The 71,784-nt window shown below is 39.2% G+C and overlaps 2 protein-coding genes across 3 annotated transcripts; both read left to right on the top strand.

Annotated features, from left to right (window-relative positions):
- The first annotated feature begins 13,766 nt into the window (after positions 1–13,766).
- LOC118633827 (myosin-2) lies at positions 13,767–40,818 on the top strand. 2 transcript variants are annotated; one of them, XM_036267883.1, is made up of 40 exons: positions 13,767–13,778; positions 13,993–14,035; positions 16,328–16,554; positions 16,641–16,784; positions 18,375–18,531; positions 19,627–19,654; positions 19,738–19,852; positions 19,944–20,036; positions 20,171–20,234; positions 20,896–20,994; positions 21,087–21,190; positions 21,336–21,474; positions 21,678–21,796; positions 21,885–22,034; positions 23,115–23,285; positions 23,412–23,721; positions 24,345–24,421; positions 25,269–25,356; positions 25,446–25,563; positions 26,671–26,794; positions 26,883–27,019; positions 28,603–28,858; positions 30,793–31,035; positions 31,149–31,325; positions 31,678–31,823; positions 31,907–31,997; positions 32,080–32,469; positions 33,678–33,804; positions 34,718–34,836; positions 34,977–35,173; positions 35,888–36,071; positions 36,149–36,314; positions 36,416–36,540; positions 36,706–37,014; positions 37,101–37,304; positions 37,815–37,940; positions 38,032–38,202; positions 38,282–38,386; positions 38,507–38,602; positions 40,594–40,818. In XM_036267883.1, the coding sequence occupies exons 3-40, from the start codon at positions 16,348–16,350 to the stop codon at positions 40,744–40,746; spliced, it is 5,829 nt and encodes a 1,942-aa protein (XP_036123776.1). In that variant the 5' UTR covers positions 13,767–13,778; positions 13,993–14,035; positions 16,328–16,347; the 3' UTR covers positions 40,747–40,818. The 2 variants fall into 2 exon arrangements, with proteins under 2 accessions (XP_036123776.1, XP_036123777.1); XM_036267884.1 differs by lacking the exon at positions 13,767–13,778 and adding an exon at positions 13,834–13,853.
- Positions 40,819–43,702: 2,884 nt separating this feature from the next.
- On the top strand, positions 43,703–70,923 carry LOC118634761 (myosin-1). The gene is made up of 40 exons (XM_036269507.1): positions 43,703–43,720; positions 43,973–44,003; positions 45,556–45,798; positions 45,889–46,032; positions 46,119–46,275; positions 47,363–47,390; positions 48,179–48,293; positions 48,385–48,477; positions 48,612–48,675; positions 49,343–49,441; positions 49,534–49,637; positions 49,793–49,931; positions 50,135–50,253; positions 50,344–50,493; positions 52,955–53,125; positions 53,912–54,224; positions 54,320–54,393; positions 55,585–55,672; positions 55,755–55,872; positions 56,158–56,281; positions 56,370–56,506; positions 56,605–56,860; positions 58,937–59,179; positions 59,270–59,446; positions 60,519–60,664; positions 60,746–60,836; positions 60,919–61,308; positions 62,017–62,143; positions 63,695–63,813; positions 63,953–64,149; positions 65,395–65,578; positions 65,871–66,036; positions 66,126–66,250; positions 66,640–66,948; positions 67,035–67,238; positions 67,576–67,701; positions 67,792–67,962; positions 68,230–68,334; positions 68,454–68,549; positions 70,668–70,923. Exons 3-40 carry the CDS (start codon positions 45,595–45,597, stop codon positions 70,818–70,820), a joined length of 5,826 nt encoding a protein of 1,941 aa, XP_036125400.1. The 5' UTR covers positions 43,703–43,720; positions 43,973–44,003; positions 45,556–45,594; the 3' UTR covers positions 70,821–70,923.
- Positions 70,924–71,784: the final 861 nt, after the last annotated feature.

Here is a 71,784-nt window from a genome sequence, read left to right as displayed (position 1 = left end):
GAGTTTCGGGGGATGACACTGCTCTGTGTTCTGATTCTGATGGAGCCCAGACAAATCTCCACTTGCATCAAAACTCACAGAACTGCATATTCCCCCAAAAGTCAGTTTTACTATATGTTTACATTAAAGTTTGTAATGTTCATTTTTATTGATTTTTTTAAGAGAAAGGAAGGGGAGAGAGAGAGTGAAATCAATGTGGAAGAGAAACACTGGACCGTTGTCTCCCGCACGTGCCTCAACTGGGATCAAACCAGAAACCCAGGTATGTGCCCTGACCAGGAATCGAACCCACAAACTTCTGGTGTATGGGACCATACTCCAACCAACTGAGGCATCTGGCCAGGGCTCCGATGTAATTTTAAAATGGAACTTGACAAGCTAATACCAAAGCTCAGCCAGAAGACAATATGAACAAGGATAATAAAAACATTTTGAAAAAGAACAGTGTTTGAAGACCTGCCCTACAAGACTTGAAAACATTCCATAAGATTATAATGACTGATGAACAGTATGCTTCGTACAGACAAATAGATCTGCAGAAAGACAAGAAAATTAATGGAGGAATTAGAAGCAACTATACATGCAAATTTAGCTTATGATAAATGTAACATTTTAGACCAACAGAAACAAGATGGACTATTCAACAAATGGTTGGGAATGAATGAAAAGTCTTTTTTAAAAAGAATAGTTATATCACATTATGTATTCAAATAAATTTTAGCTACATGTGAAAATTAATTGTATAAAACAAGATTATAAAAGTATTCTTGAGAAATCGTGTGTGTGTATGTGTGTGTACAGGAATGCTTTCTGGAGCACTGTAAGCACAGAGAAAGAAAGAAATGTCCATCAGCAGTTAAATAATGTATATTTACATGATGGAATAGATATAGTAATATATGTTGTAACATAAAAACAAACAATGTATCCCTGGCTGGTTTGGCTCAGAGGTTGGAGCATTGGCCTGCAGACCAGAGTCCTGGGTTCGGTTCCTGCTAGGGCACATACCAAAAACAAACAAACAGTGTAGAGCAAAAGGTACTGAATGATTTCTTATATGAAAGCTGCATACCAATTGGCCTGGAGGGCTGTGCTCCGGGGGACTGAGGGGTGAGAGGAAGGAGAATGCTCATATTATATTCTCTCTATTTACTTTAAAAAACTTTATCTCTACATAGCCATGTATTGTTTATTGTTAGAAATTAATTCTGCCACCATGTAATCAATAGGAGGACGGAAGAAAAGGCCACAGAAGTCTGGAGGGAAGCTCATCCAGCCAGTGAGAGGCTGTCACAAGAGAAGGACATGCGTGCTAGGTGCTGCCAGATGCCTCGTGGCCAGCAGAACTCTTCGTTCAGGCCAGACCTGCCCTCAGTTTTCCAGGAAGAAGTAGTTGTAGAGCAATGAGAAGACTCTTCTGGCCAAGATCTTGGGTTAGTAAGAGCTTACTGATTTGCATTTTCCAATACTTTTCCCAAGAAAAATAAAAGCAAAGAAATAAATAAAGAAAGAAATCCAAGGCAGTGTTAAAATGAAAAGAATATTTTGTGCTTTTTAATGTGATGGCCGGTCATATTCATTGTTACTGAAATTTGGAAAGTGAATAGCTAATAGTCCCACTGGTAAGCATCTCCTGCGGGATTTATAAAAGCAATCCATTAAAGACCATCAGTGGTAATCACTTACACACACATATATACACACACATTTGTACATATAGCATTACATGTAATGTTTTGCCATTTCAAAACCCTGTGCACACAACTATGCATTTGATCCTCAGATCAGGACAGGAGTTATTATCCTGACTTTGCAGACAGTAACTAGAAGCTTGGAGAGTTGCACATCTGACTTCTCACCAGTCTCGTGCCTACACTGGGGGTGCCCAGGCATAACTGAGGCACTTGCACCCCCGGAGGCACACCTCAAACATGCCACGAGGGAACTGTACAACTTCTCTAGAAAACACATAGGGAGGTCCATTCCCATCTCAGCGATGGCAAGAAACAGTTTGAAAGACATGGCTCTAAAAAATACTTATTTAGAGAAACCACTCATAGACACAGGCAATGGTATGGTGATTACCAAAGGGAAAGAGGGGTAGGGGAGGTAGAAGAGGGTAAAGGGGGTATGAATGGTGCCCAAAGGAGACTTGATTTTGGGTGGTCAACATAATACAATATACAGGTGATGTATTATACAATTGTATATCTGAAACCTATGTAATTTTGTTGACCATTGTTACCTCAATAAATTCAATAAAATTTAAAAAATACTTATTTAGTTTGTTTTTTTTTTTTTTGTTCGTTTGTTTTTTGGTACATACCCCTAGCGGGAACCAAACCCAGGATTCTCTGGTCCACAGGCCGATGCTCCAACCGCTAAGCCAAACTGGCCAGGGCTTTATTTAGTTTTTATGTAGACATAACACATATATTTACATACACACAGAAAACTTAGAATTATTGATGCCTCAATAATAAGCACAGAATTCAAAATTACTTCAGTAGAATAAACAATGATATTCCTCAGGTGAATCAAGTCCTGCCTTGTGTTTTAAAGTTACTCTCAGTCACATAAGTTACTTGTAAAACACATGGCTACCGGGAGGGAAGTTTTTCACTGTGCTCCTCATCGTAAAGTCCTTTAATACTGCTTGAATAAATTGCAGCTAAATGTGGAAGTTGTGGTGAGGTAATGATCATAAGGTTGTTGAGTAAAATTATCCTCTTATGACATAATTTACCACTTTAAATGAACTAACACAGCTTTCTACAAATGACAAAAACAAAATCACTTAATGTAAGATATAGTTTTTATAAAACATTTGTAGCTTCATGGCTGTAAGTCAACAGTCCTTGGAACTCATAAAACACATTTTTAATATTATAGGAAACTCTTGTTCATCTTAACAAAGAGACTTGGCGAGAAATCAAACTTCACATGGAATAGTGAGAAGTAATGTTGATTTATCTTACGTCTTAAATTAGCACATATGTGCTCATCCTCTTCTTCCAGCAGATGTGATAACTGAGTGCCAACCTTCTCCCAGAAACTTGGTCAACAGCCTCTTCAAGGTTTCTTTTAAAACTGCCACCTGGGGCCTGCAGTTTGTGTCTTCAGTTATCATTTCTAGCTAAGGATAAGGTGTAAAAGGTTCTGTTATTTTAAAAACAAAAGTTTGTTGAAGAAGACAAGGCTTAAAATGTTCTGTTTCCATAACAGCTCACAGTATACACTGTGCTGAGGGCCTTATCTGCATTATGTCCTTTAGTCCTCACAATATTATAAGGAAGGAAGCAACAGAAGCTGTCACTTATATGTGGGATCCAAAGAACAAAATAAATTAACGAACAAAACAGAAACAGACCCATAGATACAGAGAACAGACTGATGGCTGACAGAGGGGAGGGGACTTGGGGAATGGGTGAAGAAGATGAAGGATTGAGAAATACAGATTGGTTGTTACAGAATAGTAATAAGGATGTGAAGTACAGCATGGGGAATATAGTTAATATTGTAATAACTATGTATGGTGTCAGGTGGAAATATTGGGGGAAATACTTCGTAAAGCATCTGATTATCTAACCACTATACTGTACACCTGAAATAATACAGAATAATATTGAATGTAAACTGTAATAGGAAACTAGAAGTTAAATAAATAAAATACATGTTCTTATTTGAAATAAAGAGAGAGAGAGAGAGACAAAGTTAAGGCCACTGGTCAAGGCCACACAGCAGCACATTAAAGAGTGCACACTTGAACCTTGTGAATCCACATTGTGACCCTTCATTCGAGAACATGAAAACAAAGACCTAAGTGTGGTACCTAACATTTGAAAAGGGGTAACTCACAGGTTTAACTTTGTATTTTCTTTCTCAGCATTTTTCAAGAAATATTTATTATATCCACCAGGCTCTGGGAAATACCCTAACTGCTGGTCAGCCATGGTGGTGAATGAGATTCTTGGAGCTTACGTTCTACTGATGAGAAAAGACAATAAACTCACAAGTGACTAGGGAGATACAAGTTATGTTTACACTATACAGTAGTCTATTAAGTGTGCAATAGCATGATGTCTCACAAGTGCACATGCCTTAATTAAAAATAATTTATTGCTAACCATCATCTGAGCCTGCTGGAATATGACTCCCACAGACTAGCCTCACGAAGGGTTGCCACAAACCTTCACTTGGTAACAGACAGTATCCACGAAGCACAATGAAGTAGAGCACAATAAAGCTAGGTATGTCTGTTTGTCTTCCTGCTCCACTTTCTCTCCTGTGTTGTGAGCTCTTGGAGAATAGGAATACTACTCTGTATTCCCTGGTTGGTCCTAAACAACTCTTTGCACATACTAGGATCACTGGATCAGTAACACATGATTTAAAGAGAAACGTATGCTCTCTTGATAACCTTTTATTTTCATGTAAATCACGCCCTTCTAGAAATTATAGTCCTTTGTAGCTTTAATTCATTCTACCTACATTTGAAGGTGAAATGCAGAAGGATTTTTCCTTCTTCATTCTGTAGGGTACAAGAGCTCATATCTTATTGTTGTCAGGAAGATCAGAAAACCCCGGAGAGCTCAAGTTGCCCTGATTTAAAAAAAAAAATGCAAAATTTAATTTAACTTTGTGAAGACTTTTAGGTTTTAAAATCTGACTTTTGGTTTGTTTTTAAAAATTATCCCACAGCTGAGCCCACTGTATCATTTCTTAAATAACTGATGCCCTATAGTAAGTGGCACCTTCAAAGGGAATGTCAGTCTTCTAAAAGGCTTGTTGCACCTAGTTCTTGTAAAAGTCACTAGATACTGAGACACATAGTTACTCACTACTGAAAAAGTGGGCCTCAAAAATATCCCTTCTTTCTTTTATTTGTCAAATACTTTTGAGTCCCAACCTCCTCTCAGGCACTGAGACAGACAATGGAGATACAGTGGTAAGCAAAACTGGGTTGTATCCTTGACCTCGCGGAGTTTACTAAGTATTGGTACTTTTCCATATGGTTTTCTGAATTCCACCCATACCTTCTGAACCAGAACCCCTGGGCAGTGATTCTCATATCAGAACCATGAATTGCTGTCCTCTCTACGCCCAGTTTCGGATTCAGCAGGTTTGGAGTAGGGTCAACAATTTGCATGTGTTGCAGGTTCCCAGATGCTGCTGCTGATGCTGGTCCGGGAACCACATTTTGACAACCACTGACATAGGACATAGAACCAAAGCCTCTGCTGGTCATTCTGATATCTGTCCAGGGTCGAGAGTCACTGGAATACAATCTGACCATCACTGTGTTGGTTGCATTGATCAGGGAAACCCACTCTGAAGTAGGAGAGGTAAAATCCAGGAAACCCACTCTGAGGTAGGAGAGGTAAACTACAAAGTCGAAATTTTAGGAGCAACTGAAATGCTTTGCTGGGTCTTATTACTATGTGGACACAAAGGCTCCAGAAATGTGGGATCTCGGTGGAGGCTGGAATAGGTGGAGAAATCTGCTGGGTCCTGAAAAATGAAGTGTTTAGATAGGCAATAGGAAACTGGGAAATTATTTAAAGAAAATTAACCTAAAGTCCATTTGCTCCTACAGACAAACCCCAGTACTGCAGCAGTAACTGTGACTTTTTCATCAAAGAACATTACAGGTATTTTCATATCATATATCAGTACTAATAGATACTTTAAAATATTATTTACTGGCCTCACCAATGAAAGTGTAACAGTTATAGATCTGCCTCTGAGTCTTATGTGAAATACAAATGTATTTACTTATTTTATGAAGACAACTTTTAAAATAGTTTAATACAGTATTTCAGTTTCTTTTGAAATCTTACATGTTTCAGTGTATGAAATTAAAATCAATATTCTGAGAAGAGGTCTATCGCACAAAAACTAAAAAAACACAATGGTCGTGAAGTGGATTATGCACAGAAAAGAGTAAGCAGTAAATAGGGCTGAGTATAAAAGTAAATTAAGTTTGGATTGATTGGGTGGGGCCTTAAAAACCAAGAAGAGAATCCATAAATGTTGGTGGATTGGTTATCATCTAAGAAATGTAATTGTTCTGACTAAACATCTATATCAGGGCTTCCCTTTAGCTAATGAAAACACAGATTCCTGGGCCCCACATGAAGAGATTCTAATTCAGTAAATGTCAGGTGGGGCTCCCAAATCTGCATTTCAATAAGCTCCTGGGTGATGCCAACACAGCCTGTCCACACAGACTTCACTCTGATTACCAATGGTGTACTTAATGAAACACACACAGAAAAGCATAGCTCAGAGAGAGAGCTATACATTGTGTGAATGCTTTCCTGCATGTGTTGTTATGGTGCAAGTACGAAAGGAGAAACAAAACAAGTTCCATGACTAAGTAAGTATGTGAAAAACTTAGAATAATAAAGTCAGACATGTTAATACCCTACATGGTCAAAGTGCATGGTTACTCTTCAGGAGGACATCACGTGTCGTGTGTCCTAAGCTTATGTGACAAAAAAATCCTTAGTCATCAGTTGTGCAGAATTAATGTTCCAAAGGACACATTTTGAGCAAAACTGGTCTAGGGTACCTTTGAAAGAACTCCCCCAGGAGGCAAATACCAGAGATAGTTAAAAGCAGGCTTTTAAAGACTCTTCTGTTTATAAGCCTTTGCTGACAGGTCCTGAGTAGCTCAAACAACATCACAAGATTTGACTGAAGACAGTGTCTAGAAGTTCAATTGCCTCATTTCAGCTAAATTGCTGATTTTCCTGAGTGTCAACTTAGAATTATTTTTCCTAGTAAGACCTTAGGGGAGAGGACTGATCTCAATACTCAACTACCCTATGATGAGTCTAAAGCACCCAACAAGAATGGGTGGCTCTCTCATCCCTGCCTTTCTCCTAACTGCACAGGCACTCTTTCCTAAGCACATGCATGTGCTAGGCACACCTACACACTCACCACACTACAAGTAGGTACACACGCAGGCATCTAATCTTCAATCCACTGTTTCTTCTCATAAGGTTTACTTTGAGGGCTGTTCAAGATTGGCCAGCTAACATTTTCCCATGAGGATCGGACATATGGGGATTTTGATGGAGATTTTTGTTTTTATTGCTCAAAGGAAAAAGGATACAGGCTTGATCCTCCTAAAGGGCAATCAAAGTAGAGCATATGCTGTGTTCACTGACAGTTTATGAAAGGGACAAAGTATGAGAAGTCCACTGAAACTGCTGTCAAGCTTTTTGGATAGATGAGCAGAACAACTGGGTCTCCATAACCTTTGGCTGCATTCTTTTTGAGGTATGCTTCTTGAGTCATGCCAAGTCCCAGCTTCTGCAGAGGACTAGAACTTTGGATGACATTACCATCCTTTCCTTCAAATAAAAAAACCTCCCTCCTCCTATTCTAAAAATATTCCCCAGCCTTGGAGGGCAACCTTGTTTTCATCAGCGCCTGTTCGCTGGACCATTTGTTTGAGGAAGCTGATCCACATTTGGGTCTCCTTGAAATGTCCAGCTCACAGAAACAGCAAAAATATTTCCCTTTCTCAACCATGAGAATCCCATTCCCACCTCCAATTCACACTCCTCTTTTCCTTTTCTTTTTTGTTTCTTGGGGGGGGGGGGTAGCATGGGCTGGGGATGGGAGAGGATCTTGGCAGGACAGAATAAAAATTATTTTGACTGAATTTTTATTCTTGCAGCTAGGATAAAAAAACAGAATTGTATTAATTGAATATTTCTGTTCCTAAAAATTGACTTTACAAACATCATCACAGTCAAGTAAAATAAAATTTTCTCAAACATTGGGTAGATTTTATTTTAAACCACATGTGAGATTATTTTAATGCTCAGTTTAAACAGTATAAAATTCTAATTCATGGCAGTGTTGTTTTGGTTAATAGTCTATATTTAAAGAACTAAATATTCATTTTATTCAAGTCAAACCTTTGGGTCTAGCGTTCAAAGCCCTTTGCTGTCACATGCTGTGAGTGGGCTTGAGAGGACAGCGTAGGAGCTGGGGGGAAGTCACAGCTATTTCCACCTTCAAAGAAGTATCAATGGGAGGAAGGATCATGGTCAAGGAAGAAGGTGAGGGTTAGGTTACTGACAGTATGATCACATGTAGTCAAGGGAAGGAGAAGTTGATGGTAGGAGTCCAACAGTAGAGATTATGGTGTGTGGATGTGGAAGATGAAAAACAAGGAAACTGGAAGGTCAATGGTCTGGGGACAAAGGCAAAATCTTCCTAAAGGAGGTGCTCTAGTCAGACTCATTTGCAGTTTAGGGACAGGACATTTTGTTCTTAATAAATTAGTCATGGAAAAAGCTTCTGACATATCTGGTCTCAGTCTGTCTTCCCAGACTTCTCCCTTACACATTAGACTCCAATCATACAAGACAGCTCCTTCTTCCTCTAACAGACTTCAAACTCTTTCTCTTCGCACTTCTGTCCTTTCTGTTTCCATTCTTGCACCTAGACCTTCTTTCTTCCTGGATCTCCACCTTTCAAATCCTACCTATTCCTTCATAGACCATCATCAGATGTCATTTCTAGGAAACCTTCTCTGATCCCTTGAACATATCCCATCTCTTCATTAAAGAAATTTGTGTGTGAAGTTATAGGCAGTGTGCTAATTTTGAGGCAACTGAGAGAATGAGGTAGCAAAATATTAAGAGGGAGCAGCTATTCCATTCCACCTCCTCTGGGGCTCTACCCTTAAAATGTTCTGCATTCTGGAATAACCTGTGATTTATTTATATTGGTATATTATCTTCCTTCCCCACAACAGTAGAAGATGTCTGGTTAAGGCTAGCAGTTTACTGACTTATGTCCTAATAGTCAACTTGAAGTAGTTAGAGCAATTCTAGAATGAACACAAGAGTTATATATATTAGTCATTAGAGCAATGAAGAGTGAAGCAGGAAATGCTCATTTGGGTTCCACTCTGATTCAGCAAGCCATTTCACACCCTTCTGATTCATATGAAATGAGGAGAGTTTATCTACCCATAGTTTTAGGGTGCAGGGAATAAAAGGTGAGATAATACCCATATGCTATTTACAGTCTATAAAATGCTATGTAAATAGTGGAATTATAAAAATAATGTTCATTTATTCTTTAGTCATTCAATTATTATATATTGATGCCTACTATTTAATAGGAAGATTTAATAGGCAGGATGACAACAAATACCACATACAGCAGATCCTTAAATATGTTCATTTTGTTCAACATTGTTTTGTTATAACATTGATAGGGTGCAGTAGGACCTTAATTCTTATGTATGTCAATTAGCCTGTGGTAAATGTGGTTTTGTTATACATCACTCCACTTAATGTCACAGAACCTGTGGATGACATCAAATGAAGACTTATGTGCATACTGATTATACATAATTGCATACTCAGATTGACCTGATACAAGTTGGTATTGAATGTTGAGATGTGTAGCAGTAAATGCATTCTTCTCTACAACCACCATGAAGACATAATGCCTCTTGACTTTCATCCTTTTATTGTTCTTTTTCCAAATTTCTAGGGTATCTATAGACCTGTATTATGTTCATAGTTAGGGAAGCAAAGATTGGTTTAGAGTTAAGGTAGTATTGCTTCTCCCAAATGTCTCCATGAAAGGTCACCAGACTCCCTCACCTATATACAGACGATGTGCTTTGTGCTGACAGAACTGCTGGGTTGGGCACCAAGTCTGGTCCATCTTCCTATCTCCCTAGTGCTTAATCAATGCTTTACAAGCAACAAGCCTTCAGGTTCTTGTATGTTGGTACAGCACAGTTCCAGCAGCTTCCTGAACAATTCTGTCCACGAGTGCTCACAGAGGCAGGCTTGCCCCCTCCCACACCTATTTCAAATTAGGCCTAAATAATGGATTGTTTGAAAGCTCAGTCCACAACTACTTAGAAAAGAGCCATGTAATATATGGCCAAACCAAGTTTTAAATGGCTTTTCAAAAGTCCTTATCATCTTTCTCAATGACTTTAAGTTATGAGCGCTGCCACAGGCCTCTTGCTAGCCATTCTCTTTTTTCTTTGTAAAGCAAAAGCTCAGGAAATTCTATGACTGGGCATTTAGAAGCATAGATTTCTACTAATGGGACTTCATAGGTGTGGGCTGCTGGTGCAAAAGTACCACGCTTGGACCAGAAAATCAACACACTCCTAGAAAACAACAGCAGCAGCCACGGTTTTCCACATGCAGGCTGATGAACAAAGAGAGAAGTGGCCACTAGAAGTTCCTCTGGGGTTTAACCTCTCCACCCTTTAATTCTGTGGTTGCACCTCTTTCAAGTCCATCCATTCTTTTCTTTCATTTTTAGAGGAATCCTCTTTGGACAAATCATCACTTTTTATTTTTAAAGCAGTACTACATGCACCAAGAACAAAATTCAAAAAGTACAAAAGAGTATAGTGGGAAACGTCAATCTCCCTTCGACCCCGTTACCAAATGTTCACTTCCCCTCTCTGGAGATCACCAGTTAACCCGTTTCTCGAGCGCCCTTTCTTTTTCATTTCCACTACCAACTCCCTAGACCCGGTTCCCATTTCTCCATGCCTATCTTAATATAACAGCTAACGCCAGTTTTTCTCTTTCCAAGCCAAACTACCTTTCCTCTATCAGGTAGAAAAACTGCGAAAAATGCTTAGGTAAGACTTGATCTGGAGTTTAATAAACATAAGACACGTACACGATACAAGAGTGAGGAGGGTGTTCCATGGTGGCAGTGGGGAGCTTACCTAAGATCCTGGCATATAGTAATCCTCTGAAATGTTTACAGGGTAATTGGAGCGATCAATGAAACAAGCATGCCATGTTACAGGAACCAGGAAGGAAACTATTTCCCTGTAACAGAGAGTTCAGAATAAGAACTAGAAAAGGATGGGGGTCAGTAATCACAGTTGTTAATACCTATTGGATTAGTAATGGGTGTTCTCAGCTTCTAAGCATTCTGTTATTTAGTCCTGAAAAACCTTTATGAGGTATCACTTCATTATCCATTTTATAGAACAAGAAACAGAGTCATGGGAAGGTTTGAGTAAATTTCTAAAAACACTCAGCTGATATGTAGCCAGAAGTCAAACCCAATTTCAGTTGTCAGGGACAAGAATGATAAGGATGGAGAAATATGGAGCATCTGGAATTTGCACACTAGGATTTGGAGGACACTTCTTCCTATATGTTCAAATCATTCTCGGTATTGATGAGGATCTAATGTGTGCATAAAACATGGCTCCTTTCCTGCAAAGAACTTGCACGTTGTATATTTTTAAACCTGATATGACATTGTCTCTTGAAGGTGAACTGACTATAAACATTAGTGCTCTCATGGTTTTTCAGTTAGATATAACCATCCGAAGACAGAGTCGGGGCTCCTATTCCCTTTGAACCTCCTGTACTGCGCAGACCAGTATTGTTTCTTGAATTTCTTCTATTCCTGCATTGTCACTAAACCTAAATGTGGTGGCTATCCCAAGTGGTGAGCAATGAAAATTAGAAAGCTCCTGACTCTTTAGAGCAGTGGTCAAAATATTGGTGAAATCAAGAAAAATGTCTGAAGTGAGTGTAAATCTTTGCTTTGTTTGCAGAGTAGAGAAGCAAATTATCCTGAACGTCTATGTAACATTTGCACATTCTCCAATAACATTTACCAATTATAAGTCATGAGCCGAGTGGCATAGGGAATAATCAAGATGTAGTTCTCAGCCCCTGGGAATATGGCTCTATATTTTCTTCTTTGTACTACAAAATAATATATTTGCTTCTGCCTTGGTATCCACTGAAGGAATTTAAAAACTGAGAAAGAATAGATAACTATGACAAGACTTAAAAGTGAAGAACATTTTATATAGAATATAAACAATAAATATTTTTTAAGTATAAAGAAAGTGCCCACGGGCAGCAGGAATGGAACAGGAGTTTGGTTTAGGCTCAGACAATACAGGGAAATAGAGCCACAGCTCACCTTAGAGCAGAGTGGCCCAGCCAGTGGGTCTTGGCATCAAACGAGTCACAGATGTGCCATGAAATGTTCACCCCTTCCACCTTGGGGTGGTTGGATGGGCAGAGGGTGCCAGAGCCTTTGGAGGTGGTCTTCCGCTGTGAGAAGCCTAACCAGGGGTTCCTCAGAAGGTGGCGTGGGCTGAGTTCGAGTTTGACAGTGCACCCTACAATCCCTAAAGGAGACAAGCAAAAACTGTGGCATTGACCATGTGTGAGTGGAACCAAGGAGAGCGTTTCCTTCAGCAGTCAGCTGAGAGTGTGACGCTGCCAGCTGTAGGCGAGAGACCCCTGGGGCTGCTGGGAGGATCGGTATTTCAGGATGCCTGAAACGAGGCATGCTTCCAGAGCGCCAGCAGCCAGCGTGAGGAGCCTGGAGGGCCAAGTCATTTGTCCTGGTGGAGACAGCTCACAGTGGGAGCTTCAGATCTTGAACTTTGAATGTATCAGGCACTTCTGTATAATTGTGGCTGGTGCACCCTTTTAGTGGTGACCAACCCCACAGTGGGGTGACTCTAACACATGAACTTTTTGAAGATTAGAGCTTCACCATCTTTTGAAATAGTTATAAAAAAGAGTTCAAGTAGGTTTAAAATGTAGTCTCATTATCCTAGAAATTTTGACATTATATTTGTCAAAGAAGAAAAAATGAAGGGCTGGTAACTTTTTAAGATATAATTCCAATAGCTGTAAAACACGTGGTTTTATATATTTACTGCCTTCTTGTGCAAAGTTTCCCCACAATGGTAATTACCAAGAATGCAAATACTATGTGTGGTCATTTAAAAAAAAATTTACCAGGAAATGTGTGTCATTATTTCAAATATAAAACCAGGTATAAGTGAGTTTATTCTTTCAATCTAGTTGAAATTTCTCCTTAAAAGTTTAAAAATGGTATTATTTGGAAGTTTTCAACACATTCAGTATTTAACAGTTTTTCCTTAATGCCAACTATATTTGTTATATTTATGTCACATAAAGAAAAGTTCTCGCCAAGCCCTCTATAGATAGTCACTTCCACATTACTCTAGCATACTACGCTGATGTATCACTTTTTTCTAGGTGGGCTGGCATGAAAAAGTATTGGGAAGTACTCCTTAACCACTCCTTTTACTACTAGAAATTATTAAGCCTTTCTTATTGCAGGCAGGTCAAACAAATGGGTGCACAGGAAACTGCTATGTAGAGAACCAGCTGGGCAAAAGCAAAAGAGTAAGAAAGTCAGGATAGTCCCCGAACCACAACAATGTTGCAACAAAGACCCCACTTTCTTTCTCTTCATACTGTTGAAGGTGAGTAACTTTGTTTTGCAGGGCTGGAGAGGAAAAATCAACAGGTAAAAATGAACCCTCACAAAATTAAAACGAATACTTGAATTTTATTTCTATCATTTAAGATACTAAATAGGAAGACTGATGCAGAGCCAGCCCGAATGGCATGCCCGGCAGGGCCGGAAAGAATGTATGAGAGAAGCCAGGTAATCTGGCTGCCCAGTCACTGTCTGTGTCCACCAGCCTGAACCTTCCATTCAAATCATCTTCTCAAATTATCCATAGGAGATTTATTCACATACCCAATAAGAAAAATATTTCTAATTATATCCAACCACTCCTAATATGAATGAGAATTATGCAGGGATGCAAGATTGCCAAGACTTTTTTGCCAAACGATTTCTTTTGACTTAAGGAGAGGCAGGCGCATTGTTCTCATAGCTCTCCATATAAAAGAGTTCTTGGAAGGAGGCTGACTCTGCCTGCTTTAAAAAGCTCCAAGGTAAGTGGGACCAGGACAAGGCTTTTGAGAGGGGCACTGGCCGCAGTGCCCGTGTCGTTGCAGCTGCCAGTTCTGGTACTGCCCCTTCTGCACGCTTCCTAGCCATGCACTTTTGTTGCCTTCGGTGTCCAATAGCAGATAATGCTACCAATGGAACTTTGTTTTGTTTTGGTTTTGGTTAACTAACCAAGTGCTTTTCCCTTTGCTTTTGCAGAACTGTCTCACTTCCAGGCTACATCTTCTCACTGGCTAAGAAGGTAAGATTTAGACTAATCAGTCCTTGGAGGAGAAAGTGAGAGGCCGAGGGATGCATTTGTGTCACTTAGCAACCTTTGAAAAGTGCTTGTCTCAGTAAATACCTTAACAGCTCTCCTTCAGGAGAGGTGCTGGACAGGGAGAGGAAGGGCTTGCCTTTGAGGGCATTGCACACATCTGTATTGAGGACTTCAACATCGGTGGGGCAACATTTTAGCAGGAGGGTAGTTGCTATTAGAATATTATTTTGTTTCTGTTTGGGAAAAAAAATCTGCATTAAGATTCCTTGCTAAAAACCTCAAATATGATAAAAATGTATACTGCTATTAGAATTCATTTAGTAAACATTATATCTAATAAATAAGAAAGGAAGTGCCTATGAAAATGCTTCCTTTATACTTCTTTAACAACTTTTTTTTTTTATCCTCACCTGAGGACATTTTCTTTTCCGTTTTTTGTTCAGATAGAGTGGGAGGGATAGAGAGGAATAGAGAGAGAGAAACATCGACGTGAAAGGGACACATCGAGGGACACATCGAGTGGTTGCCACCCGCACTACCCAACCAGGGCCAGGGACAAACTGCAACTGAGGTACGTGCCCTTAGCGGGAACCGAACCCAGGTCTCTGGACTACAGGCCGATGCTCTAACCGCTGAACCCAAACCACCAGGGCACTTCTTTAACATCTTTTTTTTTTTTTTATCCTCACCCGAGGACATTTTTTCCATTTTTTTGTTCAGGTAGAGTGGGAGGGAGAGAGGAAGAGAGAGAGAGAGAGAGAGAGAGAGAGAGAGAGAAACATCAACGTGAAAGGGACACATCGAGTGGCTGCCACCCGCACGACCAACCAGGGCCGGGGACAAACTGCAACCAAGGTACATGCCCTTAGCAGGAATCGAACCCGGGTCTCTCGGGACCGCAGGCCGATGCTCTAACCGCTGAGCCAAACCGGCCAGGGCTTTAACATCTTTTAAAACGTTACTTTAACACAGTGATTTTCAACCTGTGTGCCGCAAGAATTTTTAAAACATGCAATACCTGACTATTTAGTCAGAAGCACTGACCTCTTTTCCCTTAGATTGTCAAGTGAAAAAAATGACAACAGCCAACACAATAATAACTGTCTGGTGTGAATAGATTAAAATTACACCTTTTTTTTTTTTTTTTTTTTTGTCAGATAGGCAAAACATCTATTTTTTGGTGTGCCACAGAATTCTAATAATTAGTGTATGTGCCATGAGATGAAAATAGCTGGAAATTGCTGCCTTCCTCAGTGCTGAGAGTTGTATGAAACAAAAACACTGAAATTTTGTTACATATACAGTAAAGGTACTACCCTTCCCCGCTGCTACAGACTACATTTCTAAAGGGAGAGGCTGGTGGAGAGCTGATTCAAATGAATTTCAAGTAATTTGATTATGTAATGACCACAGGAGCATCCTTTGCCAAGTCCTTTATTCTACTGAAACCACTGGCAATGTGCAGATAATACAGAACAGGGAGCCCGAGCCTGCATCTTTCAGGAGGAAATTTGGGAAAGCAAAGGGAGCCCTTCGATGGAGAAGAATGAGGATAACATTTGCTATGGCTTTTATCCTCAATCAGCTCAACTGGGTTAAATAATTAAATGGATATTATATGCACAGAATTGTTAGAGAAATTCTACTAAGCACCCAATTTAAAAAATGGTAAAAAAGATTACAATCCTCCCAAATCCACTAAAGGTGAGCACTTCTGGGTGAACATCTAAAGGAGAAAATCAAGTTCTCTTACATCAGCTGGCAAGAAATGAAATGTTGTTAGATTATAATAAGTAACATATTATATCTAAGTGGTAGCCTGAAACAATTTCAAATTGCTTTCTCAGTCATTTTAACTTTTTAAAAAGCATCTTCACTCTGTCTCATGGCTGTGATTTAAGAAAGGCAGACCTTGTAATCCCTATTCTAAAGATGGAGACTCTGAGGCTCCAAAAGGTCATGAGCCTTACCCAAGGTCACAGGCTCCTTAGCAGCCTGGGAGACTACAACCCAACTCCTTGATTAGAATGCCAGTCTTGAAGAATGAAAGAAGATAATAGATGTAAAGCCCCAAGTCCAGTGTTGGGTACACAGGGATGCCCAATGCATTTGAGACCTTGTGATTATGTTTGTTTCAATAACTATAGCACAATGCATATGGATGTGCTTGGTGGAATTTCTAACGGGGCCCTTGAAATATCATCAATATAGAGGTTTATTGATATACATGACAGTCCAGAATCTCCAGTGTGAAATGCTTCGTCTCCTCTGTAGGACCTCAGAGTTCAGCAGCCATGAGTTCCGCAGACCAGGAAATGGCTGCTTTTGGGGAGGCTGCTCCTTACCTCCGAAAGTCTGAAAAGGAGCGAATTGAGGCCCAGAATAGGCCCTTTGATGCCAAGACATCTGTCTTTGTGGTGGAGCCCAAGGAGTCCTTTGTCAAAGGAACTATCCAGAGCAGAGAAGCTGGGAAAGTGACCGTGAAGACGGAAGCGGGAGCGGTGAGTAAAGTCCCAGGAGCCGACATTTCATTGACCTTCTTTTTTGGTCACTCAGTTGACATAAAGTTATCTTTTCTGGTTACCAGACTCTGACAGTGAAAGAAGACCAGATCTTCCCCATGAACCCTCCCAAATATGACAAGATTGAGGACATGGCCATGATGACACACCTGCACGAGCCCGCTGTGCTGTACAACCTCAAAGAGCGTTACGCAGCCTGGATGATCTACGTGAGTGCCCCTCCCGAAGTGGCCATCACCTGGACCCCACCAGCCCACTGCTCCACTGCAGCATAAATGGGTCACAGATAGTAACACTTTTGCTTTCACCAGTAGTGTAACTAGCTAAAAGGTCCACTATTGCTATAGGAAGGCACAACCCAACAGCAGGCACTTCATCCTGTCTTCGCATCCAAAGCTGAGCCAGGCCATTGTCCACGTACTGAGTTTGCACAGATTCCTTCAACAGCAACTGCTCACATCTCAACCATATGCCTTCATTTCAACCCCACCCCCTTATTCCAGCAGCAGAATCCCCCAGAGAGAAAAGATAAAACTATGTTGCAGCACTTAAATATAATGTTTTTAAAGACCAAAATTCACTCTTCCAAAATAACAGCAATTTGTATCTATCACTCTTGTCCCTTCTATGTGGAATGCCTTGATGAAACCTTTCCGACTTCCCCAGGCACAGTGGCATTTCTGTCCTGTTGTTTCTGTCCCTGCAGTAGCACTGACCATGTTTTTTCACCATCATTCATTTATATGTCTGTCTCCTACCTAGACTGTGAGCTCCTCAGGGAGCATCATCTCATTTATGTTTCATTCCTAGAGCCTCGCAGAGGCCTGGCACATACATACACTCAGTACACATTTCCTAACTGAAGTCTCTCTGTCACATTGATATTCGGTGTAGTTGAGCCAGCGCCACCACTCAGCTGGATAACACCTATGCACACCTGTGCTCAGAGCCAGCGTCCGTTCTAACTGGTTGGTGTCTGTCCTAGATCGGGTGGCAGAGATCTGAAAATCACTCTATTGTAATCATAATGTGTTTACAACATTTTGTGGTCTGTTTCTTTATAATGTAATAGTATTTTGCAAATTATTTACCTTTTTAAATGTCTGTATTGTATTGTCTTAAGAAGATTTACCATAGTTTACCTAACCAACCATTCCTATACTGTTGGGTGCTCAGGTTGTGTCCAAATTTATGTTTTTATAAATTTTAAATATCTTAATATTTAAAAGAAATATATGCCTATCTCCTAAAATACAGTAAAAATATCTCCTATTACATATAAAAAATATTTTTGGCATTTCCCCTATATGACATTTATCTATTTATTTATTTTTCTTTATTGATTTGAGAGAGAGAGGAAGGGAGAGGGAGAGAGAGAAACAGCGATGAGAGAGAACATCGATTGGCTTCCTCCAGTATACCCCTCACTGGGAATTTGGCCCACAACCTGGCCATGTGCCCTGACCAGGAAGCAAACCTCTTGCTGCATGGGTGACCTCTTGGTGCATGGGTCAATGCTCAACCACTGAGCCATACCGGCTGGACTGTTTCTGCTATATGAAAATCACTGACACATTCCAACAGGAATACATTTGAAATTGTGGTCCCTTCCCTCAAAAATGTTGCTCTCCTATTGTTGAGCCTTCTAACTCGTTCTCACGCTGAAGCCTTGGAGAAGAAAGCCATCCGCATTTTATTTACTTAAGTACTCGTTTTAGTTAAAATTCATTTAATATGTGGATTGTACAAATAACAGAAAAAAACTTTGAGTAGTTATTCTTTCTTATTCTCTTGCACAGACCTACTCGGGCCTCTTCTGTGTCACTGTCAACCCCTACAAGTGGCTGCCGGTGTACAACCCTGAGGTGGTGACTGCCTACCGAGGCAAAAAGCGCCAGGAGGCCCCGCCCCACATCTTCTCCATCTCTGACAATGCCTATCAGTTCATGCTGACTGGTGAGCCAAATGCTTTATATGTACATCTTGTTAGAGCAGAACCATAGGAGAAAGAGTCTAATCATTTCAACACACTCTTTGAGATGGTCCCCTTCAGTTTGGGCTGATGTGTTTGTGAGGGAGTAGGTCCAGGAAGGAGTGTGTAAAAGATGACTTGCAATCCCTACTATTATATAATTGCCAATGATCTCTTATACTTCTGAAGATCAACAGAGGTTAGCCATACTTAGATAATTTACTTTCAAATAACTCCGAAACTAAATGAGCTTGAGCAAAAATATGAACGTATCTACATAGTTGTATACCACACACACTCATACACACAGTCACATATACAAACACTGTTTCTATTACCAAGTACCAAAAAACAGAAGAGTAAAATTTGCCTCTGTGTTCTCATCCTCATATCCAAAATTATGACTAAACAACAGTCTTTTTACATTAAGGATGACATAAATGCTACTGCCCTTTTCCCAGAACCCACCTGAACACACTCCTGATGTTAAGGTGTTTCTGGTATAAAAACAGTCATACCATGAATCTTCTTCCTAGAACACTGGCTCAGCTAGACCAGTCTAAGGTGCTATGCATCTTGGAGAAAGGGCTTACGAGTCCTCTTCGGGTACAGTAAAACATAAAAAAAAACCTTTTACCTTACCCTAAAAAAGTGACTAAAGCCATGATTACTTCCAATTTTACCAACTTTACTATATTTACTCCTTTTCACATGCTAAAATGATCTCCAATGCCAATTTCCCTTTATTTCTGTACCTACAATAAATGCCACTAACTTGTCATCTACATACAACTAAAGATCCAAGCCCACTTTTCACATTTACTTAATTGTACAGTAGTTTTTTTGTTTTTTTTTAAAGTTTGGTGTTTCCCTGCACTGTTCTGTTTAAATGGTCGCATGTATGCCACATTTGGGGGGAGGCTCTAGGGAGCAAGAGGAAAGAAACTTAAAAAGGTAATAGCTGTAGAGGCCATCAAGCCCTAGGAATGACTGAAAAATAATACTAAGTTCATTCCATTTTACATTACTTACCAGTTATAAGAAAACAATATTAAATATCTATAATTTCTCTTTTGCAGACAGAGAGAATCAGTCAATCCTGATCACGTAAGTAGATGTCATGCTTCCTTTTCATGGCTGGGATAGCTGCCAGGTTTGAGACCTCTTTTCACTTAGTTTCTATTTGACAGCGGAGAATCTGGTGCAGGGAAGACTGTGAACACCAAGCGTGTCATCCAGTACTTTGCAACAATTGCAGTTACTGGGGACAAGAAGAAAGAGGAACCTACTTCTGGCAAAATGCAGGTGAGTCTGATAGCCAGACTCAGAATACATATTGTCAGGGCTCTCAGGAAATCTGGAGCCTCAAGTGTGAGCACTGTTCTTGTCATTGCAGGGGACTCTGGAAGATCAAATCATCAGTGCCAACCCCCTACTGGAGGCCTTTGGCAATGCCAAGACTGTGAGGAATGACAACTCTTCTCGCTTTGTAAGTCTCTTGGTCACAGATGGGTTGTCTCAGTCTTTAAATGCCAGAGAAAGCGTGTCTGAATTATTATTTCAATCTCATCCTTCTTGTGAGCTTCAAGCTTTGTACATAACATCATCTTTTTTACTTGCAAGGGTAAATTCATCAGGATCCACTTTAGTACTACGGGGAAACTGGCTTCTGCTGATATTGAAACATGTGAGTAACAGGACCTCCTAAATAGAATCCAAGAATGACAAATGCTGGTCTGGAGGAACATCTTGCAGCTTCTGCTGAGCTTGGAACCTGTGAAACACTAGTTTGCTGCCAAACGTGCCCATGGTTAATGCCAATCTTACCCAGAGTCCACAGTGTGCTTTATCCACATCAGTCATGAGTTAATGATTCTGTAGGAACTGCCAGGAGCTGTTGAGCTTGTCTGAATTATTCCAGCCTCAGAATTAATTTCAAAATTTTCTAAGAAAAAAACTAACACTAAGAATAAATGAGTTGCCTATGGGTTGAGTATGTGCAATTACTTCCTAGTCTGAGCCTTGATAAATTTCACTTTTAGGATTCCCTCTATGACAAAGTGAGAAGAAACCCTGGGGAGCAGGGGTTATCAAAAATCAATTATATTTCATATATAAGGATATGCTGTATGAGAAATGAATATGCCTTGGGCCAGCATGCTTTAGTTTCTTTCTAGAGATGGTAAAAGCAACTGCCATTGAAGAGTCATAATATGTGGTACCTCATGGAAACATTCAGCTGAAATCTCAAAGGGCCAATAAAATTTAGCTCATACTCTAAACACAAAAATCACTCCAGGAACTCTATAATCCACCCCCTCCGATCCATTGTCTACTTTCCATTGCAGATCTTCTGGAGAAGTCTAGAGTTACTTTCCAGCTAAAAGCAGAAAGAAGTTATCATATTTTTTATCAGATCATGTCTAACAAGAAGCCAGATCTAATTGGTAAGAAAGAATGTAAATTTATAAGCTACATGTTAATCATTTTATTAACATCTTCTAATGGAAAATGTATCCCCTGAATTCTATGTACCCAGAAATGCTCCTGATCACCACCAACCCATATGACTATGCCTTTGTCAGTCAAGGGGAGATCACTGTCCCCAGCATCGATGACCAAGAAGAGTTGATGGCCACAGATGTAAGTTACACTTGCAGTTGTTGTTTTTTAACACATTATGCCTGGGAACAACAGTGGCAACCTCTGTAGGTGTGTGGCTAAGGCTATAGTATAAATTCTCCTAAATAAATTGCCCTAACTTTTGTTGTCTCATTTCTCCTGGCAGAGTGCCATTGACATCCTGGGCTTCACTTCTGATGAAAGAGTGTCCATCTATAAGCTCACAGGGGCAGTAATGCATTATGGGAACTTGAAATTCAAGCAAAAACAGCGTGAGGAGCAAGCTGAGCCAGATGGCACTGAAGGTACCAAATGAAGCTCCATCTGGGTTTAATAAGAGAATCTAGGCAACAACCCCATTCCAAACTCATGTCTCCTTTACAACTGAGCTTCTGATGGACATACAGAAATTTACCCCACACAGACTTTCTATAGTGATTCACTAATTACTCTATGAATTGCGGGGTGCACAGTGGGTCACGTTGGGTACCTGAATGTATCTCTACAGTTGCTGACAAGGCAGCCTATCTCCAGGGTCTGAATTCTGCTGACCTGCTCAAAGCCCTCTGCTACCCCAGGGTCAAGGTCGGCAATGAGTACGTCACCAAAGGCCAGACTGTAGAGCAGGTAGGCACATAATTCAAATCCACTGCCAGGCATGAAAGAATTCTACAGTCCTCTAATAACCTAAAAAAATATGTCGTTGCCTTTCAAGGTGATCAATGCAGTGGGTGCTCTGGCCAAAGCCGTCTATGAGAAGATGTTCCTGTGGATGGTCACCCGAATCAACCAGCAGCTGGACACCAAGCAACCCAGGCAGTACTTCATTGGGGTCTTGGACATCGCTGGGTTTGAGATCTTTGATGTGAGTTGAGAGCTGGTTGGTTATGGGACTTTTTCTTAAGGCAATGGAAATAGTGATAAGAAGAAGTCTGTGAATATTATGATCTTTTCTTAATATTGCCAAAAAAATTATGCTAAAACTTAAAGGAGTGTGACTGGCAGCCTCTCATCATTTTTATAGTGACAATTTTACTGAGAAATAATGCACTTGATGAGGACTCTTTAATTTGTTACATGACCCAACGGGAGTTAGAAATCAGCTTGGTGTAGTGGCAGGGATTCTAAAAAGCCCACAATGCAAGATAAACGTAACATAAAAATATCAAAGTAAACCTGTGCAACATATAATAGGCTCTGAATATATGGTGGAAAAATCATTCAGAAATACTTAGATCATAAGTGCTGAGAAAAGGTTAGTAATTTAGAGTCAGCATTAATAAAGTCAGCGCAATTAACTCTTAATTCTCATTAATGTAGTATCATGGGATAAAATTCATATTTGAATATGAAATACAACTTTCCTGCTTATAGTTTTGAAGAAGTTCTTGTTTTTCTTTGAAATTCTAAAAGTAAAACTTGAGCATTGCAGAAAATATGGAAAATCTAGGAAAATGATGCCACATTAATTCCATTATTTATATCTAACTAATGTTAACATTTTGGCATTAAAAATTACAAGTGCGTGTTAACATACTGTATTTCGTAACTTGACTTTTCTTTCATTTCAAATTAAAGCATAACATGGGTGGCAATCATTGCTCACTTGTAGTGGTGACCATGATGACTTCCATTCTACAGAGACTCCTCCCTACCAGCTTTTAAATGAGTCAACAGAAAATGCAAAAGTTAATGTGAATAAACATGAAATGATTAAGTATGAACTCAGAAAAATACCTGAGTAAACTTAATCAAGTACAGGGAAAGTATACTAACAGTGATTTAGGATGGTGCATAAATGGCAGCAGAGAAAACATTAGTTTTCACAGGCTCCCAGTGATTTTGATATCTAAAGGTTATTTGACATATATGTTTAAATTAAAAAGTCCTATATATAAGAATGCTCAGTTTTCTAAAGAGAAAGTAAACCCATGTGTTTATTTAGTTCAACAGCCTGGAGCAGCTGTGCATCAACTTCACCAACGAGAAACTGCAGCAGTTTTTCAACCACCACATGTTCGTGCTGGAGCAGGAGGAGTACAAGAAGGAAGGCATCGAGTGGGAGTTCATTGACTTCGGGATGGACCTGGCTGCCTGCATTGAGCTCATCGAGAAGGTCTGTCTTACATTTCAGAAACTGTGTTTTGTGGCTAATAAATTATTCATTGTATCTTATTTTAATTCTGTGCACCGACAAAAATGTTTCAATAGAATTATGACTTTGGGTGTTGTCTGCTTCTAGCCCATGGGCATCTTCTCCATCCTGGAAGAGGAGTGCATGTTCCCCAAGGCCACAGACACCTCCTTCAAGAACAAGCTGTATGAACAGCATCTTGGCAAGTCTGCCAACTTCCAGAAGCCCAAGGTTGTCAAAGGCAAGGTTGAGGCCCACTTCTCGCTGGTGCACTACGCGGGCACCGTGGACTACAACATTACTGGCTGGCTGGACAAGAACAAGGACCCCCTGAACGAGACCGTGGTCGGACTGTACCAGAAGTCTTCACTGAAAACTTTAGCTTTCCTCTTCTCTGGGGCTCAAACTGCTGAAGCAGGTAGTGCTCAAAAAATCTAACACTTTCTCTGGGTATTACAAAGTGTGGTGCTAGATTGAGGCTGGTGATCTCAGAGCCCTGGCAAGATTGTCGGGCTAAACCCATTGTGTTTCCAGGTTCTGAGTAAGGAGGGTGCATTGTAATTATGCGCCTGTGGCTCCCTCCCACTCTGGCAGAGGCCTACTGCAAAGGGCCAGAGAGGGACTGCCATGATCTCAGCCAAAGAGAAGCCTCAGCTTCCATGATTCTCTCCTGCTTCTCCCTCCACATCTGCTGGATATTGTATCTGAGGATATTTATGGAAATATAATGACAAACTTCTGCCTCTCAATTCTAGCTTCTATTGATGACTTTTGAAATTAGTTTCCCCCAAGGTCCTAACATTGAGGAGGCCATCTCTATACAGTGAGATGAATGCACTTTACTTCCCTTCCTAGTGGAGAAACAAACCACAGAAAAGCAGATGCAAACTTAGTTGGCACATGAGATTCCTTCAGAACCAAGCAGAGAAGCCAATGGTGTCAAAAACGTTCACTTTAGCCCAGAAACTAGCAAATAGGCAAGAAATAGCCCTGTTGACTAAAAACTGCATTTGAATGACATCTTTCTTATTTTTTCTCCAGAGGCAAGTGGTGGTGGTGGTAAGAAAGGTGGTAAGAAGAAGGGCTCTTCTTTCCAGACAGTGTCTGCCCTTTTCAGGGTAAGGAAGCAATTGTTCTTGACACTCTCCAGTTACTTTTGGAATTTGTGTTTAAAATCATAGGGTCTTCTTTTTACAAGGCCTTTAGAAAAGGGCTGACATTAATTAGTGCCATCTGTTCATCTAGCTTTGGAAGGAAGAGCTTCAAATTACTCAGAACTGTTTAGCTCATCTTTTATGTTAAACTAAACAATAAATAAAATTTTGTAGAAAATTTTATAATACTTAATACTCTGCCATTCATAATTTAGTTGAGTCATAAAAATAAGCAATGACATGTATGCAGAGAGACAAAAAGTAAGACTAACGAAAATCTAACAACCTATACAGTATCCTAGTTCTTAATTCATATAATTCTCCATTATAACTGATAGATTTGTTTCCTTTATAGATAATATTTAAATATTTATGCCCTAAACGTTGATATTGTTGAAATGGGGGAATCATATTTATAAAAAAAGTTCAAATGTGGTGCAGGCCTATATTTTCTTATTTGGAAAACCATGGAGTTTAAGAGAAAGTGCTACCATCTAGTATGGGAAGGCAATGGCCTTGTAAATGCATATGGTGGGCAGGGGGTAGGAAGAAAGATGGGATTTGTCTACAATAAAAAGAGCTCTGTGTCAGGCTGCTGCTCTATGTGTGTTACTCCTGACCACACAAGTGTAGAAAGAAGCACCAAGGCAGAAACTGCATCTCAGGAGAAGCATATTCAGGTGTTACCTTAAATGAAAATACTCCACACTTGTCATCCAACTCAACCATAGACACTGATTTTATATACATCACCAAAATGCTCATACCATGTCTAAATTCTGAGATAACAAGGTTTCTCCTGATTCTACAGGAGAATTTGAACAAGCTGATGACCAATCTCAGGAGTACCCATCCTCATTTTGTGCGGTGTATCATCCCCAATGAAACAAAAACTCCTGGTAAGAAGTTCTAGAATGAAGGCACAATTCATGATGACCCTCCCTCCTTTTTAAAAACGCTGCAATGACTTAAATATGTATTTTTTTAGGGGCCATGGAGCATGAACTTGTCCTGCACCAGCTGAGGTGTAATGGTGTGCTGGAAGGCATCCGCATCTGTAGGAAGGGATTCCCAAGCAGAATCCTTTATGCAGACTTCAAACAGAGGTCAGACTATCCTAATTATGATATATCCTAAAGCTTAGTATAAGTATATTTAGTGCAAGCAAAACAATTTAGTGAAAATATGCCTCTATTTGTTATTTTAATTTTCTACAAAACGTATAAGCCTCGAAACACCTTTAAAGTATAGATAGACCACATATTAAGTACTCTGCAGACTTTTCATTGAATTTACCAAGCTTCTGGGTTAGCTCATACATGTACACATTAACTTTGATAATTATGAATACTTCCATTTTTGAGTGCTTAATGTATTTAAATTATCTCATTTAATCCTTACAAAAACTCAGTAGAGGCAAGTACTACTAATACTTCATTTCATGAATAAACTTAGGCTAAAAGAAATTAAGTTTACTTACCCAAAGTCACATCATTATTAAGTGGCTAAGTTAGAAACTTGCCCACACATTATGTATAGTTATCACTAAGTCATTCTCTGGCACTTCTTTTGTATCTTTGTCTTTTTCTCTCACACACTTGATTCCCAGTATTTCGCAGAACCATGTCATAACAACAGCTCCTCAGCTCCTTTGCCTCCCCTCTAGATGAGTCATCTTGAGAATCAAATAAGAGGCAAAGTGGACAAGGGGCTGGGTAACAGTTATAGGGAGTTGGTCTCTCCTAAGTCTGGGTCTGGAGGAATTGACAGAGAACTCCAGTGTCTGAGACCTAAAGCATGCCTACATTTGATTTTAGGTAATTAGAATAGTTCCTCATACCTAAAGAATACTTTCTACCAGAGTCCTCATTAAAATGTGCTTTCTTGGACTCGAACTTAAAAAGCAAATGCATCTAGCTAGGATAACGTGCTATATTTTACTGGTCACCTATACCTTAATGTGAACAAGATTATAGAATCTTTTCCTGAGAACAAGGTCTGATGAGGCAGAAAGTTACAACAATGCAGGAAGGTAAAATGGAATAAAAATAGTCAATATTAGATTAACTATCCAAATATACAATGTCCTTCCTATGAACAAAATGTACTAATAATTTTTTAAAAAACTGATTTTTTTAATGGATCATTTAATGCTTAGCTACTGTTAGTGTCATCAGTAACCAAGTTCTAAAAAACTGTATGTACTTTAACAGATACAAGGTATTAAATGCTAGTGCTATCCCTGAAGGACAATTCATTGATAGCAAGAAGGCTTCTGAGAAGCTCCTTGCATCCATTGAGATTGACCATACCCAGTACAGATTTGGTCACACCAAGGTAATAGTCTCGAAAGTCTATCTGATGCTATTCTGGTGGCTTTGAAGTTGATGTAAAGTTTCTGATCTACACCTCTGATCATGCACAGGTCTTTTTCAAAGCTGGTCTTCTGGGGCTCCTAGAGGAGATGCGAGATGACAAGCTGGCCCAGTTGATTACCCGAACCCAGGCCAGGTGCAGAGGGTTCTTAGCAAGAGTGGAGTACAAGAAGATGGTGGAGAGAAGGTATATAAACATATTGTTTATTAACATCTTCCTTCTTCAGAAACACATTTGAGGGGCTTACAGCTGAGACTCAGATATGATAAGGCTACCAAAGTAATAAGGAATGAATGAATCCTGCAGTGAAGAGAGTCATGTACCAGAAAACTAAGGTAGAGATCATTACCAAGGAATCCATTCTGAGTGTTAGAGTAAAAAACAAAACAAAATAGAAAGAGAGAACCAACAAGTGTGTATAATTCTTATCTAACAAGAAAAAATATACTAGTGAGTAAGCAGATATAAAAGTTTGCCTTAGCACTTGGTTCTAATATGAATTTATTGGGTGGATCATTAAATAAGATACATTGAGCTGCATAGCAGTACTTTCACCTGTGGTTTTATACAAGAAGTCACAGAAAGTACTTAAGGGCATTTATCAGTAAAAATTTTCTTTCAGTAAGATAATACAATGTCACCAAGGTACATAGCTTTCTAGTGATCTAATGTGATGCAGGAACAGAGTTCTAACACTAAATAAAAAGTCATGTGTTTCAAACTGCAGGTTGCTTATGAATGAAACCCATGGTGAGAAATGCATTTTTTATTTGTCATTTATACATCTATACATATATGTATGTATGTGTAAACAAATTTTATTTCTATCACCTGTAGTTATGCTAATATTTTCTACTGTATTCTATTTAATTAAAAATAGTAAGTGTGGTCATGACCCACTAGATATATATTTGGGAAGTTAATTGTCTAAATATGAGGGTAATTAATTATTTTCTTTATTGATTTTAGAGAGAGAGGAAAGGGGAGAGAGAGAAACATCAATGAGAGAAAACACTGATTGGCTGCTTCCTGCATGCCTCTCACTAGGGATTTGGCCCACAACCTGGGCATGTGCCCTGACCGGGAATCAAACCAGCTACCTCATGGTGCATGGGTCAGTGCTCACCACTGAGCCACACTGGCTAGCCGGGAAGGGGGGGGGGGGTGGTAATTAATTTTTTAAAATTATTTAGATTAAAACAAATGTGATGATATTGTAGAGTAGAATGCACAATTCACACAATATTAAAATATAAAACCAGAAATTTTCAAAGAAATTCTAAGATTTTAATGAGTCCCTTTATCCCATATCTCACATCCCTCAGGGGCTAGTTTCCCTTTACTGCTCTCAGTGGTGTTCTCATAGGAAACTCTGAGAAGCATTGATGCAGAGCCATACTCCTCAAAGGGTAATCCTTGGACAAGCATCTCTTGCAAACTTGATAAAAATACAAATTTTTAGGCTTCACTTCAGATCTTCTGAATCTGAATCTCTGGGGATAGGGCCCAGGAACTGATATTTTAACAAGCCCTTCAGATCATTCTTATGTACAGCAAAGTTTGAGAAGCACTGAATTAGAGAAATGAATGATTAGTGAGTCCTTGACCATCACCATAAAATCAATTTCTTTCATCTGTGCTTTTGAAAGTAGTTGAGAAACAATGGGGGCAACACCTCCAACTCTCACTGCCAAGACTTCATCTCATTTCAGCATCCAAACAATATCTAATTTGCATCAGTCTACACTGATATTTCTGTGTCATTTCAGGGAAGCCCTTTTCTGCATTCAGTACAATGTCCGCTCATTCATGAACGTCAAGCACTGGCCCTGGATGAAGCTCTTCTTCAAGATCAAGCCGCTGCTGAAGAGCGCGGAGACGGAGAAGGAGATGGCCAACATGAAGGAAGAGTTTGAGAAAACCAAAGAGGAACTTGCTAAGTCAGAGGCAAAGCGGAAGGAACTTGAAGAAAAGATGGTAACACTCTTGCAAGAGAAAAATGACTTGCAGCTCCAAGTTCAGTCTGTAAGTAGTGGTATTATCCTGGGTACTGCTAATCAGGATGCAAGTGCTAAAAGTCTGGTCACTAGTAACATTAAGTTGTGTAGTCATTGTGGAAGACACACAGTAGGGAGAAAGCAAAAGCATTCTGATTTTACTAATAAAGTCCAACTATTCCTTCATCATCCAATAAACACCACCAAAACAGCACCAGGGCAATGGGGTAGAACTGAGGTAGAATGTTGTCTTCCATTTTACACATTTTCATAAAACTAAAGGATTTATGATTTATTTTCCTTTGAAGACAGTTCTTAAAAGTGATTTTAATATGAAATGACCCCAAATAGAATATTAAGGGGAGGATAGCATGGAGAGAGTGATTTTTTCTCTGAAACTTCCTTTAACTTCTAGATGCCCATGGATCTTAAATCACAATATGTCCAGCTGACAAATGGCAGTATTCTGCATCAAATTTTATTCAATTATTGCTGGTTATTGATCTCCAAAACTCAGACTTTCTCTTTTCAACACAGCACCACAGCCAGTGCCCATCATGTCACACCCCAGTTTCTGCAGCAGCACTACATCGCTCTGCCTGCCCCTCAACGTGTTCTTCTTCTATCCAGCCTCACTGCTCACTCCTGAACCAATCCTTTCAGAACTGCTTCCATCAATTCCAATGTACTTTTTTAAGACTGCCTTTCATTTGGCTTGAATTGAATTGGTCTGGCATAATTTACTCATCACAAAATCATATATTTTTCCTGTTAAGATCACTCACTTCTGTCAAGTTTTGGGGTATAACAACTCCTTCTAGATTATAGAAGGGAAAAGAGAATTTTTTCTTTCCCTATACTCTTCAAATCTATCCTGATTTTTTTCCTGTTGTCCCTAGAGAATTACTTAGAATCTGTCCTACTGCTATGCTCACCACATGGCTATATGCTGCACATTTTATTCTTTTATATATTCAAAGGCTGGTATGGAGGCTCACTGATAAATGCATATATTAATTTCTCTCTCATTTCCTATATACCCCCAACCTTCTTTATTAAAAATATAGCGGATTGCCAAGAATTTCTTCATTACTTTATGTCTCAACTTGAATTGAGAGCATGATCAGGATCATCTTACAGTATCACAAGGAGAAATAGTTTAGTAGCAGCTGCATCCTGAATTTCTCCTGCTGGAATGTCTTCTCTCTTCCTGTTCCTTCGCCCAATACATTTAATTTCTAAAAACCAAATCCTATTCATCTGTCAAGACCCAACTCAAATGCCATTTCATTTACAAAACCATCTCTGATACAATTTTCTGAAATCCTATGTCATTAATTGCTTTCTGAATTAATGGTAGCTTTGGGGGGATAGGCTTTCTAATCTATTATTGAATACAGTTGGTCCTTCATATCCATGGGTTCCTCATCTACAAATTAACCAACTGTAAATTGAAAATATTAGAAAAAAATGTTATGTTATTCCTGATATATACTGTATAGCTAGGTCTACGATGGTTGTGTCTGTACTGAACATGCACAGACTTTATGTCATTATTGCCTAAATAATATAGTATAACAACTATTTATATAAATTTACATTGTATTAGGTATTATGAGTAATCTAGAGACGATAATGAGAGGATGTTCGTAGGTTATATGCAAATATTATGCCATTTTATATAAGGGACTTTAGCATCCGTGGATTTTGGTACCTGTGAGGGAGTCCTGGAACCAACCCCCAGGGATACCAAGAGACAAGTATATATTTTTCTAAAGGTACAAGACAATATCTGATACATTTTGTTTGTTTGTTTTCTACAATGTGGAGTATCCTGCATTGAACACAGCAAATGGGTTCATAAAAGTTTAAATTCAAAGAACATACAGCAGAAGTTTACACTGCTATCATTGGAAATATTTCATTCTTTCTTCCCAATTTTGATTTTGTTTCCAAATCAAGGAAGCTGAAAGCTTGGCTGACGCAGAGGAAAGATGTGACCAGCTGATCAAAACCAAAATCCAGCTGGAAGCCAAAATCAAAGAGGTGACTGAGAGAGCTGAGGACGAGGAAGAGCTCAACGCTGAGCTGACGGCCAAGAAGAGGAAACTGGAGGATGAATGTTCAGAGCTCAAGAAAGACATTGATGACCTTGAGCTGACACTGGCCAAGGTTGAAAAGGAAAAGCATGCCACAGAGAACAAGGTATAAAATATATACAAGAAAAGTTTATGTTTATTATTATTATTATGAAATACAAGCATAAACTGAATTCACCAAAATATAGCATGTAATGCAAAGTATTTTTACTTCCTAAGGTGAAAAACCTCACAGAAGAGATGGCAGGCCTGGATGAAACCATAGCTAAGCTGACCAAGGAGAAGAAGGCCCTCCAGGAGGCCCACCAGCAGACCCTGGATGACCTGCAGGCAGAAGAGGACAAAGTCAACACCCTGACCAAAGCTAAAATCAAGCTTGAGCAGCAAGTGGATGATGTAAGTCTAGAATTATCAAGAAAATTATATATTTTTATTTTATTTTTTTTAATCCTCACCCGAGGACATTTTTCTAGTTTTTGTACAGATAGAGTGGGAGGGAGAGAGAGGAAGAGAGAGAGAGAGAGAAACATCGATGTGAAAGGGACACATTGAGTGGCTGCCACCCGCACGACCAACCAGGGCCGGGGACAAACTGCAACCGAGGTACATGCCCTTAGCGGGAACCGAACCAGGGTCTCTCTGGACCGCAGGCCAACGCTCTAACCGCTGAGCCAAACTGGCCAGGGCAGAAAATTATTTTTTTTTAAAAGGCTAAGCAAACCTTTGACTCAACATTATTTATGTTTAGCTTGAAGGGTCCTTAGAACAAGAAAAGAAACTTCGCATGGACCTAGAAAGGGCTAAGAGGAAGCTTGAAGGTGACCTCAAGCTGACCCAAGAGTCCATAATGGACATTGAAAATGAAAAACAACAACTTGATGAAAAGCTCAAAAAGTAAGTAAAAAAGAATTACTTATGAACTTGCTTCCAGTGGTGAATATGGGCTCAATTGTCATCTTTTGCTACTTTTCTGACAGGAAAGAGTTTGAAATGAGCAATCTGCAAAGCAAGATTGAGGATGAACAGGCCCTTGGGATGCAGCTGCAGAAGAAGATCAAGGAGCTACAGGTAAGTCACAGTCTCCATCTGTGCAATTCAACATGACAAAATTACCAACACCAGCTAAGTTTGTGTTTTGCATCACCCCCAGGCCCGCATTGAGGAGCTGGAAGAGGAAATCGAGGCAGAGCGGGCCTCTCGGGCCAAAGCAGAGAAGCAGCGCTCTGACCTCTCCCGGGAACTGGAGGAGATCAGCGAGCGGCTGGAAGAAGCTGGTGGGGCAACTTCAGCCCAGATAGAGATGAACAAGAAGAGGGAGGCTGAGTTCCAGAAAATGCGCAGGGACCTAGAGGAGGCCACCCTGCAGCATGAAGCCACGGCGGCTGCTCTAAGGAAGAAGCACGCGGACAGTGTGGCTGAACTTGGGGAGCAGATAGACAACCTGCAGAGGGTCAAGCAGAAACTGGAGAAGGAGAAGAGTGAGATGAAGATGGAGATCGATGACCTCGCTAGTAATGTAGAAACAATCTCTAAAGCCAAGGTACTACAGAGTCTGGAAAAGTGTTTATCAACAATAATCTTTTATGTACACATCATAGTTGGCCCAGATAACTTTACATACATTATGCAGTACTCTAGGAGTTTAATAAGAAAGACATTAGTATTTGTATTATTTCTACTGAGCATGTGAAGAAACAGAACTCTAAGAAGTTAAGCACATTGGCCCCATCACACCATTAATAAATAAAAGCACTGACTTTGAACATAGGTCATCTGTGTTCTCTAGGTCTCCATTTGAAGAACACAGGTCTCCAGTAGTTTCAATTATCCAATAAGCAAAGTGTCACTCTACATAAAGACAGTGAAATATTTATGAACATGCTTTTAGAAAATATACCATAAAATTCTTACAAAATCTTGAATTTAGACCATAATCATCAAATATTTTTATAATGTTGAACAGAGCTTTATGATTACCTTTTTTAAAACTCCACTGTATATTTTCTTTTTTAAAATTAATTTATTTATTTTTGTTACAGATGTTTCTCCTTTTTCCCCCACTGATTCCTCCCTCCCCCTCCCTCCCTGCCCTGTCCCCAGCTTTGTTGTCCATGTCCACTGTTCATGCACACATGAATATAAGTTCTGTGGTTTATCTCTCCCCACCACCCCCTCTTCTGGGGATTGTCAGTCTGTACCCCACTTCCACATCTCTGGGACTATCCCATTCCTCAGACTGTTATGTTCATTATATTCCACAAATAACTGAGATCATATTATACTTGTCTTTCTCTGTTTGGCTTGTTTCACTTAGGATAATACTTTCCAGGTCCCTCCATGTAGTCTCAAAGGATAAGAGATCTTTCTTTCTTACAGCTGCGTAGTACTCCATTGTGTATATGTACCACTGCTTTTTATCCATCCGTCTACTGATGGACATTTGGGCTGTTTCCAGATCTTAGCTATTGTAAATAGTGCTGCTACAAACATGGGGGTACATATATTCTTTCTGATTGGTGTTTCAGGCTTCTTAGGGTATATTCCTAGAAGTGGGATCCCCAGTGTATATTTTCAACTTAGGATAAGCAATCATAAAATAGAAAGAAAAATTCTATCTATATCATATTACATGTAATTTGATTTATTTCATATGTCAAAATAAATATTTCTCTGTTTTAAAAGAAAATGTAGCTAGAGCAAACTTATGTTCAAATGTCTTCATTCACTCCTTTTGCTTTTCTCATGCAGGGAAACCTGGAGAAAATGTGCCGCACTCTGGAGGACCAAGTGAGTGAACTGAAATCAAAGGAAGAAGAGCATCAGCGGCTGATCAATGACCTGACCACCCAGAGGGGTCGCTTGCAGACGGAATCTGGTAACTCCCTCCTCTTCTGTGCTGCCTAAGAGTGGAGGTGATGTGGTTAGAAACAACTGGTTTGGTGATGTGAAAGCCTAATAAAAGTGACTGAGAACATGGATGATTCACTGAACAGCTCAGACTCTCAACCTACTTGCAAGGTCACTTGGGGACAATGTTGGAGGCTTCAAGTAGGACTGCAACAAGCTCTTCTCCAGAAAGGCCTTGAGTATTTGGCCACACTGAGAGGATTCTTGGGATTAGGAATCACTCCAACATGGGTCCAGGGCTCCTGTTTTATTTATTTAAAAAAAATTTTTTTCTTTATTGATTTTAGAGGGAAAGGAAGGGAGAGGGAGAGAGAGAGAGAATCATCAATGAGAGAGACCATTGATGGTCGCCTTCTGCATGCCCGCCCCTGAGGATCAGGCCCACAACCTGGGCATGTGCCCTGACCAGGAATCTAACTGGCAACCTCTTGGTACATGGGTGGACGCTCAACCACTGAGCCACACTGGCTGGGCCCAGGGCTCCTGTTTAAGGCCAAGCTTCTTTTTCATCTATATCAGAGTGAACCAAATTTCTGAGTAGGGCAATAGATAACCCAGTCTCTAACAACTTACAAAATGGGACTATATAGAATTAGGCATTTTAGCTCCCTCCTCTGAAAAGTATCACCAGATTTTACACAGTATCATATAACCCTGAAAGAATTAATTATGGAGAAAATTTAAGCTGTACTTATTTGTTTAGATGAACATTTAAGTTTCAATATAAAAGTCAGAAAACTAACATTAAGCATGAAGATGTCAATAAATAATCCAATCATCTGAGCGCTCAGTTGGAAGGGAGTTAAAAGTTATTTCTTATATAGGCTGGTAAAGTTTTTTCTTCACTTTAAAAACATGGTGTTATTCATTTTGCCTATCAGGTGAATTTTCACGTCAGCTAGATGAAAAAGAAGCAATGGTGTCTCAGTTATCAAGGGGCAAACAAGCATTTACTCAACAGATTGAGGAATTAAAGAGGCAACTTGAAGAGGAGATGAAGGTAACTATTATTATAAGACTCATATTTTCCCATGATCTGATCCTAATTGGAGTCTATTACATCAACTTTTTAAAGATTTTGAAACTTAATAATTACACATTTAAATATCCAGTAAGATGAAGATGTAACCATTTCCACAGGCCAAGAACGCCCTGGCCCACGCCCTGCAGTCAGCCCGCCATGACTGTGACCTGCTGCGGGAACAGTATGAGGAGGAGCAGGAATCCAAGGCTGAGATGCAGAGGGCGCTGTCTAAGGCCAACAGTGAGGTTGCCCAGTGGAGGACCAAGTATGAGACAGATGCCATCCAGCGCACAGAGGAGCTGGAGGAGGCCAAGTATGTGCACTGATATGAGACTATGTGCAGAAAACTTTGCATATTGAATCAAAAAGATACAACCTTTGAAGACTCCATGAATTAGCCCACAAATGTTCACTAATTAGTTCCAATTTGCCAGGCACTGCCTCCAAGAAGACACGAATAAAGCAAACATGATCTCTGCCCTCTTTGCCTAAAATCTAGTTAAGGAAATAAAGAACAACACATAATTATACAGATAATTCAACCTTGCTGCTGTTGATCAAGCTCCCCAGCTCATTGCTGGGTCAGGGTTCGGTACTTGCTGGCCCCTCTGTCTGGAACACTCTACCCCAGACCTCCCTCCAGCTCAAGCCCTGACTCTTTTAGATCTTGACTCTAAGGTTATCTCCTCAGAGAGTCCTTCCCTGACTATTTAGAATAGTTGCTCACCCCTTACTCTTTATTATTTTTCTTCATTGCACTTATATCAGCAATATGTTATTATACCCTTTCTCACTTGCTGATTGTTTATCTCTCTCACTTGTTTGGAAGCTTCATAAGACAAGGACTTTTTCTGTCCTGTTCACTGCTGTGCAATCACTGTATGGTTCTTAAAGGAAGCTCATTAATATTTGTCAAATGAATGAATTAATATTTTTAATACAAAGTTTTCAATACTTTTAAGTGTAGTAATAGTTCATAATTCTTGTTTGGGTTCACTTCTCTTTACAACCATGTATAATCTTCAAGGAAGAAGCTGGCCCAGCGTCTGCAGGACGCTGAGGAACATGTAGAAGCCGTGAACGCCAAGTGTGCCTCCCTTGAGAAGACCAAGCAGCGGCTCCAGAATGAAGTGGAGGACCTCATGCTGGACGTGGAGAGATCTAATGCTGCCTGCGCAGCCCTGGACAAAAAGCAGAGGAACTTTGACAAGGTAATTTCTGCTGCAGCCTCTGCTTTCCACTCTTTCCCTCCATCCTTGACAGTGGGTAACCAAGCTCTGTTTTTCAGATCCTGGCAGAATGGAAACAGAAGTATGAGGAAACCCACGCTGAGCTTGAGGCCTCCCAGAAGGAAGCCCGCTCTCTTGGCACTGAGCTGTTCAAGATGAAGAATGCCTATGAGGAATCCTTGGATCAGCTGGAAACTTTGAAACGAGAGAACAAAAATTTGCAGCGTGAGTTCCTTTCACTTTCAATAATACTTATGCCTTTAAGGAGCCCTTCTCTTATGTCCTTTGTCTGACCAAATCTCTACCTGTCTTTTACCCAATAATAGAGGAGATTTCTGACCTCACGGAGCAGATTGCAGAAGGAGGAAAACGTATCCATGAACTGGAGAAAATAAAGAAACAAGTGGAACAAGAAAAGAGTGAACTACAGGCTGCTTTGGAGGAGGCAGAGGTACAGGTCAAATTGTGCATTATAAACAAATTCAGAAAAAAATTAGGCCCATCCACACAGGTTGTATAAAAAGATAAAAAGCACAACATTTGTAAAAGAAGGGATGTGCAGAAAAACTTCCAAGTGCTTCCATTCCTTGCTAATGTCACCCTTGCTGTCATTAAGGCATCTCTTGAACATGAAGAGGGAAAGATCCTGCGCATCCAGCTAGAGCTGAACCAAGTCAAGTCTGAAATTGACAGGAAAATTGCTGAAAAAGATGAGGAAATTGACCAGCTGAAAAGAAACCACATTAGAGTCGTGGAGTCCATGCAGAGCATGCTGGATGCTGAGATCAGGAGCAGGAATGATGCCATCAGGATCAAGAAGAAGATGGAGGGAGATCTTAATGAAATGGAAATCCAGCTGAATCATGCCAACCGCATGGCTGCTGAGGCCCTGAAGAACTACAGAAACACCCAAGGCATTCTCAAGGTAAATGGGTTCAAGAGATGATCCAGAGCAGTCAGAGTGGCTGAAGCTCTGAGAACAAGATGTTTCAATGATCATTCATTCCACAGGATACCCAGCTCCACCTGGATGACGCTCTCAGGGGCCAGGAGGACCTGAAGGAGCAGCTGGCCATGGTTGAGCGCAGAGCCAACCTGCTGCAGGCCGAGATTGAGGAGCTGAGGGCCACTCTGGAGCAGACGGAGAGGAGCAGGAAAATTGCAGAACAGGAGCTGCTGGATGCCAGTGAGCGCGTCCAGCTCCTACACACCCAGGTGAGACTCAGCAGAAAGAATCGCCTTTAATAAATGCTTATGTGTTCCAGAAAATATAAGCTGAAATTGATATTTGACAGTCAGGTTTTATACTTCTACCAAATTTTTACTATATTATTGAGAAATCTTTTGCTCTTTTATTTTGCATAAGTTATTGATTTACTTCTAATAATATTGTAAGGCTACCCATGTTATTTTGTGTTAACATTTTTATTGATCCTAGTTATCAATATTGACAGTTTTATTGTGAAGAAGTGGAATGTTTATGCCTGTGGTCTCAGTGGTAAATAGAAGTTATAAGATTATAGAGATATTTGGCCCAATTATAAGCTATGTTCTTGAATATACTGAATATTTTATAACACTTCTATTTTATTTAATTGTACTATATAACAAAATAATATCGAAAGTTATTTGACTTGTAAATTTTTATCTGCAATTTAAAAAAAAATTAGCTACCAGTAAGTTCTCAGATAACACGATAAAAAATTATAACTTATTTTTAAACAGAACACCAGCCTGATCAACACCAAGAAGAAGCTGGAGACAGACATTACCCAAATACAAACAGAGATGGAAGACATTGTTCAGGAAGCCCGCAACGCAGAAGACAAAGCCAAGAAGGCCATCACTGATGTAAGCAGAGGGCAACGCAGTGGTGGTCAAACTTGAATCTCGATATGCTATCTCAGCTCCCTCAACTAATTATGTTTTATTGATTAACTAGGCAGCCATGATGGCTGAGGAGCTGAAGAAGGAGCAGGACACCAGCGCCCATCTGGAGCGGATGAAGAAGAACCTGGAGCAGACGGTGAAGGACCTGCAGCACCGTCTGGATGAGGCCGAGCAGCTGGCTCTGAAGGGCGGGAAGAAACAGATCCAGAAACTGGAGGCCAGAGTGGGTATCTCAATAGCTATTTCCATTTTCTCCCAATACTTCATTGGATCAAAGTTCTTAAGAGCCTATTTATATGCAGGTGCGTGAGCTGGAAGCAGAGGTTGAGAGTGAGCAAAAGCGCAATGTAGAAGCTGTCAAAGGTCTGCGCAAACATGAGAGGAGAGTGAAGGAACTCACTTATCAGGTACAGCAATGATTTTTATCAGCTAAGTTCTCCTCCATATATATGTGAAACACTCATATGCAGTAACACAATGGTCAAGTACCTTAGAAGTAAAGTGCTGTGCTTTTTCTAATCTTTTAGACAGAAGAAGATCGGAAAAATATTCTCAGGCTTCAGGATTTGGTAGATAAACTTCAGGCAAAGGTGAAATCTTACAAGAGACAAGCTGAGGAGGCTGTAAGTATCCTTAAAATGGAAGGGAAGAGACAAGTCCCCTGTAAAGGAAAGCTAATAAGTAATTAGATTTACTACTCCTTTGTAATAAATAAGCTATTTGCTTTATAGAGATTATGCACTTCTTAGAAACTTTTGTGACCTTTTATATTTATTGTTTATTATTTGTCACATTAGTAGCTTGATTTTAAAAGTAAATTTTCAATCCACAAAGAAACCTCAAAAAATTTCAAAACAGAAATAGTATATGCCACATTTTCTAGATAAAATGTGATTAAATTGTAGTGATGAGAAATATAAACAAAACTCTCCAAATGCTTAAACATTAGGAAGATAACTTTCCTAAATATTTTTGGGTTAAATTGGAAATAAAAAAACGTAATTACTAAATAATTATCAATTATATAATCAAAGTTCAAATAAATAAAATTTCAAGGAAGATACGCTTTTTATAAACTTATAGAATATAGTCAAAGCTGTCCTTGGAGGACAATTCATTGTTTCATATGCTTATGTTATGAATAAAAATAAAAATAAATTAATAAACTAACATTCCAGTAAATAATTTATAAATAATAATAATGAAAGTAAGAAGTACTGATAAAGATAGTAGAAATGGGATGAATTAGAGTGCACTATATTCTAATTTGCTAATGTCAGTAATATCTGATAGTTTCTAGGGAGTTAATAAAATTATAGTAATAAAATAAATACACTTATCTAGCTTAACTGAGAAAAAAGAAAGATAATACAGACTCTTAACATTAGAAATGAAAAAGTAGACAAGCCATACAAGTAAGTTTACATTTTTAAAGTGTAAAATATAAACCTGTCAACAAAGTTGAAATCTAGAAAAAAAAAGTAATTTTTATAGGAGAACATAAATTATTAAGTTGGCTGAATAAGTTATCTCAGAATTAATTCTGAAAATGAACTCAGCTCCATATAGGTCTTTCAGAACTTCAAGTAACAGATAATCCCCAAGCTATGTAGCCATTGCAGAGCATGGGAAAAGATGAAAAGATTTCCAAATTATTTTAAGAAGCTCACATAACCCTCATACTAAAACCTGTCCAAGAGACAAAGGGTAAAAAAACTAAAGGCAGTTTTACAGATGAGTATAATTATAGTAAAAATAAAATACTAAGCTGCTGAAACCCTTACTTCATTCTGGGATTGTCCATCAGTGATTAAATAGGTTCAATTCCTACAATGGAAGGACTACTTAATATTAGAGAATCTGTCAATAGGATCATCATATCCAAAAAAGGAGGGGAAAAAAAGTGATTGTATTAAAATGACAAAATTATATATTATGAAATTCAACATTTTTTTAAGTTAAAGAAACTATTGAGAAATTCATCCTTGGCCTGGCCTGGGTGGTTCAGCTGGTTGAGCATCCTCCCATGTACCAAAAGGTTGCTGGTTAGATTCCTGGTCAGAGCACATGCCTGGGTTGCAAGCTCGATCCCTGGTAGGGGGGCATGCAGGAGGCAGTCGACTGATGTTCACTCTCACGTCAATGTCTGTCTGTCTCTCTCTCTCTCTCTCTCCCTCCCTCTTCCTTCCACTCTCTCTAAAAAAATATCCATTAAAAAATCTTTAAAAAAAAAAAGAAAGACAGATATTCATTCTTAATATGATTAAAAAAATGTCAAATTTGAGCTGTCATCTTATAGCAAACATTAACAACCATGATTTTAATATCCTTGCCTCCTTCTCTGCTCTTATACTTTTTCTTGCTCTACTTGTGGTATGAATCTTTTAATATGTTATGGTTGCGAAATTACAGATGTGATTATGAGACACCAAGTCCCAAATAAATCATAAAGTTAATTTCAATGATAAGCAGAATCCAGGAGAAGTAAGACAATCATGTTTCCTGTTGAGTATTTTAACTTCTCTGTAGATGCCAAGTCCGTTCTCCCCTTAGGCCTATAGAGTCTAGAAAGATGCATAGTATGGGTTTCTTACAATTCCATTTCTATTCTCAGGAGGAACAATCCAACACAAATCTGTCTAAATTCCGCAAGCTCCAGCACGAGCTGGAGGAGGCCGAGGAACGGGCTGACATCGCTGAGTCCCAGGTCAACAAGCTGCGGGTGAAGAGCCGCGAGGTTCACACAAAAATCATAAATGAAGAGTGATCGTGCCCTGATGCTGTGGAATGACTAAAGAGAGGCACAAAATGTGAAGTCTTTGTCATTTCTATCTGTAATTATTGTTTATTTCACCCTATTGCAAAGAAAATAAAAGCATAGGGTACTTTACAATATCCTTAGACTGTCTGTTCTCTCTCTCCTAAATCGATGTCGAAGCTTGAATAATCACAAGGCTATCAAACAGTCACATTCAACCTAGCACTAAGAAGTAGTTATGTATTCACTTTTATTTTAGGTTTATAGTAATACTTTAAGACTATAAAGTTGTTGCTTATTAGGGAAGGCAGTTCTGATGGACAGAAATCTGGAAGTCATTTGTACTTCTTTCTAACCTTTCCCTAATACGAGGGTATAGTAGGATTTTAGAAAGCTCTTACTTCCCCTAATATGAACTTAATTTTCCAGGTCTATGAAAAGGATGGCACTAGCTGTATTACCACATAGGGAATTCAGACTAAAATATATCATTAACTCTCCTTGCCAAATAACTGTCATCAAGAATACAAGTCCAAAGTATTATTATTAGCACATGAAGGTTTTCATCATTAATACCAATATACTATATATTCACAGTATGTGCATTAGGTAATGGTATGACATGAAAGAATGAGATGTGACCTCCCTATGAAAGTTACAGGGTGGTTATAAAGTTTGGATACAAAAAGGATATTATTCATATATTATAATACAGTATCAATAAGCTGTTTATTATTAGCTAGGCTATGCCCCCAGATTCTGTGGCCTCCTATATAATCAATAAAATGTGAATCTCAGAAGATGATTTAAATATATATTCAGCCCTGGCCTATTTGGCTTAGTGGTTAGAGCATCAGCCCGCGGACCACAGAGCCCCGCATTCGGTTCCCACTAAGGGCACATACCTCGGCTGCAGTTTGTCCCCGGCCCCAGTTGTGGTCGTGTCGGTGGCAGCCAGTCGATGTGTGTCTCTCACATCGATGTTTCTCTTCCCCCTCTCTCCCTCCTGCTCTATCTGAAGATGAATGCAGAAATGTCCTTGGGTGAGGATTAAAAATAAATAAATGAATAAACGTGTGTGTGTGTGTGTGTGTGTGTGTGTATTCAACACACATAATGGTGAGTATAAATTTGGTGTAAAAACCAGACATGGTAGCACTCTTAATTATTCAGAGTTTTCCTAGAGGATTGATTTTTAACTGGACTCAGTTAAGATCCAGAGCCAAATATATAACCTCCCTGGACTGTGTACAGGAAAAGCCAAAGGGCAACTTTCTATTTGAATAGGGAGTAAGGGTACAATGGTGTAATGGCACTGCGACCACACTCAATGGGATGTGTAGGAGTGGTTGAGCAGTAATGCTGCCTTAGGAAGGGTGTGGAACTGCCCTTCTCACTGTGTTGGCCCCTCTTTCTCTTTGTTCCCATGCTTATGTGCCTCATAACTTGGCGATAATGAGCAAAAACGATGTCTTACTTTCTACTTTTTGAAAAATCTATCCAGAGCAGGTCAAAAGGCTCTTAAAATTCCCACCAAATCCTACTGAAAGCATTATTAAAAGGTTTTCCTGAGAATCACTGCCCACATTTTCCAGATGCCCGATAAAGAAAACGGATGCGTAAGAAAATAAAATGATGTACCTGTGATAACAAAGCGGGTTAAGAGCTGGTTAGGGAAGCCCCTCTCAGAAGAATGTCTCCTTTAAGACCCTTTCTGATGGCTTTAATGTACTCCAGGTAGAGGAGTGTTACCAGCAAGCACACTGGAGTGCAATCAGGTGACCAAGATCTAGATTACTGTGGGATTTGTGAAGATTCTCTTCTATTCTTTGGATTTCAGTTGCATTCTTAGTAAGATGAGGGATACAGATTAGATGGTCTCTTACAGTAATACTATCATGTGACCATTACAACCAGTATCTCCAGATATCTGCTTTCATAAGGCAACCTATTTCCATTAAATCGATTGAAATATAAGCACAATAATATGGGACTGATTGCAAAACAGGGTGTGTTACGCAAACTTGGTGTCAATTCCAGACAATGCTAGCACAGAGAAATGCAAGGCCATAGAGACAACAACACAAATATTCTTTAAATTAAAAATTAGAATAGAAAACAATGTTCAAATATTCCTTGTAAGCAAAATGTGAAATATATACCATGGGTAGCTGATGGAAGAGAAGTCACAGTTGCTGTATTTTTAGACAGAGAAAAGCCCTGTTTTCTAATATTTTCCTATGTTGAGTTTCATAGAGGAAACAGGATTTCACAAGCAACTTGCATTAAAAACAAAAACAAAGGAAAAACAAGAGAAGCAGGACATCTCAGCTCGGAGAAGCAATCCAGTTTCAGAGCAAGTCTGAAGTGGGAGTGGTCTAATGTGACAATGAATCCGAGGCGATTGACCTGGGAAAACCAGAAGCTATTTTGGGGCTGCTCTTCCTGAAGCAAGTTTTAAAATTAAATTTCCAAGCATTCTTGAAAAAACACAATAAATTGCAAAAAAAGAGTATGCATTCTTCGGAGGAACTAACAATCTTTTCACAGTTCTCTGGTCAAAAGCAAACAAGTCCTTCCCTAGAATAATACCTGCAGTTGTGCAGGCGGTTCACGAGGCTTCCCACAGTCGACTCGGTGAAACGGAAGAGCAGCAAAAAAGTCCAGGGAATCCAGGACCGAGCTGCTTTTGAAACACCACCTTACATTATTCCAAAGGCAGATCACTTTCAGATTGCCAACAACTCAAATTATTTATAGGAGATTGATTCATATACTTAACCCAATGTGAGAGGAAATATTTCTAATTATATCCAAACATCTTTAATATGAAGGGAATTACGCTTGGAGACCTTCATTGCCAAAAATATGTTTTGCCAAATATGTTTTAAGAAAGAGGAGGAGGCTGCGTGTTTTCCACATTTGATCCTATAAAAGTACCCTTGGAATGAGTATGGCTTGTCTTTCCTCATAAAGCGTCAAGGTAAGTGTGTGTGAGGACAGGCTCTGTGTGAAAGACGGTAAGGGATGTCTGGCTGCCCTCACGCATGACACACTTCCTGGCTCCCACTGCCCCTGGCAGCCCTTCCCGTGAGGCACCAACTTGCTCCGGAGCAATTTTAATTAGATGTTTTAGTGTCCCCAGTCATTTCCTGGTTCCCAGTTAAGAATTATGCATGCTATATTGAGAATTGTTAGAATTTAATTCAGAAGAAATTTGTTCTTTTTCTTGCAGTTCTGACCCACCTCAAGGTTGCAGCTCTAAGGTAAGATACTGACTTTTTCCCATTCTTCCAAGGGTGCAAGAAATCTTCCACAGTGGTTTAAAGAGTGCTTGGGGTTATAGAATGAAAACATTTCAATTTCATGGCTGATCATGCTCCCCTTGAAAAATTCTGAGAGGGACGTGAGAAACTGGTTTCTTATGCATCTGTGTCTTTTGTCACATATGAAAATGCTTTCTGAGTCTTCCACATAATTTTTTCTATTTCCAACATTGCAGTCTGTCTTCTAAATAACTGAATTATAACATGCAATACAACATTTCAGTGTTATTAATTTATAGAGAACATATAAATTTCCTATACTACCACTTTTACTCAGCACTATATAATATAAAAAACCTAGAGATGTTGTCTGAATGGATTGAATCCCTGCCTTGGAATGTGGCTTGAATCTGCATGTTGTTTCACAATCTCTTAAAATGGAAAATTTCAAAAGTATGACATGGAAAAGAATGCACATTTTCAGCAGGACAAAGCATTCTAATTGTGTCACTCTTATCACTGCAGTTTGAATGGAAACATGTGGAAAAGTTTGCCCAAAGTTTTCCTGGAAAAGATAGGTTTATTATTATAAAATAGATATCTTAGTGTCAGGATTAATGAATGTTAAAGTGGTAAGAGACAAATCTTAAAAAGAAAAATGTTATATTAGTAATAAAGAAAAAATAGGTAATAACACTTTATATTAAGTCTTTGAGAAATACTAAAGACAGGTGAAAAAGTTGAGTTTGTCAAAATTATGGTACAGGAACAAGAGAATTTGATGAATAATAGAATATACACTTATTTTAACAAAATGATGCAAAAACAGAGCCCTCACATTCTTGCTTTCCTTTATTAGGTAGTCTTTGAAAACCCAAATCTAGAATGAAAAGATTTTCACCACATACAAAATAGTTCCTAGGATTTTAGCAACACATTTCTATAGCTCTTTTTATTCACAAAGCCAGCTTTGAGCTATCCACTGTATCCAACTAGTACTGTAGAGGTGTGACGGATGCTGTTGAGGGAAAAGTGCTCCCTGCCTGCAAGGAACTTATAATCCAACTGGAACATAAGAACAGTAAGTGAAAGAGAGGGAGAACACCCTGCCATCATCTTAGCTTTGTGTTCTGTATAAGCCAATAATAGGCAGCTTATGAAAATTAATATACTTAACAAATAAAACTCAGAAAGCAACTACAATATCATAGAGTAGGTGAGCCAGATTACAATAGTCTCTTTCCAAATGCATGATGAAGTATCTGTCAGCAATGGCACAGAACATGGACACTGACATTTCACTTCTAGCCAAGCCAGGAAGCTGGTCTTATTCAACACAACACTAAGCACTCAACTGGTCAGTGAATAAAGAATGTTTTCTTTTTATTTTATTTTCCTTTTTTTCTAATTACAGTTTACATTCAATATTATCTTGTATTAGTTTCAGATGTACAGCAAAGTGGTTAGAAAAGCATGTGATGCTTTATTTTTTTAGTGTGAATCTAATGGTCCAGTTTCTGAATTTTTATACCATCTTTTCTTCTTCTGCCAGGCAGAATCTTCGACTGGCTGCCATCAATAACCCGCAGCCATGAGTTCAGACCAGGAAATGGCTATTTTTGGGGCGGCTGCTCCTTTCCTCCGAAAGTCTGAAAAGGAGCGAATCGAGGCCCAGAACAAGCCCTTTGATGCCAAGTCATCAGTGTTTGTGGTGGACCCTAAGGAGTCCTTTGTGAAAGCAACAGTGCAGAGCAGGGAATCGGGGAAGGTGACAGTCAAGACTGAAGGAGGAGCTGTGAGTAAAACATCTGGAGATGGTTAGACTGGGCCTCACTTTGGCTTAGGTGAGCTGACATTAATTTTTTGATCTGGCCTCTTATTTCAGACTGTAACAGTGAAAGACGACCAAGTCTACCCCATGAACCCTCCCAAATATGACAAGATCGAGGACATGGCCATGATGACGCACCTGCACGAGCCCGCTGTGCTGTACAACCTCAAAGAGCGTTATGCAGCCTGGATGATCTACGTGAGTTCTGCTCATACAATTAGCTAATACTTTTGAAAAATAGTACTTCAGGTCCCCATAAAATATATATTTTCTTTTTGGTGCAGACCTACTCAGGCCTGTTCTGTGTCACTGTCAACCCCTACAAGTGGCTGCCAGTGTACAATGCAGAGGTGGTGACTGCCTACCGAGGCAAAAAGCGCCAGGAGGCCCCGCCCCACATCTTCTCCATCTCTGACAATGCCTATCAGTTCATGCTGACTGGTGAGTGGCTCATCTAATTTTCATATGAATTATTTTACCACCTATAATCACAAGAGGTTAAAACTAAAAAGACCTTTAGAAATCATCCACTCCAACCCACTAGTTGTACAGAAGACATGACTGAAACACAGTGAGGCCCATACTGCTAAGGTGGGCATTAAAACTCAGTTCTACTGATTCCTTCTCCAGGGTTTACTGGGGCATGCAACTGCTCCATCCTTATTAAGTCTGTTTAGCCCCCCTGCTTGGAAAGAAATAATTTATTTTATTTATTTAAGTAACAAGAATAGGAATAATAACTGAGTCATATCATCTGAATAGAAATAATAAATGTGTTCAATCATTTTAGTGCCTATGTTTCATGTTGATTATGAATTAGACATTTTTAGAAGTACTTTGATCTTTTTTAAGTCATCAAAGCTCATTTCAAATATGATATCCTCTCTTTGAATAAAGGGTGTTTAAGGGCTATAGGCATATAAACAGAAATTGTTATTTTCCCCCTCTAAAATAATTTTATTATGATTGAAGCACCTTTTTCACCTGCTCTATCTTTGACCCAATGTCATACTTTTGGGAAGACTAAAAAGAGTTATGGTCTATGACCATGAGACAGAGTGGGGTGTGTGTGTGTGTGTGTGTGTGTGTGTGTGTGTGGCCAGTTGACCCATTTAGAAAGTAAATCTCAACCTTGGCTTGATTAATACTATTTTAACCTATTACACTGCAGTCCAAACCCTTAGCATGTGGTGCATTTTTCAGTTACATACATTATCAGCACTCAGCATGACTCTGAAATCTACCCAGAACAAGTAGGGAATGCATCTGCCTTTGGAAAGTACTGCTCTTTATTATAAATCAGAAGAACACACTTCCTGTGGGAGCTTAAGGAATTTAAGATATGACAACATTTTAGCTTTCCCCCAACTTAAGATGCTTAAGAATAATACCATATATAACCTTACAATAATATATGGAAAGACTCCATTGGATCTGACACTTATATTCAATGCCTAAGTGTTTCCCTACACAAAGTTTTGTTTGTGTAACTGGTATATATGCTGATTATTCACTGTTTTTCTTTCAGATAGGGAGAATCAGTCTATCTTAATCACGTATGTATTACTATTCTGAGTCTTATTTGTATTTTTTTTCACCGGGAAAGTAAAAATCAAAAGAAGACATTAGTTAATGACCACATACTAAAGCATTGGCATAATCAGCCTAAAACTAGATATTGTTTTTACTCTGTTGTAGAGTTTTAGATTGCATCAGAATGTAAAATAGCAATGCTGAAAATTACATCATTTGCTAGTCAAGTCTTGAAAGTTCCATAGAACTTAACTGGGAGAAGGAGATACAAAAGATCTTCCCAGGACATGGCCCAAACCCAGTACAGTGCAGAAAGCAATGTACAATTCTCTGAAGGTTAAGCAGTTTGGGAATGTTACTCGTGGTTAATTTCTAAATCTTACTTGAGGAATGTCTATTCCTTCAAAGACCTAACTTGAAACATGTCTCTGGTCTAAGGAAACTGAAGAACACTTGCATTGTTTTATAGATTTTTTTTTTAACAATTGTTTAATTTCATACCTACTTGTTGAGCAACTGCTCTTTGGACTACTCAAGCCCAGGCATCAGCACCTTTAAAAGAGAGCCTGGCATATTTTAAGCACTGAAGAAGTATGTGTTATATGAACAATGAACGACAGCATTTCTCTACATCCTGTCAGTGATAAGCAACAGAATTAATTAATATGAGCTATAGGTAGGCTGAAGAAAAAGATCTAGGAGAAGCTGATAAAGACATAAAATAGATGCACAGGTAGTAGTAAATGCTGGTGGTAGAAGTGTTTCATGCGTCACATAGCTTATTTTCTCACATATATTTGGTCACTGACAGCGGAGAATCTGGTGCAGGGAAGACTGTGAACACCAAGCGTGTCATCCAGTACTTTGCAACAATTGCAGTTACTGGGGAGAAGAAGAAAGAGGAAGCTACTTCTGGCAAAATGCAGGTGAGTCTGATAGCCAGAGTGAGAATCAAGACTGTTAGGGCTCTCAAGAAGTCTAGAGCCTCAGGTGTGAGCACTGTTCTTGTCTTTGCAGGGGACTCTGGAAGATCAAATCATTAGTGCCAACCCCCTACTGGAGGCCTTTGGCAATGCCAAGACTGTGAGGAATGACAACTCTTCTCGCTTTGTAAGTCTCTTGGTCACAGATGGGTTGTCTCAGTCTTTAAATGCCAGAGAAAGCATGTCTGAATTATTATTTCAATCTCATCCTTCTTGTGAGCTTCAAGCTTTGTACATAACATCATCTTTTTTACTTGCAAGGGTAAATTCATCAGGATCCACTTTGGTACTACGGGGAAACTGGCTTCTGCTGATATTGAAACATGTGAGTAACAGGACCTCCTAAATAGAATCCAAGAATGACAAATGCTGGTCTGGAGGAACATCTTGCAGCTTCTGCTGAGGTTGGAACCTGTGAAACACCAGTTTGCTGCCAAACGTGCCCATGGTTAATGCCAATCTTACCCAGAGTCCACAGTGCGCTTTATCCACATCAGTCATGGATATCCATGTAAGCTCCTGTAGGAACTGCCAGGAGCTGTTGGGCTTGTCTGAATTATTCCAGCCTCAGAATTAATTTCAAAATTTTCTAAGAAAAAAACTAACACTAGGAATAAATGAGTTGCCTATGGGTTGAGTATGTGCAATTACTTCCTAGTCTGAGCCTTGATAAATTTCACTTTTAGGATTCCCTCTATGATAAAGTGAGAAGAAACCCTGGGGAGCAGGGGTTATCAAAAATCAATTATATTTCATATATAAGGATATTCTGTATGAGAAATGAATATGCCTTGGGCCAGCATGCTTTAGTTTCTTTCTAGAGATGGTAAAAGCAACTGCCATTGAAGAGTCATAATATGTGGTACCTCATGGAAACATTCAGCTGAAATCTCAAAGGGCCAATAAAATTTAGCTCATACTCTAAATACAAAAATCACTCCAGGAACTCTATAATCCACCCCCTCCGATCCATTGTCTACTTTCCATTGCAGATCTTCTGGAGAAGTCTAGAGTTACTTTCCAGCTAAAAGCAGAAAGAAGTTATCATATTTTTTATCAGATCATGTCTAACAAGAAGCCAGATCTAATTGGTAAGAAAGAATGTAAATTTATAAGCTACATGTTAATCATTTTATTAACATCTTCTAATGGAAAATGTATCCCCTGAATTCTATGTACCCAGAAATGCTCCTGATCACCACCAACCCATATGACTATGCCTTTGTCAGTCAAGGGGAGATCACTGTCCCCAGCATCGATGACCAAGAAGAGTTGATGGCCACAGATGTAAGTTACACTTGCAGTTGTTGTTTTTTAACACATTATGCCTGGGAACAACAGTGGCAACCTCTGTAGGTGTGTGGCTAAGGCTATAGTATAAATTCTCCTAAATAAATTGGTATCTTCTGCCCTAACTTTTGTTGTCTCATTTCTCCTGGCAGAGTGCCATTGACATCCTGGGCTTCACTTCTGATGAAAGAGTGTCCATCTATAAGCTCACAGGGGCAGTAATGCATTATGGAAACATGAAATTCAAGCAAAAGCAGCGTGAGGAGCAAGCTGAGCCAGACGGCACTGAAGGTACCAAATGAAGCTCCATCTGGGTTTAATAAGAGAATCTAGGCAACAACCCCATTCCAAACTCATGCCTCCTTTACAACTGAGCTTCTGATGGGCTTACAGAAAATAACCCCACGCAGACTTTCTATGGTGATCCACTAATTACTCTATGAATTGTGGGGTGCACAGTGGGTCATGTTGGGTACCTGAATGTGTCTCTACAGTTGCTGATAAGGCAGCCTATCTCCAGGGTCTGAATTCTGCTGACCTGCTCAAAGCCCTCTGCTACCCCAGGGTCAAGGTCGGCAATGAGTATGTCACCAAAGGCCAGACTGTACAGCAGGTAAGCACCGGACTCCAATGAATGACATACATCCTAAGCCTTCACAACATGCCTTTAATAACACCAACAGTTATTACTATATCCATGAAGGTGATCAACTCCGTGGGTGCTCTGGCCAAAGCCATGTACGAGAAGATGTTCCTGTGGATGGTCACCCGCATCAATCAGCAGCTGGACACCAAGCAGCCCAGGCAGCACTTCATTGGGGTCTTGGACATCGCTGGCTTTGAGATCTTTGATGTGAGTCAACATAAACTTTGTAGCAGGGAAGTTTACAAATCATGCTTCTGCCATCAATATTGGGAAAGGACTATGAAAAATAGCTGTACTCAAACTAAACAGATATGCAAAAGAAGACCAAAAGTCCATAAATGGGCATGAATGTGGAATGAGACAGATCTGGACTCATATTCCACCTCTGTCAATGCATACCTATGTAAATTTGGATAATGGAATGATATCTGACCAACCACAGGGCAAATTCAACTAAGATCTGTAGGTAAATCACCTAGCAAATAACACACTTCTGAGATCATTCTGCCAGTTACAAGATTGCTGTATTTAATTCCCTAAACATAAACCCCAAGCATATAGTACTCAGTAAATGAAAAAGAGGGTGATGAGAGTGACACAGATGACAGTGGGGAAGACAATGACAAATTTAAAGAAAGATTTCAAAGCTCCTATCTTCCCTGAAATATCCAGGTGTAAAGAATGTATATGGCATTATAAAGAAACTCAAATTCATTCGCCTAAGAAAGAATACTCCCATATAGCTTAGGAATCGAGGGTCCTCTACCTGATAGCAGTGTCTCAGATGTGTCTGATCTACAAGTTGCATTCCTACACCTTTTCCAATGAGTTGACTAACAGACACTGGAGGAATATTTCTGAGTGTTAAGGACAAGAGCATATCCAGAAATCCACAAGCCCACCTGGGAAGAAAGGAATAATCTGACACTAAACAGAAACAAGAGCAATTCACACGTTTTCAAATAAGAAAACTAACAACAGTGCATACTTGCAATGTCTTTAAGTTTTAATAGAAGGTTTATTAAGATATAATTCGCATACCATTAAATTTATATATTTAAATCAATGGTTTTTAGTGTATTTACAGATATGGGCAGTCATCACAACAATCAATTTTAGAACATTTTCATCACCCCCAACAAGAAACCCATCCCCATTAAGTCATTCCTCACTTTCTGCTCCCCCAGCCCTTGATAACCACTAATATTCTTTCAGTCTCTATGGATTTGCCTATTCAGAACATTTCATAGAAATGGAACTTTACAATATGTGGTCCTTTACAACTGGCTTCTTTCACTTAGCATGTTTGCAAGGTTCATTTGTGTGGTAGAACCTCTTCAACTTCTGTGTATGGTAACACTGTTCTAAGATAAGAGCATTCACAATTGTCTTTAGATCTAGGTGTCCTGAAGAGTAAAGCAGAGCAGATCTCCTTGAGTTCTAATACTGGATGTAAACACTGGCTCTGAAGTCAAAGCAGTGGAACCCCTGCCATGTCCCTAACTAGCAGATCTTGCTCAGGTTACATAATCCCTCTAATAGTGTTTCCTCGCCTATGAAATGGGCAAATAGTACTACCTTAAATAGAACTGCCATTTGACCAAGTGATCCCACTTCTAGGAATTTATCCTAAGAACCCTGAAATAACAATCAGAAAGAATATATACACCCCTATGTTCACAGCAGCACTATTTACAGTAGCTAATATCTGGAAACAGCTCAAGTGCTCATCAGTAAATGAGTGGATAAAAAAAGCTGTGGTACGTTTCTATAATGGAATACTATACAGCTGTAAAAATGAAGGAACTCTTACCCTTTGAGACAGCATAGAGGGAACTGGAGAATATTATGCTAAGCAAAATAAGCCAGTTAGAGAAAGACAAGTATCACATGATCTCACTTATATGTGGAATCTAATGAACAAAATAGATCCACAGACATGGAAGCAGGGAACAAACTGAAAAATCTCAGAGGAAAGGGGTGGGTGGGAAGAGATTAACCGAAGAACTTACATGCATATATACATAACTCATAGACACAGACAATAGTGCAGTGAAGGCTGGGGTTGGGGGTGGGAGCAGGGTGAAGGGGATCAATGGGGGGAAAAAGGGGAGATATCTGTAATATTTCAACAATAAAGATACATTTTTTCAAAAACGTGGCTGTGAGAAATAAATGCAATAATTTATATAAGCACTTAGCACAGTCTAGCATACACTAAAAAATTTTCAACAAATGTTAGCTGTTGAATTTTTACTCCTATTATTAATAACAACATACAGACCAACATACAGACCACAGTGACTCATATGTATCAACCTTACCTAGTTATACCACATAATTGTTAAGAGGTAAAGAAACCTTAGTAAAGAAACCTCTAACTACTAAAAATAGATATTGTGAAAAACAAATAATTATTTTATTGCATAAGGAAGCATCATTCAGACTGTGTTTACTCCTGTTCAGGAGATACTTCCAACAAGAGTGGTGACACTTCCTAGCCCACATCACCAAAAAGACATAGGAGGGAGAAAGGGGCTTGCTACAGACAGGACAAAGCCATACCATCCTAAGAGGGTAGTGGGGTTAGCCAATTAAGAAAAGCCCCTATTAAATAGAATTTTTTAATTATAAATTTAATGTTAGTTTGTACTTTCTACTTATTTAGTTCAACAGCCTGGAGCAGCTGTGCATCAACTTCACCAATGAGAAACTGCAACAGTTTTTCAACCACCACATGTTCGTGCTGGAGCAGGAGGAGTACAAGAAGGAAGGCATTGAGTGGGAGTTCATTGACTTCGGGATGGACCTGGCTGCCTGCATTGAGCTCATCGAGAAGGTAAAGAAAGAAGTGCTACTCCCCAGGGACAGCTCCTCTTTAGTTGGGGCTATCTCCTCTTGGCTCCAACTCTTTCCTGCTCATACATCACTACCCCTAGCCCCACTCCCCCAGGCTGTGAGCCCTCAGATAGTTGAATCCCCTTGTGCATAAAGGCTAAGTGTTTGGAAAACACCCAGAATCTGTTCCGACACCTAGAGAAGTGCACAGGGGGTTAAGGTTCCAGGGCTCAGTTATCCCCAAGAATGTGATGGGAACCCAACAGTGACTGTGACATTTCATACCTTTCTGGCTGTCCAAAGACCCATGGAGGAGGGAACATGGAGCAGTGGGGTTCCTGGAATGTCACTGTGTAAACAGCTGATAACATTAACTTTAAGAAAAAAATTCCCATGATGTTTTAAGCACTGGTCATGTTGGAAGGAGGTGCCTACTGAGAAATCCAGATGTGATTGTTTAAAATATTACTCATATTACTTTATGTCTATGTGCTTAACTACATTTTTGTAAACCTATTGCTAAAAGTGAGCTACGTTTATGTACACATAATTTCATTCCATGTGCTTTTGCTCAACAAATATTGATTAAGCACATAGCAGATGTCTAGCGCTGTTCTGTCATTGCACCAAACATACCGAGAGCCTTGCTCTCAGAGCACTTATAGTCCAGTCTTCCCAGTCACAGAGCAACAGCATCAGAGAAGTTGGCTTGGCTCCTGGGGACAGTGGAGTCATTGGAATATACTAGTGTTAAATACTGAGGTATAGCCTATTCTGCTCCTTCTAGCCCATGGGCATCTTCTCCATCCTGGAAGAGGAGTGCATGTTCCCCAAGGCCACAGACACCTCCTTCAAGAACAAGCTGTATGAACAGCATCTTGGAAAGTCCAACAACTTCCAGAAGCCAAAGGTTGTCAAAGGCAAGGCTGAGGCCCACTTCTCGCTGGTGCACTACGCGGGCACCGTGGACTACAACATTGCTGGCTGGCTTGACAAGAACAAGGACCCCCTGAACGAGACTGTGCTTGGGCTATACCAGAAGTCCTCACTGAAAACTCTAGCTTATCTCTTCTCAGGGGCAGCAGCAGCTGCGGAAGCAGGTACTTTTCAATAGAATTGATCTCTTACTGAATTATAAAACATAAACTGAGAAAGTCAGTACTATGATTGCTTGTGCTTTCTCTGTTCCCCTTAGAGGCTAGTGGTGGTGCAAAGAAAGGTGCCAAGAAGAAAGGTTCTTCCTTCCAGACCGTGTCTGCTCTCTTCAGGGTAAACACTTCATTTTCTCTAATTAGATTCAGGAAATTAAATTTTACATTATTGTGTGGGGAAGGAGAAGTAATGTTGCAAGTATTCTAGAACTGGATGTGACTCGAGGAGATAGGTCAGCAGGTAATGGTAGAACTGAGTCTCAGTAAGGTTTCCAATAGTTTGGAAAGATGTGCAGTATGATATAGGAGACACAGGACTCAGGGAATAAGAGTGAATTGCAGAAACCAGTATAAGATGGTAAGACTCCATTTGGGGCCAGAAAAGGAGGTCATTTGACACTCAAAAGTTTTTATTCGGATAGGATTAAGCAAAACATGAGATTTTCTTGAGCCTTTGGGAGCCTCCAAATGAGGTAGGTGCTTATGTCAATATTGGCATAGAACTGAAATGAGTATATTTTAAAAGCTGAGGCTAGAATAGTGGTAGGGGTTGAAAGCTGAGCTAAAAAAGTAACAACCAGATGTGATATAAAATAGTCCTTTAAAGAAAATTTACCTTTCTCTTGACAATCCAATCTGTAAAAATTGAAGCTCTAGTTATTCTGAAAAGAATAGAATTTCCTTGGAAAACACTTGGTAACATGGCTGTCAGTTTTCTGCCAATTCCCAGAATAAGGCATTAAAAGGCCACTTTCTATGGAACCAGAAAGAGGGCACAGCTTTCTAACTATGATAAGAAATAAGCATGTGATAGGAAAGCAGATACAATTGAAAGTCGGGTAAAGAAAGAAATGGAGATTTGGAGAAAGACACTGAATTATTTGTAAAACCCGACTACATATTTAGGCAAAAGAGGGTGGGTGAAGTATTTCCATATGTTTAGAATGTCATACTAAATTTAGAACATATGGTATCACATTCAACAGCAGAGAAGAAAAATAGATATATAATGCACAAAAATAGGGAATAAAAGACCATTTTAGGAATGTAGAAATTCCAGAGCTAACTCTTTGCAAATTTTAATCTGGATGGGTACTGGAAATATTGGGGGGAACACTTTATAAAGTATGTACTCGTCTAACCATTATGTTGCACAGCTAAAACTAATACAAAATAATATTAAATGTAAACTGTAATTGAAAAATAAATAAAATTAAATGAATGTCATGGATCACAGTGATTATGTCTGTATATATCAATGTATGAAAATAGTATACTTTTCAAACCAAATATTCATACGGTTTCACAGGAGAATTTGAATAAGCTGATGACCAACCTAAGGAGCACTCACCCTCACTTTGTACGGTGCATCATCCCCAATGAAACCAAAACTCCCGGTAAGGAAGTTCTGATATCCAGACAAGCTCCAGTGTATTTGTGCTAGAACATGAAATGAGGTCTATGTATCTTTCCTTTTAGGGGCCATGGAGCATGAACTTGTCCTGCACCAGCTGAGGTGTAATGGTGTGCTGGAAGGCATCCGCATCTGTAGGAAGGGGTTCCCAAGCAGAATTGTTTATGCAGACTTCAAACAGAGGTCAGATTTTTCACCATGAATTATTTTAAGAGATTCTTTTTATTTACTTTAATTTTTCAATGAAGGAATGGTTATACCTTCTATTAAAATTGAAAAAAAAAATTTAACTGACTCTGTATTGACATACCAGAAGTTTGACACCCTTTGAATACATAAAGAATAAAGAGGTAGATACGATTTCCTGTCTATGTTTGTTAGACTACCTAACAACTGTGTTGTTTCTATAGAAAGGCAGGAAGACTTCTTGTTCACGACAGCGGCTATATCATTTATTTTTTTAAACAGATACAAGGTATTAAATGCAAGTGCTATCCCTGAAGGACAATTCATTGATAGCAAGAAGGCTTCTGAGAAGCTCCTTGGGTCCATTGACATTGACCATACCCAATATAAATTTGGTCACACCAAGGTAATAGTCACTAAAGTCTACCTGATGTTATTCCTGTCCCTTTGAAGTTGATGTAAAGTTTCTGATCTACAACTCTGTCCATGCACAGGTCTTTTTCAAAGCTGGTCTTCTGGGGCTCCTAGAGGAGATGCGAGATGAGAAGCTGGCCCAGTTGATTACCCGAACCCAGGCCAGGTGCAGAGGGTTCTTGGCAAGAGTGGAGTACCAGAAGATAGTGGAGAGAAGGTATTAATAGGGATACTTTACTAAACCCCATCAGCCTAGGCCTTTTAATTCTGATTCCTGTTATAACCTGACTTTGAAATTTTCTGTTCCTATGACAGAGAGTCCATCTTCTGCATCCAGTACAATGTCCGTGCTTTCATGAATGTGAAGCACTGGCCCTGGATGAAGCTGTATTTCAAGATCAAGCCCCTCCTCAAGAGTGCAGAGACAGAGAAGGAGATGGCCAACATGAAGGAAGAGTTTGAGAAGACCAAAGAAAACCTTGCAAAGGCTGAGGCCAAGAGAAAAGAACTGGAAGAAAAAATGGTTGTTTTGATGCAAGAGAAAAATGACCTACAACTCCAGGTTCAATCTGTGAGTGTCAGAACCCATTTTTTGTAATCTGAGGCTAAAATTTTATTTAAGCAATTGCTAGGGGAAAGTCTAGATTCCACCTTACCAAGGGATTTATTATCAATCTTTCCTAATTCACAACTGCTTAGAATATTCTATAAAATTTCATATACAATATTACTACAAAAAATATTTGGTAGGATTACTTGCTGTCAAGAAGGGACAAGCTAAAGTGTTTTTTCTTTCCCCCTATTGTTTCTCCCAGCAGAATATGGGCAGGAAATAGGTTAATCTTTGCTCCCTAAGATTCTCCCTACTGAAAATGCAAAAAAGAGCAGTGAAAAAAGAACAATATTGACAGTGAAGAGGGAAGAGACTTTGTGATGAAATGTATCAATTTCAAACCAATATTCTGAATTTTTATGTCTATGGTCCCCTGGCGACTTCCCTCTGAACTCTATCTTTTAGAAACTCCATAGTACCTGAAAGAATAGGATCATTGGAAGGATAATGACAATACTTTATATAAATAGTATCAATTTTTATGCAAAGCATGACAAATAGGGTTGATGTTCTTGCTCTGATGTCCCAATAAATATTCAGAGGCTTGGGAGGAAATATGTGGTCAAACATCACAGTCTAACCCACTTTTGTGCTCAAGTGACATGATAATTTCAGTCACTACCACTGAAATAAACAACAAAAACATTAAAGGTTATCCTCTAGTTTTCTGCATTCAGAAGGGAATCTACATTGGACCTATATGTTTTGGACATACAAATAAAAAATTAAAGAAAGATGGATTGTAAATTATTAGGTTGGCACCGTGACTTTTCTTGGAATTTACATATACCAGGGTCTTCCAAATTGAGGAGAGGTTCCTCATACCTTCAAAAAGCAAGAAATAATTATAGGGGCATCTATGCTGTATCCAAGCATACTCCTCTCCTCTGATTATAGAATGACCTCTTTTCAACATTATTCTATCAACTATTCATTTACTAAATATTTGGTGATGTTCCAAACACAGTATATGACCCTAAGCAAGAGACATGTTCCCTGCTTTCATAAAAACTATAATCCAACTCCTGTCTCTTCTCATGAGAAACATGCTTGCTACTTCTTTAAACACCAACATTTAACATGCTCAGTTCCCTTTAGTTCTTCCAGGGGCTCCCTTTAGTTTTCAGCTATGCTGTCACTGTAGGACATGTCTTCCCTTTAAGTCACTTTTCTGATATTATCCCTCCCTCCTAGCAACCTGGTAGATGCCCAACAATTGTGTTTGTTTTTCATATACTAAACTTTTCTGAAAATAAATATTAAATAGCACCAACTGATCTTAAATTATATATATTAAATATACATACACATTATAAACACATTAAATATTGATTATCATGTAGGGTTTGGAAAAAGCTTTCCTCAACGGTCTTAGGGTCTGAAAATTAAACTGACAAAGACATTTAACAGGAAAGAAGCACATCTTATTCAATGTTTGCATATATAAGGGTGCCTTGACAAGAAGACCTGAAGAAGTAAAGGAAGTAAGCTTTGATGCCTTTCAGACAAAGAAAGAATAAATGTGTAAAGAATCAACAAGACATAAGGGATTGTGCTAAGGGTAGTTAGTAGTGAAGAAGTAACTAGAAAGATAAGGGTTAGTTTAATAAGGTTTGTTTATACAGCCTTCTCAGCCCCCAATTCACCATCTCTGGTGATAAAAATGTCTCCTTTCCTCCTCACATGGGATATTTATGACCTATTTCAGGAAAGAAGTTTCCTACTTCTACCATTTTCTCAAACTCCTTCAGTTTAAGATTTTCAGTATGCCAAAGTGCCATATTTTGAGGCAGTGTGTCCTGAACCTCATCATTAGAAATATAATTGTGTCATAATTTCACCAGGAATAAAGACTTAAATTCCTTTATTTTATCTTCGGCATTATAAGTATCCAATAAATATTTCCCAAATGGTGGAAAGCTAATAAAAATTAACCTAAAGCTTTAAAACACAATTTGTTTGGTTTCAAAATACTAACATAATCAAAAAATATCCAGAAACTAAAATATAAAAGTGTCTATTTTTCCTTCTCAGGAAGCAGATAGCTTGGCTGACGCAGAGGAAAGGTGTGACCAGCTGATCAAAGCCAAAATCCAGCTGGAGGCCAAAATCAAGGAGGTGACTGAGAGGGCTGAGGATGAGGAAGAGATCAACGCGGAGCTGACGGCCAAGAAGAGGAAACTGGAGGATGAATGTTCAGAGCTCAAGAAAGACATCGATGACCTTGAGCTGACACTGGCCAAGGTTGAAAAGGAGAAACATGCCACAGAAAATAAGGTGTGAATCACATTCTGCTGTACTATGCAGAGCTTCTACCATCCAATAAGCTGCTTTATGGTAGAGACAATCTCTTCCTTGACCTTCCAGGTGAAAAACCTCACAGAAGAGATGGCAGCCCTGGATGAAACCATAGCTAAGCTGACCAAGGAGAAGAAGGCCCTCCAGGAGGCCCACCAGCAGACCCTGGATGACCTGCAGGCAGAAGAGGACAAAGTCAACACCCTGACCAAAGCTAAAATCAAGCTTGAACAACAAGTAGATGATGTAAGCTTAACATTATGTAAAATATATATTTTTTTATTTTGTAACAAACTAAGTAAACATGAGTTTGCATTCTTACACTGTAATGAATACTTTCAAGAGCTTCCAATGAATAAATGGTATAGATGTTATCCCTGCTACAAGAATTAAGATGGACATATAAGTAAAAAAATCAATAAAGAAAGTTAGTTGTAACAGATACTATGGGTAAAAATAATTAGGCAGAAAGAAGGAAGAAAAAAATATATAAACAAAAGGGGTCTTCATCTGGGCTTGAAAGAAGAGAGGCTACGGGAAGACAGAGAAGACAGAGGGTTCTCTAAATGGAAAGTGTAAAAAGAGCAAAGAAGCAATAATGATCCATAAGGTTTTCTCTCAGGGACAAAGGGAATTCCGAATAAGGAATGTGGAAGATAAATTTGGCTTTAAACATGTTCTGATAGTAAACAGAAAACCCACTATAAATGTCTGAGTAAGAGAGAATTAGACAAAGGTCATGGTTTGGAGCCCTGGCTGGTTTGACTCAGCAGTTAGAACGTCGGCCCTTGGACCAGAGAATTCCGAGTTCATTCCCGCTAAGGGCGTGTACCTCGGTTGCAGTTTATCCCTGGCCCTGGTTGGGGTCGTGCGGATGGCAGCCAATGTGCTCTCTTACATTGATCTTTCTCTCTCTCTCTTCCCCCTTCTCTCCCTCCCACTCTATCTGAAGATAAATGCAACAAAATGTCCTCTGGTGAGGATAAAAAAAAGTCATGGTTTGGAAAAATTGCTGTGGTGTTCATCCTATATGGTATAGCATCAATCACAATGAATTCTAGTGGGGAGAGAGAGAAAACAAGAGGTCTCCCTAGTAGTTTACAGTAAAAATATGGTAATAAAGTGCAGTTCACCTTGTAAATGATGAATCCTTGGACTAGACAAATAACAAAGTGAAATAGATGGGACAAATTTGTCTATTTCAAATAAAAATCAAAATAATTTGCTGATTACATATGAGTTAAATGTTTACAAGTTCAAGCTGGGACAAAAGGCGGTAACATGCCAGGAACTGTATTCATGGATTATAAACTTTTAGCTTGAAGGATCGTTGGAACAAGAAAAGAAAATCCGGATGGATCTAGAAAGAGCAAAGAGGAAACTGGAGGGAGACCTAAAATTGGCCCAAGAGTCCATAATGGATGTCGAAAATGACAAACAGCAACTTGATGAAAAGTTTAAAAAGTAAGCTGCAAGGACAAAAGATTCATGGGGAGAAATTACAATTAGTATTCCTATGACTTACATAGAGTGCTCTTCTGACAGGAAAGAGTTTGAAATGAGCAATCTGCAAAGCAAGATTGAGGATGAACAGGCCCTTGGGATGCAGCTGCAGAAGAAGATCAAGGAGCTACAGGTAAGTCACAGTCTCCATCTGTGCAATTCAACATGACAAAATTACCAACACCAGCTAAGTTTGTGTTTTGCATCACCCCCAGGCCCGCATTGAGGAGCTGGAAGAGGAAATCGAGGCAGAGCGGGCCTCTCGGGCCAAAGCAGAGAAGCAGCGCTCTGACCTCTCCCGGGAACTGGAGGAGATCAGCGAGCGGCTGGAAGAAGCTGGTGGGGCAACTTCAGCCCAGATAGAGATGAACAAGAAGAGGGAGGCTGAGTTCCAGAAAATGCGCAGGGACCTAGAGGAGGCCACCCTGCAGCATGAAGCCACGGCGGCCACTCTAAGGAAGAAGCACGCGGACAGTGTGGCTGAACTTGGGGAGCAGATAGACAACCTGCAGAGGGTCAAGCAGAAACTGGAGAAGGAGAAGAGTGAGATGAAGATGGAGATCGATGACCTCTCTAGTAACATGGAGAATGTCTCCAAAGCCAAGGTACAGTCATGGTTTAAGCATGGATGGACCTGAAGAGCATAGACTAAGAGAAATAAGCCAATCAGAGACAGATAAGTACCATATGATTTCACTCATATGTGGAATCTAGTGAACAAAATGAACAAGTGAAATAGAAATAACATCTTAAAGAGATTTCTGAAAGACAGGTGTGAGTGAGCCTTTTGAGAATCATTAGTAATTGGCAAGAGGAGACTATGGCAGGACAAGGCAGGAGACTGGTCTGAGGGAGGGACAAGTTGGGTGTGATGTGGAAAAGTGCTCACTCTTCATGGGAGAAGAGCCATATCCAAAGCATATGTGTAGTGAAACTTAAATTCTTTCAAGTAAAGAATACAATTCAACTGCACATTTTGAGATTTTTAAAACACCTCACCTTGATTAGGCTTTTTGCTTTTCTTTTAAGCACAAATACATAATTTGCTTCTAAAAAATATCTCATGTGCTGAATCAAATATAATTATTCTCATATTACAGATAAGTCAATTGAGTAAAGACAAATTCACAAATAGACTATTATCTCATTACTCTTTCCATCACAGTCTAAGGCCTCAGTTATTTTTGTTTGTAAAAATAGTTGATTCTCAAAATAAATTAGTACTGAAGCTCCTATGGAATATTTAGGATTAATAACAATTTCTATGGTCCAAATACTTGCTTGAGGTGTCTTCTACCACTTTCTGAATACAGGGGAACCTGGAAAAGATGTGCCGCACTCTAGAAGATCAACTGAGTGAACTCAAGACGAAGGAAGAAGAGCAGCAGCGGCTGATCAATGACCTGACGGCTCAGAGAGCTCGCCTGCAGACAGAATCAGGTGGGCCACTTACCGGTGTTGACCTTGAACGACAAATTTACCTTGGATGCTCAAATTGTTAAAGAAAGAAAGAAACTCTGCACTGACTTACTTGAGATCATTTATTATTTTCCTGGGAGGTATTTATTCATGAACACATTATTGACCATTGGCATGAACAGCTTCCTTATTTTTGTTTTATTTTATTTTTGTTTGCTTTTTTAAATAAAGAGATCTAGGGTTTTTGTTTTTTTAACATTTTAAAGCAGATTTGACATGAATAAAAATATTATTAAATAAAATGTGTATCCTAACAACATTTATTTTCACTTTTCAAAATGCTTCCACAGTCTATATAATGTTATCCCCATTTTAAAGATGACAAATTATGGTAGTGATGAAATGACTTGTCCAAGAATGCTTACTGTAGTCTTTTTCCTGAAGTTTTTCCAATTGCTGGTAGCTACCACAGTGAAGTAAAGGAAAATTCAGGACCACAACCCAGCCTAGGAGCATTCAAGTGAGGCTGAGAGCATTTTGATTATCCAAACTGGGGAGTCTCTGCATTCATTTCTCCCCCTATCAACTTTTTCATCTTTCTACCACAGTTCTACATCCCCTAGGGAGAAGTAACATGATGGAAATTGTTTCTTAGGTCATCTGGACTATGAAAGCAATAGGCGGATCAAAGTGTTGGACCTTTACTCTTTCATATTCTTTCAAATATTATTCTCTCAAGAACAAAGCTCAAAGTGAGGTTTTTATTATTTTTATACAGATGGAAAGTGGACTTTATGAAAAAGAAAAATTGCATTCTAAAAGACTCTAAATGTTCTTGGTAGTTTTTCTCCCTCAATACATGTTTATTGCTAGTAATTTTGTGGTATAAAAAATGCAAGTTGTGATTCTTATTTACTATTAGAAATAAGGCTTCCAGGTAAACAGTTCAAAAATGGTGTTGAAAAGTTTTTCTCTGTATTTAATATAATGTGTTTTCTGAATTATGGTGCTTAAAGAATTGGACATAAACTTAAATGACATTTTGTTTAGGAACTGATTAGTTATCGCATAAAGCAATTCCCTCTGGGAGTGGAAGGATACTTGACCATTTCTTAGTACAAAAATGTTTCTTTGGAACATCACTTATACTCAAAGAGGGAATTGCTCAAAGTCTCCTATTGTCTACAGAGTAATTCTCTGTTTCTATCAGCTTTCAATGGAAGGTAAACTGGTATAACACTGCTGCCCTAGACAAAAGGGACAGGAATGTTTTGTTGGTTTGATTTGTATTTCTTTTCGCATGTTTCTTAACAATTTCTATGGTGATTCAGATAATCTTAAATACTTCCCAAAATCTTTGTGTTGTTCATAAGCACATAATCTGCCTCAATGTTTTCTTACTTCTCGTTTTTACATAGATTTCCTTGTCAGGGTTAAAGGGGACGTGGGGGCTTGCTGTAATCCATGCTCTCTATCACGTTTTGGCTCAACTCTGTTTCCCTACTCCAGGTGTTCATTTAGAGCTTTAATTTCCAAAGTAAAGTTGAATTATCTGGATCTTGGTCTCCACAGGAGAATTTTCACGGCAGCTGGATGAAAAGGACTCTTTAGTTTCTCAGCTCTCAAGGGGCAAACAAGCATTCACACAACAGATTGAGGAACTAAAAAGGCAACTTGAAGAGGAAATAAAGGTAAGCCATACTTCTTGTTCTTGTCTTCATCCTTGTTTTTTCTTATTTCTACAGATTCCTTCTGGTGGCCTATTGGAACTTAGATATTAAATATCACTTTAAATATATAAAATTAAATCGCCAATCTCTATGTTCTCAGGCCAAGAGTGCTCTGGCCCACGCCCTGCAGTCCTCCCGCCATGACTGTGACCTGCTGCGGGAACAGTATGAGGAGGAGCAGGAAGCCAAGGCCGAGCTGCAGAGGGCAATGTCCAAGGCCAACAGTGAGGTTGCCCAGTGGAGGACCAAGTACGAGACGGACGCCATCCAGCGCACAGAGGAGCTGGAGGAGGCCAAGTACGTTCCAGACTTAGCCAAAATGAAGTATCTCTGTTAACAGAGGACATCTGCTAACTCTATCAAATGCGCAAATGTCCACTACTCCCAAAACAAATAAAAAATGAGGGGAAAACATGCATGAACATAAAACTAAACAAGAAAAACAAATACTCTAGGTTGTCTAAATAAAGAAATTAGGCTAGAGTGTAGAAAGAGTAAGGACATAAGGCAAGAAGAAGCTGAATAGTTTTTTAAAGAGGAACTTTTGACTCTATACAGGGTAGATAGAATAAGACTGCACTGTACTCTCTTGTGCCTCTCCTCTCTCTCAGCAACTAACAAATGTATTTGTCCAAGGTAATAGGTATGTAAGAGAAAAATAATTGGACTTTAAAGCATAGTTCCTCCTTTTGAGATGGGAAAAATGGCTATATTGAAAAGGGGAAGAGTACATATAATATATTGTTAAAGACAATAAAATAAAAAATACACAAAATTCTGTAAGAAATAAAATTGTTTTATAAAGGATCAAATGCACAATGCAATCCAAAGTTCAGGACTGAACTGTAAGGGAGAGAATCTGGGCAAAAAGGGACCTACTTATTCAACAGAAAATTTAAGGAGAGATCTATTCATTTAGTCTATGGCCAATGTACATCCATGTCACTGGAATTATAATGCTTTGGTGGATACTTTGGAAGAGATTCTGAGTAGAGCTCTCAAAGCAAAATGTATACTGATTTGAAAAAGTATTTTATTAAAGGATTTATGAAAAATTAGGAAAATAAGGGATATAATTAGACAAAATCAAGTATATTTTGCTTGAATTCAATTAATACATCTGAGTACTTAATATGAATGAAAGCCTGCAAGAATACAAAGATCAGCAAAATACAGACTCTACTTTCTAGAGATCAAAATTTAGTGGAGAAAAGATATAAATAACAGTAATTCAAGGTAGATATTAATGTTATATAAAGGAGGAATAAATCAGCTACCTTGAAGGGTAAAATATTGGCTTGGGCTGATCATGGATTGCCTTAAAGCTAGGCTATGAGGTACAGCAATATTAAAATTAGGGTTGTTTTCAGTATTTGGTTGGTAAGAGACAGGAATGAGTTAATACAAAACTGGACCTCCAAACCAGGTTTGAAGAGCATGGTACTAAGGGGACTAACTGTGGAAATCACCCTCTTGTACCCACTTTGAACACCCAGTTCTGCTGATAACCATTCACTTTTTTGTCCCTATTTCACTTTTCAGGAAGAAGCTGGCCCAGCGTCTGCAGGACGCTGAGGAACATGTAGAAGCCGTGAACGCCAAGTGTGCCTCCCTTGAGAAGACCAAGCAGCGGCTCCAGAATGAAGTGGAGGACCTCATGCTGGACGTGGAGAGATCTAATGCTGCCTGCGCAGCCCTGGACAAAAAGCAGAGGAACTTTGACAAGGTAATTTCTGCAAAAATTTCTGCCCCAGCATCCAACATGATTAAAGATAGCCTGCTACCGCCAGTGTGACTGACTCAAACCATCAGAGAGCTATATTCCATTGCTCTTGTTTCATGGATAGATGAGTGTGTGTGTGTGTATGGGGTGGGGGGGTGTCTTGTGGTTTCTACTGTTCTTATTCATAATAATTTTTCAGTCCCAGATCATCTCGACTCTGAGAGTTGCTAGAATAAATGGTTTCATGACATCAAACTTTCTCCACTAAATTTCTTGACCATTCATTGCCCCTTAGGTCTTGGCAGAATGGAAACAGAAGTATGAAGAAACTCATGCTGAACTTGAAGCTTCCCAGAAGGAGTCCCGCTCCCTCAGCACAGAGCTGTTCAAGATTAAGAACGCTTATGAGGAATCCTTAGACCAACTCGAAACCTTGAAGCGGGAAAATAAGAATTTGCAACGTGAGTACATTTTACCTTTTCTTTAACAAAAGCGTTAAAAGAGTGTTTTTACTTACTTAACAAATTTTTATATTTTTGGTCACCAACAGAGGAGATTTCTGATCTCACTGAGCAGATTGCAGAAGGAGGAAAACGTATCCATGAACTGGAAAAAGTAAAGAAGCAAGTTGAACAAGAAAAGTCTGAACTTCAAGCTGCTTTAGAGGAGGCAGAGGTAGACATATTATTGTATACTCTAAAACAATTATGAGAGAAATTAGGGTTGATTGCATGCAAGAATTGGTGAATCAAGAGAAAAGAAGAATTTTTACTCTGCATACGAATATAGGGATGGAGAACTGACCATATATACAACTAACATAATTGTATGTAAGGATCTATGCTAGACACTGAGAAAACAGAGATGAAGTTAAGGGCCTTGCCCTCAAGGGCACTATCTAGCAGGGAAGATAGAAGTATATAAAACCAACAATAACACACGGTAGTCATTTCTATAACAATGAAATAAAGATATTATGGTAGCATAAAAGTAGGAACTAATTCCTATTTCTAGAATACTACACACTTCCATTCTCTGCTAATGTCACCCTTGCTGTCATTAAGGCATCTCTTGAACATGAAGAGGGAAAGATCCTGCGCATCCAGCTAGAGCTGAACCAAGTCAAGTCTGAAATTGACAGGAAAATTGCTGAAAAAGATGAGGAAATTGACCAGCTGAAAAGAAACCACATTAGAGTCGTGGAGTCCATGCAGAGCACACTGGATGCTGAGATCAGGAGCAGGAATGATGCCATCAGGATCAAGAAGAAGATGGAGGGAGACCTTAATGAAATGGAAATCCAGCTGAATCATGCCAACCGCATGGCTGCTGAGGCTCTGAGGAACTACAGGAACACCCAAGGCATTCTCAAGGTAAATGGGTTCAAGAGATGGTCCAGAGCAGTCAGGGTGGCTGAAGCTCTGAGAACAAGATGTTTCAATGATCATTTATTCCACAGGATACCCAGATCCACCTGGATGACGCTCTCAGGGGCCAGGAGGACCTGAAGGAGCAGCTGGCCATGGTTGAGCGCAGAGCCAACCTGCTGCAGGCCGAGATTGAGGAGCTGAGGGCCACTCTGGAGCAGACGGAGAGGAGCAGGAAAATTGCAGAACAGGAGCTGCTGGATGCCAGTGAGCGCGTCCAGCTCCTGCACACCCAGGTGAGTAAATATAATAAGAGTAAAAAATACAGAAGAATGATAATCAAAATCTTGTTCATATCTTTGTACTATCTGAAAATTTATTCATAATATTTCATGGAAAATAAAGTTTAAAACATTTAATAATTTTGGATTAACAATATTTTTGCTCATCTTAACTTTGACATCCAGAATTGGCTGTCTTTTAAAAATACATTGTCAACTCAGATACTTGATGTAACAAGGAGAGATACTAATTAGTTAATTTAATTCACTAGTTTGTAATTTCATTAAAACAGCAGGTATCCTAATTTTGTTCTCATGTACTTAATGTTTCTAAATGTGATATTTCAACCAGAACACCAGCCTGATCAACACCAAGAAGAAGCTGGAGACAGACATTTCCCAAATCCAGGGAGAGATGGAAGACATTGTTCAGGAAGCTCGCAATGCAGAAGAGAAGGCCAAGAAGGCCATCACTGATGTGAGCAAGATGAGCATGTGTTTTACTGATACACGTGTGCTACCTGCCATTACCAGGTTTCCTTATTTTCTGGATTTATTGACTAACTAGGCGGCCATGATGGCCGAGGAGCTGAAGAAGGAGCAGGACACCAGCGCCCACCTGGAGCGGATGAAGAAGAACCTGGAGCAGACGGTGAAGGACCTGCAGCACCGTCTGGATGAGGCTGAGCAGCTGGCCCTGAAGGGTGGGAAGAAGCAGATCCAGAAACTGGAGGCCAGGGTGGGTATTTTGATCAGTACATTTCCCATCTCATTCCAATCCAACACATGATTTTTCAATACTTAGTATAAGATGATGTGTGGCATACAGAAATGAATGAGAGATATTCCTTGCTGCCAAAAGCTTATAAGGGGGGAGATTAGGCTAGGGCATAAAAAACTACATATAAAGCAGAGTAAGAGAAGTACTACAGACCATCTGAAGGGTAGAAATCCATTAACTGAATGCATCATAATAAATGCCTTTAAAATACCCATCTTCTTGCAGGTACGTGAACTTGAAGCAGAAGTTGAAAGTGAACAGAAACGCAATGTTGACACTGTCAAGAGTCTACGCAAACATGAAAGAAGAGTAAAGGAACTCACTTACCAAGTAAGGAACATGGCCTGTCTAGGTTTTCACCTCAGTGTGCAAAGGATTAAAAACCAAATGTACAACAAAATATGATGATATTTGTATTTCAAGAAGTTCACTCTTTAAAACAATTTCAGACTGAGGAAGACCGCAAGAATGTGCTAAGGCTCCAGGACCTAGTGGACAAACTGCAAGCAAAGGTGAAAGCTTACAAGAGACAAGCTGAGGAAGCGGTGAGTTTGGAATCTCTTAGGGTGATTGGGCAGTCTCCAGGTCTCTGATATGTCCAAGCTAATTTGATCAAAGGGATGAAAGAAAAAAGGGTAAAATGAGGAACTATTAAAAGGAAATGGTTCAATGACGGTCTACAGAATGAGAAGAAACCAACTAACTGATGAGCCAGGAGAAATGTTCGAGGGATGGGGAAGAGCAAATGCAAAGCTTCTGGGTGGGAAAAAGTCTGGTTCAAGAAGCAGAAAAACAAGGAAGATTGCAGTAGAGATGAAGCTGAAGAGCTTGGTAGGAGGAGATCAAAGGGTCTTGTAGGTCATGATAGAAGTTTGGCTTTTTTTTTTTTAGTTTTTATTGATTTTTTAGAGAGGGAGGGAAAGAGAGATAAAAATATTGATGTGAGAGAGAAACATCAATCACCTGCCTCCTGCACTTCCCCTGCTGGGGATCAAGCCCACAACCCAGGTATGTACCCTGACTGAGAATTGAACTGGGACCTCTCAGTCCATGGGATGATGCTCAGTCCACTGAGCCACACCAGCTGGGCTGGTCTGGCTTTTTTCTAAGTACAATGGGACACTGGGAAGCCACAGGATGGTTTTATGTTGGGTCAGTTATGCCCTGGTTAGTATTCTGGCTACTATGTGGAAAATGATTATTGGGTGAAATAGGTAGGTACAACAAAACATTTAGGAGGCTCTCCAGGTGGTCCCATGGTTTAGATTAGGATAGTAGTGGAACATAAAGAAAGAAGTGGAGGTATTTCGGAGGTAGAAACTACAAGATATGTTAATAGATTGCACTTGGGAGGTGAGAGAAAGGAAATAAAAGATAATTTGTCAAGTTGCGGTTTGAGTGATCAGGTGTACGCATATTACTTACTAAAATGAAAACCTAAGAGAAGAACAGACTACAGGGCAAGAAGAAAACAGTTCTGAATTGGAAACATTGTTTGAAATACCATTACACATACAAATGAAGGTATTGAGTAAGCAGTTAAATATTAAGTCTGGAGCTCAGAAGGTCTCAGTTATGTTCAAACCATGGATTCTTAGCATTCCACCTTATTTCATTTCCCCAGCCTGTGATTCATTGAAAATAATGATCAAGTAACATCAATTTCTTACGTATAAAAATAGGGCTAAACAGACCTACATATCATAAATTAGTTCTTCTGTTCATATATAGTGTTTATTTTTCCCCTGACCTCTAAACCTCTCAGATCAGAGAGAGAGAGAGAGAGAGAGAGAGAGAGAGAGAGAGAACTGTCTCCGTTAACCTTTCTCTAGCTTCTACTTTATCTGTAAGAGGGAAATCTGAGGGTTTTTTTCAAACTCTATTATTTAGTTACTGAAGTTTTAATGGTCTAAGTTTGAATGCCATACTTTGGATGGTTCTATATGAGCTTTTGAAAAAGAATGTTCACTAGAGACTAAACCAGAACTGGTCTTCTCAAATTCACTGGTATATATTCTAACTTAATCAGAGACCACTCAGACTCTTTTAGGAAATAACCAACCTCTTATTTAATTGCTAAACTGTCTTAAATGGTAATAATTTATACTCAAGTGGCAATAATTTATAATCAAGATGATTAGTTTGGTATAATATAGATTGCATATCTGCATTTTTTTAAAGGTCTGGTTCTATTCTCAGGATTCTGGAGAAAAAGAAAAGAGACTAGAAAGCTGGCATATTAGGAGTAGCTCTAAGATGTTTAGAAGTTCTAAAAGAAAAACTTTTAGAACATCTTGGAGACAAATGTCACCTGTTCTTCCTTATTGTCTATGAGTTCAAGATGCATGAGCAGAGTTAATACAAAAAAAATTTCAAGAGCATTTCTCTAGGTTTTTTAAAAGGTTTACTAGCCCTGGCCTGTTTGACTCAGTGGTTGGAGCATCGGCCTGTGGACCAGAGAGTCCTGGGTTCGGTTTCTGCTAGGGGCACATACCAATAAATAAATAAATAAATAAATAAATAAATAAATAAATAAATAAATAAATAAAGGTTTACTAGAGTGAATCATTTTTAAGTAAACAGAAAATTCAAGACCCATTGACTTAAGAAACTAGGAATTCTGAACTCTGTTTACTCCTGAATGCATTTCCATTCATCCTCAGGAGGAACAATCCAACGTCAACCTCTCCAAGTTCCGCAAGCTCCAGCACGAGCTGGAGGAGGCCGAGGAACGGGCTGACATCGCTGAGTCCCAGGTCAACAAGCTGCGGGTGAAGAGCCGCGAGGTTCACACAAAAATCATAAGTGAAGAGTAATTAATCCAAATGCTGAAAGGTGACCAAAGAAATGCACAAAATGTGAAAATCTTTGTCACTCTGTTTTGTACTTACAGTTTTTGCAGATAAAAAATTTATTTGCATAGAGTTTGTGTCTCTTTTTTCCCCCCCTCTCTGTCAAATTTACCTTTTTATGCATCAAATAAAGAAACAAACATTTTGCTTATATCTTATAGCGAAGGATTTAGTCACCAAAAATAAAAGGTCAACCCTGATTAGTAAGTTCTCTAACCCATACATGCCCCTGTGCGGAGCAGGGAAGCCTAGAGGCAGACCTTAGGCATATGGAACACAGAGTATTTGTTAAACCTCGCTTGGCAAAACAGCTAGTGATCAGAAAAGCAGATTCCTGTTAACATCTTGATTCAAAAGCTGAGTAAAAAGATAGTAAAACACTAATTACCAACATAAAAGAGAAAGTAAAAAATGTAGATTCTACACTTAAAAATATTTAAAATACAAACTCTCCCCTATAATAATATGAACTATTATGTTGGGATTAGAATCCCTTGAGGGGAAAATATGTTCTATAGATTTTCTGGTCCTTTTCAAATATGGGATTTTTAGTTTTTTGTCACCTACAGATGTTTGGTTGTTTTTCTGAGCCTCCTCCCTTGTTATTACATTAGAATGTAAACCAGAGTTAAGAATGAACATACTTTCAGAACTTGTTCTTTTCTTTGGATACTGCTGCAACATTTATAGAGCTTCCTCATAGTGCTTCTGATAGCAAGAGAAGGCCAAGTCATATTTTTAAAAAGTTGGTTTTCTACTCTCATTATTTTATCTTTAGGTTACTACGTTGTGCCTTTCTATAGTGTTTTGACAATTATCATCATGATTATAATGCATAATCTACATTATATGTATAATTATAAGTGTAGTTGTAGTATTACAACTACAGATTTACATGTGCTGAGGGTAGCACCAGCCTTCTATCTCA

Source organism: Molossus molossus, unplaced genomic scaffold, assembly GCF_014108415.1.
Source record: "Molossus molossus isolate mMolMol1 unplaced genomic scaffold, mMolMol1.p scaffold_m16_p_19, whole genome shotgun sequence".
NCBI lineage: Eukaryota > Metazoa > Chordata > Mammalia > Chiroptera > Molossidae > Molossus > Molossus molossus.
This window is presented reverse-complemented; position numbering and strand designations above follow the sequence as displayed.

What these genes read in the sequence shown, in the direction of transcription:
- LOC118633827 (XM_036267883.1), top strand. Translation starts at nt 16,348, where the DNA reads ATGAGTTCCGCAGACCAGGAAATGGCTGCTTTTGGGGAGGCTGCTCCT. An exon ending in ACAGATTTGGTCACACCAAG is followed by an intron (nt 26,795 to 26,882) that starts GTAATAGTCTCG and finishes GATCATGCACAG; the next exon opens with GTCTTTTTCAAAGCTGGTCT. An exon ending in CTTGATGAAAAGCTCAAAAA is followed by an intron (nt 31,824 to 31,906) that starts GTAAGTAAAAAA and finishes CTTTTCTGACAG; the next exon opens with GAAAGAGTTTGAAATGAGCA.
- LOC118634761 (XM_036269507.1), top strand. Translation starts at nt 45,595, where the DNA reads ATGAGTTCAGACCAGGAAATGGCTATTTTTGGGGCGGCTGCTCCTTTC. An exon ending in AGCAGCAGCTGCGGAAGCAG is followed by an intron (nt 54,225 to 54,319) that starts GTACTTTTCAAT and finishes TGTTCCCCTTAG; the next exon opens with AGGCTAGTGGTGGTGCAAAG. An exon ending in AGAGACAAGCTGAGGAAGCG is followed by an intron (nt 68,550 to 70,667) that starts GTGAGTTTGGAA and finishes ATTCATCCTCAG; the next exon opens with GAGGAACAATCCAACGTCAA.